The following is a 72,089-nucleotide window of genomic DNA, read 5'->3' as shown; positions in this document are numbered from 1 at the left end:
GGTACACCCAACAATATTTAGTGTGCTCATCAATAAATGTAACGAAATAGCGAAATCCATTTAAAGAAATCGTGGGGGAAGGGCCCCAAACATCTGAGTGAACAATCTCGAAAGGTGCAACAGTAACAGAAAAAGAAATTGATGATGGTAAGCGATGGCTTTTTGCTAGATTACAAGTATTACAGTATTTAGATGTAATTTTAGAACTAATGGTTGAATGTAGTTGGGCGAGACGTTGAAGTTTGCGCGTGTCCGGGTGACCGAGACGACCGTGCCAAAGATCGGGAACCGATTGAACGGAGAGGAGAGCGAGATTGGCGGGCGAAGTGGACGACGAGATGGAGTAAAGACCATTATGGCAGGGACCCCGTAGTAGAACCCGTTTGGTCGTCGAATCCTGGATCACATAGCCTTGTGAGGAAAAAGAAACTATACAGGCATTATCCCGAGCTAACTGATACACGGAGAGGAGATTAAAAGAAAGGTTGGGAACGTGGTGAAGGTTATTAAGTTGTAAACTACCTGATGGAGTGGGGAGAATGCCAGTACCGGTATTACGAATTGAGAGATTCTGGCCATTACCGAGAGTAACCTGGGAGCTGCCGCGATAAGGTTCGGTGGTGGAAAATTGTGAGGCATCCGAAGTTAAGTGTGTGGATGCGCCGCTGTCCAAGAACCATTCAGATTGGCGAGAACCGTTCGTGGAGCTGAACAGGGCGGGACGAGAAGTGGGTTCTTGATATGTTGTGTCATGGCGATACCAGCATTTCACCGCCGAGTGTCCTTGTTTAGCGCAGATTTGGCAAACAATATTGCGGTTGGCTTGTCTTTCAGGACGGCTGGAGGCAGGATTGGAATTGGTGTTATTTGGGGTGCGATTGGGGTGACGACCGCCGCGAGAGTAGTGACCGCGACCTTGCCCTCGGCCACGGGCAGCGGCTAAAGCAGTGGGATTATCGGTAAGTTGCAGCTGCTGCATAGCTTTGGATGCCTCTTGGGCGAGATTGACTTCCTCGCTACAAAGAAGAGTGTAGAGGTCGTCAAGGGTGATGGGTTGGAGGTTAGTACGGATTGCGGTTTTGAAGGCTTGGTAGGTTGCGGGGAGGCCGTTTAGAGTGTAAAGAATAACGTCTTCAGGATCAAGAGTGCTGCCGGCGGCGGAGATGGCATCGACTTTCGACTTCACGGTGAGAAGATATTGAGACATAGTTTGATCTCCTTTGGTGAGATTGTGTAGTTCATTCTTTAACTGAATGATGCGAGAACGATTTGAGGCTTGGAGGCGATGAGTTAAGGTGGCCCAAATGTCTGCGTAGTGAGTTAAGGAAAGAACGTACGGTAGGATGGACGGGGTGATTATGGAGAAAAGAGCGGCGGCAAGATTTTGGTCGAGGAGTTGCCAGGCTTCGCGGGAAGAGGCAGTCGAAGTTTCTTGCGGTGGCTTTGGGAAAGATCCATCAAGAAATCCTTGGAATCCGTTGGCGGTAAAGATTTTCTCGACTTGGGAGCGCCACAGCGGGTAGTTTTCGGAGGTGAGAGGGTTGGCGACAAGATTTTTGATATTGCTGAGAACGAATTTTAGCTGGGGAGGTATCGTTATTACAGGCGGTGATTGATGTATGGTGGTAGATGAGGTGGAGGAGTCGGCCATTAGCAAGAAGAGAGATAGAACACGGGAAAGAAAAAGAAACAAAAGAAAGAAGGAGACGAGACTTATCTGTGCTCTGATACCATGTTAGCTTTCTTGCCTCAGACAAATCGCAGAGAGAGCAGTTGAGGAAAGTAAAACTATTCTTTGTTATATGAAACGGAGGAGATACAGATACGTATATATAAAGAAAACGAAAATACATGCTGAACCTAAGATACAGTTTAATAAAACTAATCCGGTTTAGATGCCGGTTTACATGACTGGTTTAACAGTTACAACATTGATTGATATGCTTGTGCATGACCAATAAAGATGAGGACCAAGGTTTATATTCATATGCTCCATGCACTAAGCAAGTCAATAAATGTCTAATGAGTTTAAAGTGTGAGTTTCATTGATGAGTTATATCTAGAATTTTTAGTTGTTTTATGAATACTTTGGACCACTAGGTGTATATATGTGCAAATAACCTTAAGGAGAAGGCAAGTTTATAGATCCTTTTTGATGAGTTGATGAGATTCTACTTCGGATATCTTGTCAGGTACTTGAGCACCAAGTCGATTCTTTCACTTACAATTCCTCAAATCAAATTTGTACTTAGACAAATAATCTCAAATAAGTCAAATATCATTGGTGGATTTTCTCAATCTCTTTCGCATAAGTTAATGTCATTGAGCAACGCTCTGACAATTAATCTCAGATAGGTCAAACATTCTTAGTGGATTCCCTCGACCTTTTCCACACAAGTTAACGTCATCAAGCAATGCTTTAGAAAACAATATCGGATAGGTCAAACATTCCTTATGGGTCTCCCTCGACCTCTTTCACACAGATTAACGTCATCAAGCAATACTTTGACAAACAACCTCGCATGGGGCCAAACATCCCTTACAAATCTCTCTCAATTGGGGAGGAAAATACCTAAAGCTTCATTAATTTTTCCCAACAACTACATCATACAAGGCCTCTATATATAGAGATGTACAAGGGTGTGGTATCATGCATGAGCAACGTATCCTAAAACTAAATCAATACATAACAAAACTCTTGACGGATAGTATTTTTCTCACTAAGGGAGAAATGGAGCTTGTGTAAGAGTATTGGGTCTTGATCGATGCCATCGATCTTGATCGCTGCCAAAAAACCTCCAACTTATGTGCCCTCTCCCTAAGCCCTAAGGGGATACTTATAGATTTTTCAAGGGGATTAAAGAAAAATTATTTCAGATTTTTTTAAAATTTTCAGAATTTTTCAAATAATTTTGGATAAAAAATAATAATTTTTCCTTTTTTAATTAATAAAAAAGGAAATTTATTATTTATAAAAAGAAAAAAATAATGATATAGTGATGTCGCCGCCATTGTAGCTACTTCTCAAATGTGACAAACTAGAAAAAAATTGCAATATAGGGCGCTTCACGCGCCCCTCATCCATATAAGGCGTGGGACATCCGTCACGCTCATAGATGCCGCATACACCTAGCGGAGGTTGACCGGCCGGCCGGCCAATTTTGCCGTTTGGTCGTGTATGGGCTTGATTTTTAGCCCAGATAGTTCGGTTCAGACATTTTTGATGTTATATCTAAAATTTTTAGTTGTTTGATGAGTACTTTCGGTGACATCACGTATATGTGCAAATTTGTACTTTGAAAAATATAGATTTGCCACATCAACTCACTTGGTTATCTCATCTTATTTTTTTTATGAGCGTCATATACCATGCGTGCATGTATGTACCCACGAGAGAAATTTTACAGGCTCGTTATTTATAAAATGCAAGATTTTAAGTACTTGCATGTTTTTTGTATGTGTAGAGGAATTGAAACACTTGGAGAGGGTAAAGCCAACAATGATTTGATTAATTCACTTCAAATTTGTTGAAAATATATGGTAATTAGAGGTAAGCGATTCAATTAGCTAACCTAATACTGTTCTGCATGTTTAGTTGAGTCAGCATACTCTGCATCTCCCTCAGTTAAATTTAAAGAAATTTGACCTGTCGTGTGAAATAATCAACATTAGCCTCATTCATAGTTGAAGATTGCTTCGATTTGGCTTGTTTAATGAGCGATGCGTGTTGAACAAGTCTTAGTACGACTTGTTTGCCCATGGGATTTGATTAGACCTCAAGAAATAGATAATATATGAGATTTTGAATATAAATTTATATAAATAATGCAAATCGTTTTACTTTTTTCTATATTTATTTTTCCTTAAAAGTCTTGAAGGATTAAGTGATTACTTGAATAATTGAATTGAACTCAATAGAGTGAGATTCACTATAGAAAATGTGTTATTTTCGCAGTATTTGATGGCCTCTATAGATGGTTTTTTCAGGCAGTTTAAGCCGCCGCAGATAGCCACGGTTTAAACCATCACTAAGTTTTAAAATTATTGCGCTAGTTTGTGCAACGGTTTTGAACAGCTACCGATATTTTTGTAGCGGTTATAATCACTATTAATCCTGTTATAGCCCAAATAATATGCTACGAAAGCTTTATTTTTTGATAGTGTGGCAGCCAACGATCTCATGCATTACATAATTTGTTATTCATTTTTTCTTAGCTTTGAATTATCATTAAGATGAACGTAATGAATATATGATTTCCTTGTCCTGTTGACAAGCTAAGAGTATAATCAGATTTCTCACAGTAATTTTTATGATCAATTTCTTGATAGATCTTTGGTTATAAGTATTTCCTATTTATACGTTTTGAGAAAACAAGTAAATAGTACAATGCATTTTGACTAAGCAAATTTGTTTAGTTTACTATAAACAATGCATTAAAAAATTTAATTAATTTTTTTGTGTTTCTTTGAGTGTAAAATGAATTTATATTTTTTTATTTAATCAATAATTTAAACATATACATGCAATATTTTTTTAACAAAATTATTGCACGAGTCACGAGGATGAAGGGGAAGGGGGGGACTAGGAGGAGTATATTTGGGGGAGAACTAGGATGGGTTCACAAGGTGGGGATGGGGATTGTGATGATGTTGTGGTCTCAACAATGAGAAATTATTTTGTGCAGAGGTCAGGCATAGAACGTCGTTTAGAGACCAATCAGAATACACCACGTCAGCGATATCGAGCCGCAATACAGAGCGAAGGGGTGATGTGGCGCATTCTGGTTGGTCTTCGGACGACGTTCAGCATCCCCACAGAATAATTAATCTTCAACAATAGGGTAGAACACTTCTTGCATAATAGAGGGTTAGAGGTGGACTTGATGGCAGAATAAATCAAGAGTCACAAACTGTGCATTTAGAAATCAACTAATTCAAATGAATTTAAAATTATTCAAAAATGAGGTTTTGAGGTATTCTAAATTCCATATAAAAATAATTTATACTTATTCACCTAACATCTAATGGTTGAAAATTAAAACTTAAGTATTTTTATTTTATTTTATAGACCAAATAAGCCAAACCAAACAACCATTGGATGAATATTTCTACTTTCTTGCAAGTGGGTCCTTCGTTAGCTATATAGGCTCCTCACTCTTTCTATGATCAACTTGTAGACGAATGACTCTAATACGTATTTCTTCATGTATAAGGGTGTCAATAAGTGACCCCAGCACGAACCTGGCTCTAAACCTTAGAGTCAGATATAATCGATCATTCTTTAAATTGATGGTTATAGTGAGCATAATAATGAGAAGATTATGTAGAGCTCATTGGCCAAGGCTTTGACTAGCCAAGCGATAACATCCAATGGAGCTCATAGGTGAGGGCATTGGTGGGTCCAATTATTGAAAGAAATCAAATCAACAATCTATGCAAGAGACACAACTCCCCTTGGCCTATTGGTTGAGAGCTTAGGCTTCCAACTAAGAGGTCTAAGGTTCGAGTCCATGTGTATGCGTTGTGTGTGTGAGTTTGCCTTAATTGGCCTAAATGTCCCAAAAAAAAAAACAATCTATGCAAGAGCATGTAGTCTTGATTTAACTCGATGGAAGAAGGGTGATACGGAGATATGTCGAGCTTATCAATAGTTAATAAAATGTTAGATTATATAATAAAATTTAAATTTAAATGTGCAAATATTAATATTTAAGTTGCTATTTATGTAACTTTTTTTATTTCAATTTCTTAATTTTTAAATATTAAGCTTTGTCTTACTTATCCTTTTTTTTTTTGTCTTATCTTACTTCAGTTACTTGTCTAGTTGTCTGTCCACATTGTCTACTGATGTGGCTGTGATATCATTAACAGAGCTTGAGGTAATTTGGAGTTAATTATAGGGTTAAACTTCTGTTAATGCATCCTCGAAGTCAAGATTTTTGAAATCTAACGAGAGAAAAGATTTTGGCCTGCTAATTAGAGCAGAAAATTATTTTTTATGATCATAAATTTATATTACATATATTTAATTTATCACTCATTATTTAAAAAAAAAATCAGATGACAGATCGTTCAATTGATTAGACAGCGAGCCGATATTTTAACTGATTTTTTAAAAAATAATGGAAATAAAACCCCCAACTGCTGCACGATTCGAAACGCTGAATGATTAATTTTGTAAGAAATTAATTGACCAATAAATTTGCTTTAAGGAATTGCTCGATTAGATGGTTAATCGCTGAATTATTGAATTCTTATTGACTTTTAAAAAATCAAAAAGTAATTTGTATGGCATAAAATTAAATTCAAATATAAAAAAAAAATAATGGATTTAAGATTTGTCTTACTTAATCACATAACATTTATCATTTATTGATTGTCCATCAGAGTCCTGCATTGGGTATCCATACCCACACCCACCCATGTACCCACTCATACCCAATGGGTATGAGTATGTGTATGGGTGGGAATTGGTATGCCCATGACCTTGTAGGTGGGTATGGATGGGTACTCAACATCAGGGGATTGTTGACCTCATTTTTGTATGAGGTCACTTGGACAAATCTTGCCCCTAAATTAATTCAATTCCCAAATCAATCTAAACTCTAGGATTCTCCTAGATCCAGAGCAAAGAACTCACTTGCCATTGCCTTACGCCATTCAATGTTCTTGACAGCAGTTGTATATGTAGTGGGATCGGGTTCCCGCTGAGAAATATTGTTTAAAGTAATAAGTTTAGCTTACCCGTGGCTTGAGTGATCCGGTCTTCTGCCGCGTAATCATGGATGACATGGTTCTTGAGTAGCAGTATTTGATATTGCAGTGTTAGTAGAAGACGAGACCACATTACTTGGTATGGACACGTTGGTAGATACCGGAACTACATGACCAGGGAAAGTAGGTGTGGGTTCTATGAGATTTTGTTCGACTAGATGGCGCGAGGTAGTGTTGGATGTTCCAGCCTCCGTGGGTTGTTTGTTGACTGAACCGAGGGTGGAAGTAGGTATAAGAAGCGACGGATGGTTGAGATCGTTGATTGAAGCCTGTGGTAGTTGATCTGTTTCTGCAGAAAACGGAAACTTGTGTTCATTGAACATAACATGTCGTGACATAAAGATTTTGTGAGAAGACATATCCAGGCACTTATAACCCTTATATGTTTCAGAATATCCTAAGAAAACACAAGTTCTTGCGCGAGGTTGTAGTTTATGCCGGAGACTGGGATGAATAAATGGATAGCAGGCGCATCCAAAGGTTCTCATATATTTCCCTCTCAATCAAGAAATATCAAATACTGCTACTCAAGAACCATGTCATCCCATGATTACGCGGCAGAAGACCGGATCACTCAAGCCACGGGTAAGACTAAACTTATTACATTTAAACAATATTTCTCAGCGGGAACCCGATCCCACTACATATACAACTGCTGTAAAGAACATTGAATGGCGTAAGGCAATGGCAAGTGAGTTCTTTGCTCTCCAACAACAAGGCACTTGGACTCTAGTGGAACCACCGTCCAATGCATCTATCCTAGGATGTAAATGGACCTTTCGTACAAAATTCCATGCTGACGGGTCAATCGCCCGTTACAAAGCTCGTTTAGTCGCCCTTGGAAATCATCAAGAACAAGGCATTGACTACAATGAGACATTTAGCCCCGTCGCTAAATTACCGACCATACGCATTCTACTAAGTATAGCTCTGTACAATTCCTGGCCGGTGCAACAGCTCGATGTGGCGAACGCATTCTTGCACGGCAAGCTTCAAGAAACTGTTTACATGGCTCAACCGAAAGGCTTTGAGGATTCTACTCATCCTCATCATGTCTGCCATCTTCATAAAGCCATTTATGGTCTCCGTCAAGCTCCAAGACAGTGGTACACCACGTTCACCGCCTACCTGCTGTCTCTCGGCTTTGAACACAGCAAAGCCGATCAGTCACTGCTCATACTTCGACAAGCCGATATCCACATATTCCTTCTTGTCTATGTCGATGACATATTGGTAACAGGTAACAATTTGATTGCCATTGCACATCTACTAAGCAAATTAAGCACTCAATTTACGATGAAACAATTGGGGGAAGCAAATGAGTTCCTTGGCATTCAAATCAAGAAGGGGCCATCCAGCTATTTCTTATCGCAAGCTAACTATACGACCTCTATTCTTCAACAAGCAAATATGCTCAACTGCAATCCTCTCTCCAATCCCACGGTCACAAAAGCTTCCTGCGACGTTTCCTACTAACACCGATCTCAGCGATCCAGCTACCTACAGACGACTTACCGGTGCTTTACAGTACTTAACCATTACTCGTCCCGATATCGCTTTTAGTGTTAATCTGCTATCTCAGCATATGCACGATCCGCTTCCGCAACATGCCTTTCTTCTCAAGCGACTACTGCGATATCTCAAAGGTACGATACATTACGGATTACCCATTACCAAAACTAATCTAGTTCTTCACTCCTTTTCAGATGCGGATTGGGCAGGTGATCCGGACTCAAGAAAGTCTACATCCGGCTACTGTTCGTTTCTAGGCCAGAATCTGATTTCCTGGACAGTTAAGAAGCAACAAACAGTAGCTCGTTCTTCTACTGAATCTGAATACCGATCGCTTGCGGCACTAACCGCTGACATTATTTGGCTCAAAAGAATTTTGGCTGACTTCGGCATCCAATCTACTCACCCGACCGATTTATTTTGTGACAATACATCTGCTATAGCTCTCGCCAACAATCCGGTCTTTCATGCACGTACGAAGCACATAGAGATCGACCAACGATTTCTTCGAGAGCAAATCATCACCAACAACATTCGATTACTACCTATTAGCACAGTGGATCAGATAGCTGATATTTTAACTAAACCACTCTCAACTCCTAGATTTCATACACTTCGTCTCAAACTAAGCGTCATTCAAGACCCATTAGTTTGAAGGGGGATCTTAGAGAATGATGCCAAATAAACATTATGTGTATTTACTTTATGGCATATTTGTAATTTGCTTTGTACGGTCCTCTAGCCGAACAGGCTAGTAAGCTCTTTATATAGACAGGTTCATGTACATGTAACACAAGATTAGAAATACAATTTCTTACAGCTTTTCTCTCTGCCTGGTTTTCTTTCCCTCTCAATCAAGAATCTGTTAGAAACCCAAAGTGGGTTTTCTACAAAAAGCATAGAAAGTGGGGGACAGGTGGGTATGACATCCCGAAAGTCACCATGGGTGGGTGTGGGTGGACGAAGCTCATCCAAGTAAAGCATGGGTAGTCGATGAGTACCCAACCAAGAACCCATGTAGGGCTTTGTTGTCCATAGATATTTAGAAGTCTTAAAAGAAAAATATTTTAGTCACATTATTTATTATACTTGTGATACCTTTCTAAAAAGAGAAATATTCATGTAAATGTAATAATATTGTATATGTCTTTGAGATGTTTTTTATGAGCTTGTGCTCATTTAAATGTTATATTCTCTTGTAAGAATATTTGTGAATTTGTCCTTCAAGAGAAACCAAATTATTTATGTATATTTGAGATATGCTTTAATATATTACTCTCTAATTAGAATAAGTAGAATAGAGGAATTTATTCCTTTGGTAGCTTTTAACCTTATGAGTTCTTTAATATACATATTTCTTTTGAGACTTTTAATCTTCTAAGGTCTTTGATGTACCTATACCTTTTGAAGCTTTTATCCTTTTAAGGTCCTTGAATGAGTGGTGACATTATTAACCACTTGCTCTCATGGAGTCTTTTTAGTGAGGGCCTTGTCCACTACTAGCTTACCTTATGGGTAGGCCTTCCTGGGGTTATGAGTGGAGATCATGTCCACCATTTACCTTCATAGGATCTTTCTAGTGAGGACCTTATCCTTAGTAGCTTTCCTTTGAAACTACCTCATGGGTGCGTCTTCATGGGGTTATTTCTTAGAGTATGTCGTTAACTTGCATTAAAAGGGTAAAAAAATTCACAGGGAATATTGGACCTATTTGAGGTTATTTGTCAGAGCATTGCTACATGACGTTAACTTGTGAGAAAGTGGCTGAGAGAATCCACAAAGAATATTTTACCTATCCAAAATTATTTATCAAAGTGTTAATCAATGAAGTTAATAAAAAAAAATTGATCTCTATGGAATAGGTCGAATTGAATTCCCATGTGATTAATTATACCTTGATTGGGAGATGGTGTATGCCGTGTATACGGAATATAAGATGAAGATTGGTCTGTCTTTAAATTGTTACTACCTTTATGAGGTCGAGATTAAAATCTTACCCAAGAAGTAGAAGTCCAGTAGAGATGAAAAGCATATTATCTTGGACATTGAAAAGATTAGAAGAGTTTTTTTTGCCACAATCGCATTTGATGTTACAGCTATGATTGTCATTTTGCTGTCTTTTTGCAAAAGCACATAAATACCTAGAAAAAGTGGATTCATGATTGCATATTTGTTGTCATTTTGATGAGTATTTGCAAAAGCATAGCAAAATGACAGTAAAAGCGCAACAAATCTGGACGGTTCTCGCTGTCCTGTATCGACACAGAATAATTTGACCCGATCAAGAAGATTTTTTGTGATGTACCAATAAAAATATTTATTTGTGATAATATATATATATATAACATAAATATTTGAGGGGATTGTTCTAGAAAATTTTTCAAAGTTCAATTGATAATTATTATTTTGGATAGATTTTTTTGGGGACCGATAATAATGCACTTTATCTAACAAACTAATTAAGCCAGGTGCCCGCTAAGAATCTTAATAGTTATTATTATTTACTAAGGTCATGGATTGATAATAATATATATCAGGATATTAAAATTAATATTCAATCAAAATAAATTTTATTATTCATAAATTTATTCTAAAATTTATATAATTATTAAATATTATATCTCACAATAATTTCAACACAGTTGCAATGATAATAAAGGACATTCTGACTGAATTTCGACGTAATTTTTTTCTGGATTGAAACCTTATATAATTTGTTCTACATATCTTCGCACTGAATTTTCTTTTAAAAAGAATTATTAAGCCCGTCGGCCCCACCTGTGGCTTCGAGGAGGGGCAACAAGGTGATTTCCTCGCTCGCTCTCTGCCCCACAGGGCCCCATTTTTTTATATGAGATAAGTGGAAAGGCGAGCTTTTTAGCAGCGCCGAGCAGAGCGCTCGCTCTTGCGATGGATTTCCAGGCCAAGAGCAAGGAAGATGCCGACGCGTGGATCGGCGAAGCCGGAGAGAATGGTAGCGCCGGCCAAATTGCAGCTCTTTCTGCCGTTTCCCCTAATCGAAACCGGCTAATAATGCCGAAGCCGGAGCCCATAGAGACCATTGGTGCCCTTCCGATCATCCCGCGCGCGCTTGGCCGGACCAAAGACCGGCACACCAAGGTGGAAGGAAGGGGAAGAAGGATCCGTATGCCCGCGGCCTGCGCCGCTAGGATCTTCCAGCTCACCCGCGAACTCGGCCACAAATCCGACGGCGATACAATCCGGTGGCTCTTGCAGCACGCCGAGCCGGCCATCATCGCCGCTACAGGAACAGGAACCGTCCCCGCCATCGCAACCAATGTCAACGGAACCCTCAAAATCCCCACCCAAGCCTCCAACCCGGCCCCATCCCTATCTTCCGCCGCCGACGCTACGAAAAAGAGGAGAAAGCTGCAGCCTACGCGGGCCACGGCTGGAGGCGGTGTTATTGGGTACTTCCAGGGACCCGACCCTCTTCTCCCGCCAGGTGGAGCAATATCGATTTCGGCAAGCCTTGCGCCAGTCGCCGCCCCAAGGATGGTGCCTATGTGGACCGTCGGCGGCAGCGCCGCCGCGATTTCCCCAGGTGCGGTGTGGATGTTTCCTTCGTCAGCGGCGCCTTCAAGCCAGGGACATATATGGACTTTTCCGATGGGGTCACAGGTTGTTAATTTTGCAGCCGCGAGGCCTGTCTTCTCCGCCGCCGGCGCAGCCAGCGGAAAGCAGGAGCTGCAGTTGATGAAGGAATCTGCAGCAGATGTTGAGCAGAGCGGAGAAGAACCAGATGAAACGGTAAAAGAAGCGGCTTAGAAGCTCCATCGGAAATTTGGCTGTTTTTTTAATAGTTTGAAGTATCTTAAAATCCTGTATCCTCTAATCCTTTCTCATCCTCTCTTAATTGTTCATCCTAATTTGAGTTAGAATTTAATTAAAATCTTCTAAATTAGCGGTCAGCTGAAGAACTCGTGCTTCTTTCTGTATGTTAATAGTTAAAAAACCGATGTCCCGGTTGTCCTCTTCATTTTAACCCAACAAGCATTTAATTGGACTGACCGGGTGGTCCGGTGGCGCCCATAAGGATAGTGGGCCAAAGTAGGTGGTCCACCGGCTGGCTGTCATGTGATAGGGGCGGAAGCGGGGCCGTGTTAGGCGAGGTGTGAGGTGCGTGGGGTTCGGTACGAGTGGTGGACAGTGGGGTCCGCTTCGGTGCCGCACGAGGTCGGGGCCACAGGGAGAGGTGAGTGAATGGTGGGGCCCTCCTCACCATTTTCTGGTGAGACGGTGAGTAGGACGTGGAAGAAGAATATCCTTTCCCTCTCTTTTATCCGCATAGGGAAATTATATGGATTATAAAGATAATTGCGTGTTAAGAAAATTTAATGGATAATTAGTGAGTGGTGATCTTGAACGCTGGCGTTAACCGTCGACGGAGTCCAGAGCTTTACGCCATTTGCCTGTATCGCATGTGCTGGGTGGAGGTCAAAAGCAGCATGCTCAGCTGCAATATATAATATCTATAAGATAACGCAGCTCATTTTGATCTGTTGGTTGAGAGTTGTGACTGCCAATTAAAAATTTGAGTCTTACGTATATGATATGTGTGTGAGTCTATCTTTATTGACCTAAATGTCCAAAAAAAATATCTATATGATATGTATGATAATATGTTGCTTATAGTTCTAAAATAATTTTTTTAAAAAATTAAACATTAAAAGTATTGTCAAATATTTTTCTAAGATATTTAGGACAATTAAGACAAATTTATACGCACATCACATATATAAGATTCGAACTCAAAACCTCTTGGTTGATACTCAAAACTCTCATGGGCTATTTATGTGTGTTTAACTTGCTTTAACTAAGCCCTTTAAAGTTCCATTGTGGGTTTTGTCGTGGCAAAATTGGTGATGGGCTTTAATAGTGAAGTTTAAACTATAATGTTTCTGTTATGGATAAGCTTTTTCTAACTTTTTTAAGCACTATTTGATGGGAACGGTTCTGAGTGTGCTTTATTTTAAATATAAGAGCGTTGAAAACTAAAGTATTAGATTGGTAGAATTAAGCAAATTCAAGTTTTTTGTTAATGAGAAATTTAAAACTTATTATTATTATTATTATTATTATTTGTGTATTTAGAATTGTCCAAATAGGACAATTTTGAAATACAATGATAATAACTGCTACTAGCGAACTATTATCATGACCTTACATGATGCTGATCTTATCGATCATTGCCTTGAGTGAGCTCTGATCACGATTTTTATTTAATGGTTCATAATCCATTGAAATCAAAATAAATTATATTTAAAATTCTTCTCAATTTTAAATACTCACAACTTCTCGTTTTTGCAAAGCAATACCGAGAAAATCGCGAACATAGCATTCCCGGGTTCCGCTCCGGGTCAAGTGGGCCGCGCGGTAAAGAGTAAGAGCACGTGGCGACATGTTATTGGCGGCCGAACGTACCTCTACGTCAGATCAGAGGACGTAATAATTGTTCCTTGTGAGTGGGCTGATGAGCCACAGAAGTTGTTCCTTGCAAATGCAACATTCTCTCACACTGCCACTAAAAACATTTTGTATTGCAGCGAGTACCTGTCTTTGATGGCTGCTGATTGCTTCTATAATTGAGAATTTTATTTTTAAACATGGATTGCAATTTTTTGGCTTAACATTTTAAGAACATTTTTTTTCCCCCTCTTTTGATTTCTCTCTAAGAAATCTATGCATTTCTATTTTTTTTCTAACTTAAAAAAAAAAAAAAGATATTTTAAGGCTTGTGTGGGATCACTTTTTTTTCCATATTTATTTTAAATTATGTTTATTAAGAAAGTTTTTTTAACTATTTTTTTTCTTTTTCTTTATTTTTAAAAATAAATTATGTTATTTTTAATTTTTAAAAACAATCAAAACAAAATTGAGTATTTTTAAACCAGTTTTAAATTATGCTTTAAATTTGAACCAATTTGAGCTAGTATTTCTTGATCCAAGACGCAAAATATAATTCACAAACACAATAGGGTTAACATGATTCAACATAAACTTGTCAATCTCTTCAATTTTGAACATCAAAAGGCATAAGTTTTATTGGAGATGACTTTTTTATTGCTTCTTAAAACAACTTTTTAATAAAAAATTACAATTTTCTTAAAAAAAAAAAAAAACTGTTTTACGAGCAATAAAAAAACCATCCAAAAAACACCATACAGCCAAATTTCTCTTTAAAAGTTGCACAGTAATTCTGTAAAAAATGTGAAGACCGACCACAGTAAATAAAATAAGCAGCTGCCCACCAATTGGTTCAGAAAATCGGATGCGATCAAGAAGCCTACGCATTCGAAAAATCTTCTTGTGATAAACATAAAAAAATGCTCAACCTATGCAGTGCTGAAAATATTTCTTTTTACTCTTATTTGAACAATGCCGCATCAACATAAAATATTTGACAACTATATATTAACCTCCTTTACAAATATGACTGATACTAGTACAAGTTACAACCTTACATGTATTTATATACCACTATGGTTCGTATATTGTATCATGCACAAATGATTCCCAAAAGCAAAATTTACATCCCATTTGGCCACTTTCCTTCAGAAAATAATGGATAATTACATTTCCTAACCATTATAACCATTTTTCCTGTTAATATACAGCTCCCAGCTCCAACTGTCTTTAGGGGGATTTACACAATTATCATTAAATTCTTACATATCTATATATATATATATATATACTCCCTAATTCTTTACATGTACTTGTATAACACGAGTATCAAAGGATTTGTTTGGAACATACTTTCTAAAATAGTTTTTTAGTATAAATTTTTTTAACTAGAAAGCAGTAAAAAAGCTATCCCAAACAATACTTAAATTTCTTCAAAATATATACATGAAAATTAATGCAAGTTCTATTTCTGATGAAATTTAAATTATCAATTAGAGTGTTATGCAAGTAAATATAAAAAATTAAATATTATATATATGCAAATACATAAAAATTCAATGATATCTTTGTAAATCCCCCTTTTAAGTAGATTGGATCATATTGTAAGATTTTCTTGAATTGCAAGGAAGGACCCACAAATGTTTCCACCAACATCTGGGAATGTTTCACATCCAGCAAGGGGCTTGACCTTGCCCTTTCTATCAACATCTACAGGATACTTTAGTAGATGGCCCTTCATTTCAGTTACCTCCTCGGCCACAAACTGTCTCCAATTCATCTGGCTAAGTGCGCGGATGCGTTGCATGCACTCAAGTGTCTCTGGCCTAGAGAAGCACTCCTCAAGGGTTCCAGTGTGCTCCGCCCATAAAGACATCCTATAGCCATAAATCTGCTCATGGTAGAAATATTTTGATTCATTTTATGTGCAAGAACATCAAAAATTATAACTGGAAACATTTTGCTGAAGGAATTGAAGAGAGATGTGGGGATCGTCGGAAGAATCGAACATGCAAGAAGGGATTTTCCAATCTAGAGAACAATCACAAGCACAAAGCTTCAAAGCTTGAAAAAGGAGATTTATTCATCTAATGATCCTTTCTTTACAATATCTTGCTTATATAAGCTACTAAGAAGATTTTTAAAAAACTTGTAACAAACTAGATAAGATATTCCTAAGGCAAGCTAGGCCAAAAAATATTCAAGCCTGGAGAACTGGTCATGGTTCGCTTGATGAGAGAACGATTCCCATCCAGGTCCTACTCAAAACTAAGCCCTCAGAAGATTGGTCCAATTGCAATCAAGAATCTTGGGCTGTTTATGGGTTGATCAAGAACCTGCAGCTATTATTGAAGAATTTCAAATCCTATTCGTTTTCTTTTTTCCTCGAAATTCAGCCATAGAAATAGAGCCTAAATAAAAGAACACATCTGGATTTAAAGATTACCTCTTCTTGGGTATGCTGTGTTCGTAAGAAAAGTGGAACTGCAATTAAGTTCACATAATTTTTATTTGGATTATAAAACTGTAATCGTGATAGAGATTTTAAACTACTGCATTTCCTTTTATTCCAACTATTTATTCCTTCAACTTTGAGCCATCTTGGACAAAATAAAATATAGAAAACAAGAATGAACATCATAATGGAACTGTGTAGACCTGCAATCCTTCCGCAAAAAGAACAAAAGGATTCAGAAACCAAGTTGAATGGGTAGATGCAGTTTGCAATCATCGAATAGCAGCAATGGGTTCCAACATAACAGCGGAATAAGAATACCAATTATTGATATGAAAGTTCTTACGCAGCTTTGGAGTTCTAATTACCTGACCAGAAGGTCCAGAAGCCTTTCTTGCCCATGTATGTTGCGGTTGATAGGCACCCATTGCAATTTCCGTATCTCTAGTACCTTCAAGAGACCTCTGATTAATGTTGGCTGATCCAATAATCACATATTCATCATCAACGATCATTCCTTTGGAGTGTACATAAATCATGAAGCGTCGATTCTTCCTGGCAAGTGCCTGATCAAATATTAAAGATGTATATCTGTTAGGGGACTAATATTTTTCTTATTCCTCATTATATTAGGAGCAGCAATCCACCACTTTCTGCACAAGTTATGTAATCAGGTAGCCTCATTAACTCAAGGATTCACCCCCACCGCAATATCCCCACCGCTTACCAGGATTCAACACAATCTCATTCACCTAAAAGAATACAATACTAATTTTGTAAGCTTGTTCTGGTAAAAACAGAAATTTACAAAACGTTTATAATACAACCATGCTCAGAGACTTGATGGCACAATCAATTTATTTTGCTTGTCTCTTCTGACGGACAGGGAGCACTAGCAACTAGATAGAAGTTGGACAATTATTTTTAGAAGTATTACCCAAAGTTTATAACTTATCTAACCTGAACACAACTAGATAATGTAGCTGATGGACAAAAAGAAAAAAAAAAAAAACATATTTTAAAATATTTTTAAATTGAAAAACTCTTAGCAATATATGAGATTGATATAACCAATATGTGCACCCTTTGAAACGATTATATATGTAGTTAAACTACTCGGAAGTTAACTTAAAATTAAAATTAAACCTAAATATAGCCTGTGAATTTCCTCAATTTCAATTGATTTGATTTTAGTTCTTGAAAAGTTATCGAAAAATATTTGAACGTCTTTTAATTAGAATTTTCAGTTTTATTTTACAAGAAAAAATTAGACTAGCCAAATAATTATAAAATATGTAATTTGACACAATTATATTTCAGAGAAAAGGGGATAAGTGGATAACTAAGTAAAGTTTATAAGCCATATTCTGAAAATTGAGATCCTAAAGTTGAAAATATCAAAATAATCCCCTAGCAAAGAAAAAAGTATTTCATGAGTATCATGAGCATTTTTGTAAATTATAAATAAATTAAAGTATTTATATAAGTTTTGAAATTGATAAAACTGTAGCGAATCAAACCAGCCAAATAGGATCAGCCATCCTTGACCTCAAACCCGCTGGAGCAAAGCAGAAAGCCTTCATGTGAAACACATGATTCACTCGGCCGACATTGCCTCACCTGCCATCAAACATGATAATCTTGCACTACCAAACCCACCTTTGATGTGATTTAAGTGCTAGCTAGGGCATCGCACCTTTCATTTTTTTTTTCTCCCGATCAACCTAACTTTCATCTCTCTCTCTCTCTCTCAACAGAGAAGCTCCTCCCTCGCAACAGCCATCTCCCTCACCTTTTTTCCTGAACCGAGAGCTGCCACAACAAACCCTTTCACCTTGTTTTCCTGTTCGACTGATAGATAACCACAAATCTTCCTCCACTTCCCATAATCAATCCTCTTCTTTCTCGTCTTCTTCCCCTTCTTATAAATTAGGATTAAATTTCAAAATAATCTTCTGACTATTCGTATGTGATTATTTTAATCCCAAAGCATAATGTAGATCCAATTTAGCCCCTTGACTACGCAAAATTGATCCGCAATTATTCTTTTGGGACAAAATTGGGATCAATTTTATATCACAATTACAAGATAAGGGATTATTTTGAATCAATTTTGTATATTCCATGGACTAAATTGGGACAACATGATACTCTGAGACTAAATTGGCCATGCATGAATAATCTAGAGACTATTTTGAGATTTTTCTGTATATATATATATATATATATTGGATATGCATTAAGTTGGAGTTTCATAGCATTCACTTTGAGATAAGCAACTTTTTTTGTTATAGGATAAACTGACAGCTATCCGATCTCCAAACATCAATTACGAAGAGAAAACACAGCAGATATCAGCAAGAAAAATTCTTATTTCAGCACAACAAATTAAGATATAAGTTGATCTACTATTTGAGAGGAAGATTGGCTCTCCACAAACCCTAAGCACCGCTAGGAATAACTCCAAAGAAGACTACAACAAAAATATAATCACATAATGAAAATATAACCACCTAATTACCCTTAAATAAACCTTCATATTTCTCTCCCAAATATGAATTCAAATCAGCCCTCTTTTCCTAATCTTCATAATTCCCTCCTAAATTTGAATTCAAATAAACTCTTTTTCCCTAAATAAATCTTTCCTAATTCATTCCTAAATCTGAATCTAAATCAACCCCCTTTCCCTAAATAAACTTACCTAATTCTCACCCAATTTTAATTTTCTTTGGTAAGTAATTAAAGGGTGGAATTATTCCCCTTTGGGCCCCACTCTCTTCTTGCCCGCCGCCTACCCTAGTGGGGACTACCTGCTCAATCGTCGGTCCATCAATACTCCCTTCCCAAATAGCCACCTTATCCTCAAGGTAGAACGAATTCCTGATTGTGTCATAGTTCTCTCATGTGACTTCGTATTCTGGAAAATTCTTCCACTTAATTAATACCTCCTTCGCCCCGATCTCGCCCTAACGCACCCCTACTACTTCCATTGGCTCCAAAATCACCTTCATGTCATCTGTCAATGCGACCGATAATGCTAAGGATGGCGTATATTCCCCAATCTCTCGTCGTAGCTGTGATACATGAAATAATGGATAAATAATTGCGTTGGATGGCAAGTCCAAACGGTAAGCTGTCGCGTCGATGCGTTCCACTATTTCATAGGGCGCAAAATAGCAAGGAGAAAGTTTTTCATTCCTTCTTCTTGCTACAGTCTTTTGCTGATACGGTCAGAACTTCAAATACACCTATCCCCGTCATCAAATTGTATGACTCTCATGTGTGCATCTGCTTGTCTTTTCATGATCTGTTGTGCTCTCAATAAATGTCATTTTAATTCTGCTAATGTCTGGCTCCTTTCCTCCAAATATTACTCAATTGAGGATACTAATATGTTTTCTAGACCATAATACACCAAATGGGAAGGATCTCTACCAAACAAGATTTTGAATGGTGTCATCTGAGTTGCTATATGATAAGAAGTATTGTACCAATACTTTGCCTAAGCTAACCATCTCGACCATAATTTTGGGGTGTCAAAGACAAAACACCGTAGATAAGTTTCCACACTGCGGTTCACTACCGCTGTCTACCCATCTTTCAGGGGGTGATACGCAGTGCTACACTGCAATACTATTCCTTGCATTTGAACAATTCTCTATAGAAGTGGCTCAAAAAGATCTGGTCTCGATCTGACACTATAAACTCCAATATGCTGTGCAAACAAACTACTTCCCTTATGAATGTCGCTGCAATGGATACTACCGTATATAGGTGGCGTTGAAGAATAAAATGTGTGTACATTCTCAATCGATCCACCACCAACAAAATGATTGTGAACCCTGATAACTTGGACAACCCCTCAATCAAATCCATAGTGACCTCCTCTCATAGCTTCCCTAGTAGTGCCAAAGGTTGTAGGAGTCCCACAGGTGCCATTGCCAAGTACTTATGTCTTTGAAACATATCGCAACTCTTCACCATCTCCACATCCTTATGCATATCGGTCTAGTAAAATTAAGCAGTCACTCTCTTGTAGGGGTGTCAAAACTTGACCCGACCCCTACCCGACCCGAAAAATTTTGGGTTCGGGTTAACCCGTTTGCAATACGGATCGCGATTGGGTTCAAGATTCTAACCCGTTTCTAAAATTAGGTCGGATTCAGGTTGACCCGACAACCTGAAATTAACCTGGGTTAGACTCGCGAGCCATCAATTCGCACTGGTGAGCTAGTCCCGAGTCTTGTTCCGATCCTTCCCACACTAATGCATCCGTTTTGCGTCACTCTCGGGTCTGTTTATGGTGTCCTTCTTGGGTCTGCATCTAGTGTCCAACTCGGCCGCTCAGGTTCGCATCCGAGTCCCGTTCCCACTCAGGTCGTCCGACGCTGAGCGCGATAGCCTCGCCTGCAGCCTGTAATACTTCCGGACTGAGCACTCACCTAGATCAGCCTTTGAGTTCGGGTTCACAAGTCGAGTCAGGCCAACCCAATAACCCGCTCAGGTTGGGTCCGGGTTGGAATTCCAGGCCCGTTTGCAAAATCGAGGGTCAACTCGTTTAGACCCGAGTCAGTTCGTGTTGGACCCAAACCTAACCCGTTGACCCATTTTGATAACCCTACTCTTGTAGGCGGAGAGCCAGAATAGCCTACTTTGAGAATGGACAGAATCAAAAGCTAGGGCGGAAAAAGAGAAAAATATCTCCTTGTTATAACTGAAGGAACGAAATCGACTTTCCAACTGAGCGCTAAAGGGGCATACAGAGAGACCAACATTTTTAATTAAGTGTTACGCCCTTAAGAAACCCCGAATGCCCTCCAATAGAACTACCATGGAGCTCCCGCAATAGCTGAGGGATGATCGTCGATGTTTGGGGAAGCACCAATCATCCCTGTATAGTAACTTCAACCCAGCTAAGGCATATCCAAGGTGGCTATCCTTATCCTTCAATAATTCAGATCTGATCTTCCACAAACCTTCATACTGCTCATTGTCCTTTCTAAGGTCTTCCCAGTCCATGACCATCGAAATTGATAGAGCTAAAATCTATGGAGTCTCCAAGTGTCTTGATAAGGCATCTACTGCCTTGTTCTTTATCCCAAGTCAGTATTATATCTCAAAGTCATACCCTGGTAGCTTGGCAAGTCATCGCTGATGCTCATCTATCACCATCCTTTGCTCAAGCAGAAATTTCATGCTCCTCTAATCATTCCTGACTATCAAATGTCATCCAAATAAGTATGGCACCACTTCTATATGGCTACCGCAATCACCATCAGCTCCCTCTCATAAACTTATTTGAGCATTGCCATGGAAATCAGTACCTAATTGAAGTATGCCATTGGTCTTTAATTATGCATGAGTACCGCTTCAAGTCCATAACCCGAGGCATCATTCTCCACTATGAATGTATAACTGAAATATGGTAATGCTAGCACCAGAACTGTATTTATGTCCTTTCTCAACTGTTCAGAGGCTCTGGATGCTACTTCTCCCCACTAAAAGCTATCCTTCCTCAATTGTTTTGTTAGTGTCCTGACTATCGAGCTATACCTCTTTGCAAACTTCATGTAATACCATGTGAAGCCTAAAAATTCCCTAAGTTCCTTCAGCATCTTGGGTATATGCCAACTCAGCATGGCCTTAATCTTGCTTTGATCAGCTGCCACCCCTTCCCGAGACACGACATGGCCTAAGTACTCCAGTCTGGATTATGCAAAGGAGCATTTTTTTCAAGTTGGCAAATAGTTGATGTTCCCTCAAAGTTGCCAAAACAACCTTTAGATGATCCAAGTGCTCCTCCTGGGTCTTGCTATAAATCAGAATATCGTCAAAAAATACCAATACGAACTTCTGAAGGTACGATTAGAAAATATGGTTCATGAGAGACTGAAAGGTGGCTGGAGCATTGGTAAGGCTGAAAGGTATCACCAGGAACTCGTAGTATCCCTCATGTGTTTGAAAAGTAGTCTTGTGTACATCTTCCTTTCTCATCCTGATCTGATGGTAACCCGACTTCAAATCAATCTTGGAAAAATCATCGCTCAATACAATTCATCCAACATCTTATCTATCACAGGAATATAAAACTTATCTTGAACAGTTTCCTTATTCAGGTCCCGATAGCCACACAAAATCTTCATGTCCTATCCTTCTTCTTCACCAACAATATCGGGATCGAGAACGAACTCACACTCGGCCAAATGATCCTCGCCTCCAACATCTCTTAAATAAGCTTCTTGATTTCATCCTTATGAATCCTTTAGGGGTATCTATAAGGTCTAATATCGATGGGTGTAGCTCCCTCCCTCATGGTAATGGTGTGCTCTTGCTCCCTAGAGGGTGTTAATCCATGAGGGGCCTGAAATATATCTCAGAGCTAGTATAGTAGTGGTTGGACTAGTAATGATACCTCCTCTACCTTGTCCTCCTGAATCCCTTCCATACTTTGAAGCTCCACTAAGTATCCCCCTCCCACGCCTTGTATAGCTTTCATTATGGTCTTGGATAAACTAGAACCCCCCTTAATGATAATCTTCCTCCCTTTCACTTGGATTTCCATTATCAGGGCCCTCCAATTTATCCTGGTTTCCCCTAAAGTTTGCAGCTATTTCACACCCAATATCACATTAATGCTTTCTAACTCCAATGAAAGAAAATTCTACCTTACATGTACCCCCTATAGTATTAGGAGTAGCCCCCTACAAATGCCCCTACTCATTTCCATCTTCCCTGTCCCCATCATCACACAAACATCTCATTTTTACAATCTTTAGCCCCAACTCATCCACCATCTGACTGGAAATGAAATTGTGGGTTGCCCCACAAACATTTGAAATTTCGTTTCAATCTTGCTCCCACTCGATCTCTAAGTGGTTCTTTCTGAGCTGGTGCAAGTGGTTCTTTTTGAGCTGGTGCAAGTGGCTCTTTTGGCGCAAAAAAAAGTAGTCATTATCCGGTACGTAGCTCCTTGCTAATTGTTCTAACTTCTTTCTTCCAAAGACCTCTTATCCTCCACTAGTTAGGCAAGCTCCATGGTCTCCTCTAGCTCTCTCTGTCTCAACACTCTGAGTGCAGCCCTAATCTCCAGTCTCAACCCCTTGATGAAGTTTCCTTCTAATACCATTTCTGACAGTCTCCCCACACGACTGGAAAGGAACTCAAACTTCTCTCGATGCTCCATCACGGTCCTTTCATACATAAGAGCGAAGAATTATTCATAGAAGTCTCCTTCACAACTGTTTAGGAAATGTTCTTGTAAGCAATCCTTGAACTCCCCCACAATCTAATTAGAACACTTATGTCCCTCTATTGATACTATGCTAGAGCTTTTTCTTTTAAACATAAAGCAGCTGCCATGAGCCTCTCTTCATCTGTTAGCTCATTCACCACAAAATATCTATCCACCGTATAAATCCGCCCATGTGCATCTTCCCCTTAGAAAACCAAGATTTTTAGCTTCCTCGCCCTCGGGTATCCTCCCCAATTCGCTCTTCCTTCTTTGGCTCCCCCCATGTAATGATTATGATAATCTCTCTGCAGTACCCTCCCATATAGCTCTCTTTCTTGAACATTAGCAGTCCTAAATTCTTCATCTATATACTCCACATGCCATCACCTCCACCCATTCCACTCCTTGGTGGTGGCTCAAAATATTGCCTCCTTTCCTCTTCCCCCAAGATCTCTACATTGTGACCATCCCTCCGGATGCCAGAATTTATATTTCCTCCTATTGACACTCTTTCCCTAATGCCATTGGTTGGACGTGAAGATCCAACAACTTCATCATCTTTTCTAGGCTGGAGAACTTATCCTCCATTGATGAAATTCTGTCCTCAAACGTCGCTTTGAGTTGGCCCACTTCTCCTTCAAGATGCTCTTCCAAGGCATCAACTTTGTTTGTCATCATAAGTCCCAAATCATACTATGATGCCAATTTGATAGGTATCCGATCTCCAAACAACAAACAAAACAACAACAAAGAGACAAAACAACAGAAATCAACGGGAATGATTCTTATTTCAGCACAACAAACGAAGATACAACTTGATTTACCATTCGAGAGGTAGATCGACCTTCCCCAAACCTTAGGCGCAGCTAGAAATAACTCCAAAAAAGACAAACAAAAACACAATCACATAATGAAAATAAAATAACCTAATTATCCATATATGAACCTTCATATTTTCCTCTCAAATCTGAATTCAAATCAACCCTCTTTACAAAAATAAAACCTTCATAATTCTCTCCCAAATCTGAATTCAAATCATCACTCTTTTCCTGAATAAATCTTTAACATTTCCCTCCCAAATCTGAATCTAAATCAGCCACTTTTTCCCTAAATAAACTTATCTAATTCCCTCTCAATTTTAGTTTTCTATGATAAGTAATTAAAGCTAAAATTATTCCCCTTTGAGTCCCTCTCTCTTCTTGCCAACCGCACACCCTAGTGGGGTTCAACGACTCAGCCGTCGGTCCATCATAAACATATTCTTCTTTATTAGGAGGGTTATTCTTGATGTCTATAATAAGTTACTACATATTTCATAGGTTTCTAGTTGCACCTTTTCAAAATCAGCTATTGATATACATAGTTTAATAAATCTCATTTAATGTTCATAATTAATAACTATGTGAGATAGATAGTTTTGCCTAATTCTTAACTATTTTATAAGTTCCTAAAATAATCTACATAATATCAAGATTTATTCTTATTCAAGTTGCCTAAGTTGAATATAATACATGAAATTCCTCTAAATTATATTTTTATTATAAAGCTATCACTTGTTATATCAAGTATAAAATATCTATTGAAACTTATCTATGATGGATGGAATATATATATATATATATCTTGTTTGAATGGATGTGTAGGTCAGTGGAACTCTTTTGGATATTGGTTAACCAAGCAAATCATTGGATTTCTATGGGATGTTGTTTATCTTTTCAATTTTAGAGTGTCCAAGTAAAACTAACTATAGACATACAAGTATATAGATAACATGATAGAACAACAACAACAACATCAAGCCTTTATCTCACTACATGGGGTCAGATAACATGATAGAAGATTGAATAAAATCGGTATCATTTGTTGCTAAGTTGTAATTAATTATGCTAACTTTCTACCAACTAGTTCATTATTTCCTACTTATAACCATTAGCCACTAAATATCCAAGAGATGACTATGGGAAAATATAGCTAATTTAAACAAGTTACATGGTTAGTAGTCAATTTCGCGAGGTCACTTATTGCATTTGATTTAGCACTAATTAAAGCAAGTTAGAGATTAATGAAATATGATAAACCACCCAGTTGTAATAAGTATTTACATGTGATTTAAGACAATGAATACCATCTCCCAAGTAGAGAAAGAAGTATTTATCTTTGAATGGAATATTCTTTAAAAGTTTGTGTATGTATATGATAATGCAAAGTCACTACAAAATAGATAATAAAAATAATTGATGATGGTATCTGCAAGAGGAAAAAAGGCTTTGCAGACATATCTATATGCTGAACCTATGGTTCAGATCGTATTATCCACACCAAAGGGAATTTGTGAACTGTTTGCAAAAATGTATAAAAAAGTAGCTAAGTTTAAGAGATTGACGCTTACACTAGGTGTGTTGGCTGCATTTGGACTTCCGTTTTGTGTGCTATCTACATCAACAGTCTCACGATTGCCAAGACAGAAGAAGTTCAAATAGTCTTGTGGCTCATAAGTATCTTCAAGCCCAACTTCCCTTAGAGCTCTATAAATAGTCTCATACATCATCTGCATTGTTTTTTTCTGCAAAAGAAGAGCTAACTCAGCCCAAATGATCTTCATGCAAGATAATCATATGGTAATAAGTTGGAAAGGACGGAAATGCTCGTGAACCATGGCAATGATCTGACTTCACAATAATTAAAAAAGAAACACTATCTTTATAAATTACAAGTAAACAAAGTGCCAACCCTGAAGCAATCAAAATTACTCAATTACTTAACTTTTTTATAAATTAAGAAAATTAAGGATTGATTTTGCATAATATGAAAAATAACAATTATTAAAAATAACAAATCTTCTATACTCGTGAACACGGCTAACTCATCCAATCCAGACTTGCATTAAGAAATCTAAGAGGATGTTTTGTCATATTCCTTATACAGGGTAACTAGCAAATTCATAGTAATAACAACATTGCATACCTGCAGTCAATTTCAGCTAGAACTCTTTGATTTGTGAAAAAATGCAATCTACAGTCTTAATATTGTAGTTTTGATATAATAGGCATATTCACAATTTAAGTGTTCCTTTTAGAAATCACAAATTACTTTCTCAAATAAAGTTTTAATTACTTTCTTTCATCATGCAAGGTAGGAGCCCCATTTTGATAGACACCTTACTAGATCTATCAAGTGCCAAGGTCCAAACAAAACAAGTTTTACTGCATATACATATCCCAAATCAACATGCTATAGCACTAGAAATTATTATTTCTAGCACAGGGCAGGGCTTCAGCATAAACTAAATAAGCATTTTCTCCTAATTTTTTTTAGCACTTTGTCATGCTTGATCTTGGTTTACTATTTAGTAAACTAAAGTGGTTAGGTAAGTTAACGTGTGCATTCCTAAGATTAAGCATCACCTTTTACTAGCCTTATCCTAACAATTTAGGGTTAACTTTATTAGTTCTCATTCTCTATTTCTTCTTAGTTGAGAATTGCATGAGTGGTTAAATCCATTATGTGCAAATCCTTTCACACAAACTAAGTCAACATTACCATTAGTTACCTCTCCTCCTCACTAATTCTTGAAAACTAATTTTATCTGCGCATCTTATAATTGTATTTTATAACCATTTTTATTCATCTGATCCAAAAAACCATATTACGGGAAGGTTATCACTATGAACTCAAATTTTAGTTAAATCACTAGAGGATGCGAGAAAAGGAAATTAGCAGAAGTAAAATGGATTTAATATATGGAACTTAGCTAAAATTGTTTAGAAGGTAACCTGCCAATAAAGAATACGTTGGGTGGGAGCACCTGTAGGATTCCCCTCAGGCCACATTGGAAGAACTATATATGCAGAAAATCTTTCATGTGCTTTAATTTTGTTAGCAACTTTCAGGGCAATCTCCATGGGTATCAAATTATTGGCACCTAAAGCACAAAGAAAGGACACATCTAGTGTTAGTTTGAAAAGAAATAAATGCTTACAGCTAAGGATCAGCACCGTAGAGTGCTACCAAACAATGAAAACAAAGGTACCCATGCAACAGTAGTAAGAATCTCAAACACACTAAGTTGTCAACAATTATCCGAATATTTTAGTTGAGCAACACAAACATATTGAGCGTTCTAATATTAAGTGCAAATGAAACCTAAATAATAGAAATGGATGTATCATACAGTAAAATAACCCTTAAAAAGTTTGAAAAAATTGTATAAAGAATTTACAAAGCCGCATCGCATTTGTCACTTTATGCTTATGCAGTTTGTTTAAAAAATGCAAGTAAGCTTTACATTATGAGACCAATAAAAAAAATCAAGTTAGTATTACAAAGAAGTGAACTAACTAGTGTTTAATTAAAGTTTAAAACATAAGAAGCATTTTTCTAATTGATTAAATTTACCAAGATCCTTGTTAGAGTCCCAATTATAAGATGAGCCGAGGAAGTACTGGTTTTCAATATAGATAAAATGTTGAGCAGCTCGGATGGCCTTAACATAAGCAGTGTGTATACTCATGTCAATTAGAACATTCTTTCCACATACCAAGTTCTGTAGAGAATTTCAAAACATATATTAGTTCCTCAAAAGACAACAATATAAACTAGGCTCATTAAGAAATAAAATGACAGAGCCTTAAACTTGCCTTGCTTGTAGCAACTTTTGGATCCTTAGGAAATCCTTTCACAGAATTTGAATCAATGGAACGGAATATCTGATTTTACAATTAAGATGAAGAAAGTCTATGTGAATATAAGTAACTAGGAAAGGCCTGCTTCAAGTACTTTGAGAAAAAAAAAATCATGCCTGCACATGCCAACTCTCAGGATCATTATCATTCAGGTAATCATTCGGTCCAATGATTTCAGCTATCCTTTCTAGCTTGAGCAATGCATCATCATAAGATTTTTTCAGCTTTTTGAACCCACGACGTTTAGCTGCCTTTAACCAACGCTCCTCAAAGTTTGTCAGAACATCATAAGCAGCTGGACCATCAATTCTAGAGTGCAAATCATGCCAAGGTTCTCTTGGACCTTTTGTATCAGCCCCCTAGTAAGAAGATGATATTTTTTAGTAAGAAAAAAATTAAGGCATATATATATATATATATATATATATATTTTTTTTTTTTTTGTACTTCTTCACCTTCTAATATTATTAAGATTGCACACATTAAATTAACCGTATGAAATAGGTTAAAAAAAAATATGATTATAATTATTCTGACTATTATAGCCCCTCCTTCATAATATTAGGACACACCTTTAACAACTAAAAGAATGATAAAAGTGATTAGAGAGAAAAATAAATTATTCATCTAAAGTAACTGAAGTTATAATTATCATTCAAATATTGAATCAAAGTCATGAGTAATAATGTATGTACAACAGATTTTATATACACTGGATTGATAAGAAATAACTAGAATAAAAATTGAAGGTAAAAAATAAAAATTACTCCAAATATCATTGCAAATATGAGAATATTCATGAGACTTTAAGGAAGAAGATTTTAAATTAATTTTATTAGACCTAGTTATTCTAAATGGCTCCCGGGAGTGAGGGTAACCTAAGAAATACACTAACCTAAGTGAGGAGATGCATAAATGAAAATATTAAGATGGTCGGTCATCAAGTAGAAGGAAAATATCTATAAAAAATACTATTTACTTATTGCAAATAGGGGCGCAGAGAATTAGCTTTTAGACTATTTGGACATGCATTCATAGAAGAAGCATCCATAAGGAGCGTAGATAGAATTCACATGAAAGTATTATGAAGGACTCTAGTAGAGAAAGGGTAACATAGTTACTCATAAAAATATCTATAAAAAATATTATTTACTTATTGCAAATAGGGGCGCAGAGAATTAGCTTTTAGACTATTTGGACATGCATTCATAGAAGAAGCATCCATAAGGAGCGTAGATAGAATTCACATGAAAGTATTATGAAGGACTCTAGTAGAGAAAGGGTAACATAGTTACTCAGAACAACTTGCTCAAAGAATAGAATAGGAGTTGCACTCAAAAAAGATGAATTTGATATATAGCAAAAAGAATGATTTACTGAAGCAATCCAATGCTTTTTGCTGAGATTTTAATAGCATCCAACGATCCACCTAATTCTAATTTAAAACGCCTAAGCTATTAACAATACTACAACAACAACAACATCAAGCCATTATCTTACTATGTGAATTCTTTTTCTCCATTGTGCCAAGTTAAAAGTTAAATTCTCATTTAAATCTAATAAAGAAAAGTCATTTCTAATATTTTCTAAACAAGTCTTTATAGGTATACCACCACCTTTTTTAACATAAGTCAAATCTAATACATCTATTTTCCTAACTGGGTCATCGGAAGGCCGTCGTTTTACATCAAACCATCTAAGGCGACTCTCTCTACTCTTATCTTCCACTGGAGCTACTCCAACCTTTTCATGTATATGCTCATTTCGTATATTGTCTCTAAGAATAAAGCCACTCATCCACCTGAGCATCCTCATCTCTGCAACACTTTAACTTAAAATTATGCTTCTCTTTTAATGGCCAACATTCTGCACCATAAAGCAGTTTTAACCACCATCTTATAGAATTTTCCTTTAAATTTGATAGGGACTTTTCTATCATACAACAAGCCTGATGCATTCCTCCACTTCAATCATCCAACTTGAATTCTACTAATAATATCCCCATCTATTTCACCATCACTCTGAACAATAGACCCAAGATATCTAAAATGTGTACTCTCATTAATGACTTGCGCCAATTGGACCCCTATACCTCAAACCACGCGATAAAGGACCCCAATTGGTGAATAAAACATTACGCGCCTTAGCGCCACATGTCACTTAAAGGGTCAAATGACCTCCGAATGCTAAACGGACGACATCGTTGCGATTAGGACATCGAACTCTACTGGGTCGAGGCCCTCGAAATTGAATCGAATAAGATCGGTCAAAAGGGACGACCGACACCCGAAATTAAAGCGCGAGGCTGATCAAAGGATGTCAGATCAACAAACAGACTTCATCATTATGTTCAAAACATTGCAAATACTAAAAAAAATTGTATTTTACTTGTTCAATTTGGATCATCCTAATGAGTGACATGAATTTCGAGATAACACACATATCGATAAATTTGGCCCTCGATGTCGTCCAAGCAATTTCAGATCGACAAACAGACAATGTGATTACGTCTGGAACGTCGTCTACATTCAGAATATATATTTCATTTAATGAATTTGGATCATCCGAGATGATGGCGAATTTCTATGTAATTCAAATATGCTATAAAGGCCTGCATTACGACAGAAATAAGGCCTCGAAAATGCTCGGACGACGTCCGATCGACAAACGGACAGCGCCATTACGTCTGGAACGGCGTCGACATTCAGGATATACATTTTATTTAATAAATTTGGATCATCCGAGATGGTGGTGAATTTTTAGGCGATGCAAATATGATATAAAGGCCTGCGTTACGACGGAAACGAGGCCTCAAAGACACTCGAACGACGTGCGATCTACAAACGGACAATGTCATTGCGTCCGGAACATCGTCTCCATTAAGAATCTACATTTTATTCGATCAAATTGGATTGTTTGAGGTGGTGTCGCAAATTTCAAAGGTGATCCAAATTTGATGCGAAGGCACGCACTACGAGGGAAATTAGCCTCGTCGGTGACGAAATGACGTCCGATTGCAAAACGGATGGCACCATTACATCCGGAACATCGTCGACATTAGGAATATATATTTTATTTAATCAATTTAGATTGTTCGAGGTGGTGGCACAAATTCCGAGATGATTCGAATATAACAATACGCATTTTGATGAAAATTTGGCCTCGACAATGTTTGGATGACGTCCGATCGCAAAATGGACTGTGCCGTTGAGACCGGGACATCGACAATACCCTTAATGCACTACTAATTTGTCTAATATTTATGTTCGACAAATTTGACACGCATTACAAGGTGAAATGCTCACGAACCCCAAGGAAAATTACACGAATATCGAGACATGATGCGCGAAAATTAAGAAATTTCACACAAACGAGGTGATTTCTCAGTGATTAATGCATTGCTGATATTTCTAATTAATGTGAATACCAGTTATAGCAAGTCATTATTTACATGACTTATGACTTTAGATGAAAATGGCAACTCAGAGCAAAAATCTAAATCACATTAATGTTTGCCTCGTATCACCTCTTGAATTCCTGCTCTGATCCCTGCCAAATCCCGGACATCCCGCTGGCTGAAACATGGGACGTTTGCTTCGCATCTCTTCGCCTCGAGCGTCGTTTACTTGCGTTAAAATGAGAAGGGGAGGCAGTATGTTCGGTTGATCTGGTTTTCACGCTCAAGAGCTAAAATCCCTCACCTCCTTTGCAACCCCTCGACCTCCCTCTTCACTGCTCCAGCCGGACCTCCTCTGCTGCAGCCAACGTCCGACCCCCTAATCTCAAGCAAAGCTTACTGGTTTCCCAAGCACGATGCAGCACTTCCCCTTAAGCCGACGTCCAAACCAATCCTATCTCTCCCGGTTTGGCTCCTCCATTCCCTGTGCCGCAAGTAGCTTCAGCACCTCATCCCTCCGGTTTGTCCGTCCAACCCCTGTTCTCAGCCTAGATCTCCTACCTACAACTACAGCCGAACTCCCCTTTCCCATTGTTCGTCCCCTACAGCAAGAAGCCACAAGCTCCTTCACCTAAACCCAACACCTACTCGGCTACTCCATTCCTCATCCCACTACAACAGCAGCTTTTCCTTCACGGTCCACCCCTCAAAGCCACCTGAACGTCCAAGATCCACCAAGCCGCACTCCACCTTGCGATTACTCCCTCCCTTCCAACGACCCCGTCCACACTTTCCTCCACTGCTTTCTCCCACTCATAAGCTGAAACTTTCTCCAGCCGCTAAACAACAAGTAGTATGTCTAAAAAACCGTCTTTCTATTCTTGTTTCACATGTAAATCCTTAAAATTTATGCACAGTTTTCTTTTGGCATTGCATGCGGGCACGAGCACTAAGAGATTTTAAAGACTCTCCTCCCTCAAAGCTTGGTAGCCTTCACTACCAGACAAGAAAGATTTTAAGCAAGAATCTTCACACTTTTTCCCATTATCTAAAAGCTGCTTCTCATTTTATTCTTGTCTTCTTCCCAACACTCACTACTTTTTTTTTTATTTTTTTTTAAAAAAATCCTCTCATATGTTTAAAGTACTATTTTACTTATTTCATTTCATACTTATCTGCACTTATTCCCTATGACATTAACAGTAATTAGTATGGTCTAGCTTAACTTTCTCATTAGCCAAGGTATTAGCTAGTCATGCTATAGTTATATATATATATATACTTTCATATGCCGTAATATATGTATGTGTATAAAGTTTTTTTTTTAGGCATTTACTGTTATAAAAAAAAAAGGAAGAGTGGAAGTTTATTTCAAAAAAAAAAGGAGAGAGAAAAGAAGTTTCAAAAAAAAAAAAAAAGAGAGAATCATTTCTATCATTGAAGATTTCAGATTCAATATGGGCAATATATTAATGACTAATAACTAAAAGTTTAGGTACCTATCAATTATGCTTCTTCTTGATTAAGCCAACCTGTAAACCAAATTATGATCACTATATATGAATCAAATTTTGATTCTATAGTAATGGAAATATCCTTTTAAAAAACCTTGTCAATTGATTAAGAAGGGATAACATGCTCTTAATTAACAAACTATGCATGCATGTGGAAATAAGTTTAATTGCTAATTAATGGAGCCTAATTTTTTTTATCTTAGGAAGAATTGCATTATGCATGTTGAATTCAAATTTATTTGTGATAGACACCTTAAACTTTACTATTATGACTAAAAAGACATGTAAAGAAAAAGATGCGGGGAATAAGAAAAAAATCTTTCTATATTCAAGATCATAATTTCTAGTACATCATAAGCTCTAGAAGTAAGAAAATGGACTCAGATTGAGTCAATTTTGGTGTCGTTGTTTTCATATTTCCGAGACGCTCAGTTTGACTATAAGTTTGTTGAAATCGAAGTTTGAATGGTTCCAATTTTAATTTGGGAAGTTTTCAACTTGATTTTTCCTCGAGATTTGTGCTCGATCAAGATAATTTTTTGATAATGATCAAGAATATAAATGAAAATGTGATTAAGTAATAACTGGTTGTTATTGCTTTTATTAGAATGTTTGAAAGACAAGTAAAGACTGGTTGACTTGTTGATTAGAGATTGATTGATCTATATAGGATGGTAGGCCGACTGGCTTTTCTTTAAATACTATGGTTTGACATTATCTGATACAATGATTTCATAGTGATGATTGAGAGTTACAAGGAGATGATTATTATACATACGGGCAAAGAGTGTCAACTTTGTTTACTAAGCCAACAATTTACTGGTATTAAAATGACATTGAAACATCATGATATTCAAAACTTCTTACTTATTTAATGTGACTACTGAAATGCATATTCATATTCATTGTTACTATAAAAATTACTATTATAGCATTGAGGTATTATTACTACTACTGAATTTGCTAGTACCGACACTAAAATTGTTATGGATACTTGTACTGATTCACTGTATTGTATTGATTGTTGATATTGACTGAGCATATGATTAAAATATTAGTATAAAACTAATAAAATCACTATATATTATGTGTACACTTTTATATGATTTATCTCATTAATATAATTTTGATAGTTTTTACTAATGATTTGATTTTATCGCTTTGATATGATGATTACGTTATAAATTTGATAATTGTACTGATTTATTAGCTTTTGTATAATATTTTACATATTCTAAAGCAATTGCATATGGTTTTTACTATTTCAGTATTGATTCAATGATTATATGACTATCATTGCTATGATTTGACTCCTTACGTACGTATTGCTCATTTGTCGTGCTTTGAATTCAGTTATAGATTTTAATATGAGCTGCTGAGTCAGTTAGCTCATTATATGTGGTTAAATGATTTTAGGTCATGACAATAGAGTATGAGTGGGAGATTGATTAGGATCCTTCTTGTTCAATTTCTTTTGTTAGATATTTTTTTATAATAAACATTTGGATAGACATTATATGATTAATGGTTCCTACGTTTTGTATATGATTTTTTGGAATAATTAATATAGATGTATATTGATATTTTGAGTTATAGAAATTATTTCCGTTATTTATTACTGATAGATAATATTATATTGCTATAGTGTTATTATTAGGAAAAAAAAGAAAGAATTCTTCCCAATTAGATTCTGCGACGTGACACACCATGCATCCCTTTCCACCAGTCAGCAAGGACTCACCAAGTGAGCTACGAGCGACCATTATGTGCAACTCACAAACGAAGGAGTCTAGAGAGATGGCCTAGGAGAGGAAAAAAAGAAGAGATATGCAGCTATGATGGAAATCTAGTTTTTCTTTAGGTTAGCCAACTCCATGTTAGTAAATTTATTTAGGTAATGCGGTTTCAGTCATTGGATGTGCGATCAGCGGCTCAAATTTTGAGTTTTCTGAACTACGCGGTTCTTTACCAAACGACTGGTCTGATGGTTAGTCAGGTCAATGTGGATTCAACCAGTTTTTGGGTTATTCGACTACAATCCAAGTTTCATTATAGAATGGGAATTGACCACGATTCAACCGCTTGATCCAATTTTTAAAACCTTGTGTTTTTATGTACATGTTTACACGGAGATATTAAAAAAAATAAGAATTTAAAAAGTAAAAACATGATAAAATCTACAACAATAATGATAGAACATAATCATCACTAGAATGAATATGAATAATATTTATTTTATATATTAATGTGTTAATATTTTTTGTTTCTTTCGTCAATTTAACTAGATCTTACCTAATTTTTAATATTGAACACAAAAATAGAAATGGCATAGACGTGGACCACAAGTAGCTAAAAAGACAATGTTCCCCTTCCCTTATATTCAATGGGAGCAAAGACAAGAAAAGATAGAACAGGGGTACACAAAAACTGTCTTATGTGGTTCAATTTGCCTGCATGAGAAAGCTTCTTTCAAAACTGCACAGACGAATGTTATCTTGATATTTTTGGCTAATTAAAGCTAGTATAACTTTTTTACTATTTTATTTTTAGATTGTAATTATAATTTTTATTTGGTGACTATTTTTTGTTATATTAAAAAAATTATACTAAAAAAATTTCATTCTATAGGTGCTTTAAAATTAATTTTACTTATTGCAAATAGGGGCGCAGAGAATTAGCTTTTAGACTATTTGGACATGCATTCATAGAAGAAGCATCCATAAGGAGCGTAGATAGAATTCACATGAAAGTATTATGAAGGACTGTAGTAGAGAAAGGGTAACATAGTTACTCAGAACAACTTGCTCAAAGAATAGAATAGGAGTTGCACTCAAAAAGGATAAATTTGATATATAGCAAAAAGAATGATTTACTGAAGCAATCCAATGCTTTTTGCTGAGATTTTAATAGCATCCAACGATCCACCTATTTCTAATTTAAAACGCCTAAGCTATTAACAATACTACAACAACAACAACATCAAGCCATTATCTTACTATGTGAATCCTTTTTCTCCATTGTGCCCAGTTAAAAGTTAAATTCTCATTTAAATCTAATAAAGAAAAGTCATTTCTAATATTTTCTAAGCAAGTCTTTTTAGGTATACCACTACCTTTTTTAACATAAGTCAAATCTAATACATCTATTTTCCTAACTGGGTCATCGGAAGGCCGTCGTTTTACGTGACAAACCATCTAAGGTGACTCTCTCTACTCTTATCTTCCACTGGAGCTACTCCAACCTTTTCATGTATATGCTCATTTCGTATATTTTCTCTAAGAATAAAGCCACTCATGCACCTGAGCATCCTCATCTCTGCAACACTTTAACTTAAAATTATGCTTCTCTTTTAATGGCCAACATTCTGCACCATAAAGCAGTTTTAACCACCATCTTATAGAATTTTCCTTTAAATTTGATAGGGACTTTTCTATCATACAACAAGCTTGATGCATTCCTCCACTTCAATCATCCAACTTGAATTCTACTAATAATATCCCCATCTATTTCACCATCACTCTGAACAATAGACCCAAGATATCTAAAATATGTACTCACATTAATGACTTGATCACCCAAAGTCACAATCCCCCCCACAAGAACTAATATTTACTAAATTACACTCCATATATTCAGTTTTAGATCTACTCAAACGAAAGCCTTTAAACTCTAAGGTTGACCTCCATAATTCAAGTTTACCTCCAACTCCCTCTCTAGTCTTATCAACAAAAAGAATATCAACATCAAAGAGCATAGACCAGCGTACAACATCTTGCAAATGTCTAGTGAGAACATCCATGATTAAAGCAAAAAAATATGGGCTTAAGACTGATCCTTGATGTAATCCAACTTAAATAGGAAAATACTTGGTCAGACTAACTTATGTCTAAACACAAGTAGCAGCTCATGTATACATATCCTTAATGACTTGAACATAAATAAGCATTATTAACCCATTTCTTTTCTAGAACTCTCCATAGCACTTTCTTGGAACTTTATCGTATGCTTTCTCTAAATCAATAAATATCATATGTAGATCCCTCTTATTCTCTTTATACTTCTCCATCAAACCTCTCAATAAATGTATAGCTTCCATAGTAGACCTACCCAGTATGAATCTAAATTGATTTTGAGAAACATTAGTATCACGCCGCAATCTATACTCCATGGCTCTCTCCCATAGTTTTATAGTATTACACATTAACTTCATTCCTCTATAATTCGCACAATCTTGTGAATCACCTTTACTCTTCAAAATAGCAATCGACACACTCATTCTCCACTCATCTGACATCTTTTAAATCTTCAAAATAATACTAAAAAGTTTAGTAAGCCAAGAAATTCCATCATATCCTAAGCATTTCCACGCATCTATTAGAATATCATCAAGTCCAACTGCTTTTCCGCACTTCATTTTCTTTAAAACCTCTCTAACTTCGATTTTACTAATAAGTTGATAAAACCAAAAATCTTTATTGTCATTTCGCATTCTCATAATCTTCATTAAAGAGTATAAAAATATCTCATCCACCTTTGTTGAATATCCTCTTCTAATAAAAGCACTTTTTGATCTTCATCTTTAATACACATCACTTGAATTAAATCCTTACTACTCTTATCTATATGTTTGGTTAACTTATAGTCTTATACATATATTTTTTTCCTTCCTTAGTATCTAATCTATTATATAAACCATTAAAAACTCAAATCTTTGCATCGCATATTACTTTCTTAGACTCCTTACATGCCTCTTTATACATTTCTCAATTATTAGAATTTTAACATCTAAACAAATTTTTATAATAATTCTTCATATTTTTTATCTTTTCTTGCACATTGTGATTTCACCACCAATTATTTATACTATTTAGGAGTTTTTCCCTTTAACACTCCAAACATATCTTTTGCAACATTTTTAATATCAATAGCTACTTTTTCTCACATAACATTAGCTTCCTCATACACAGACAAAATCTTAAGATCTATTATCTAACTCTCAAATTTATTTTTGTTAATATTATTTAAATGCCCTCATATAATCTTAGAATAATATTTTACTTTATTTTTTATTTTCTACCCCTTCATCTTAAAGTCTAAAACTAATAAGCGATGTTAGGTATATAAACTTTCACTTGGACTAACTTTACAATCTTTGCAATCTAAACAATCTATTTTTCTTATAAGAAAATAATTAATCTGAGTTTTACTATATCCAATCTTATAAGTGATTAGATGCTAATTTCTTTTCTTAAATAAGGTATTAGCAATTACAAAATCATAAACTAAAGAAAAATATAATATGATTTTATTATCTTCATTAGTCACTCCAAACTCATAGCCACCATGAATGCTTTTAGAATCAACTATCTCTCAACCAACATATCCATTTAAATCTCTTCAAATACAAAACTTTTCTTCAAGAGAAATCTTTTGTATTAATTCTTCTAAGTCATTCCAAAATTTTAATTTTGAATCCATATCTAAACCTACTTGAGCAGCATACATACTTACAATATTAATAATCCTAACATCAACAACAATCTTTAAAGATATTATTCTATCTCCAATTCTATTAATTTTTACAAGCCTAAGCTATGAACAATAGTTGATAGAAATTATACAATGAATTATAGTTGTTGGAGATAATAGCATCTAGCCTACAAAAATGGGATGATAGATAAAAGTTTACTCCAAAGCTGACTTACATGAAATTTTACAAGTAACAAATTCTAGTTTTGTGGTCATGAGAAAAAGCAATGAACATACTATCTGATTGATGAACTGAATTCCACATAGACAAGAAAAAACTTAAAATGAATAAGAAACTTTGAAAAACTAAGGAAACACTTCCTTGAAAACAAAGATATGAAACATGTGCCTCAAAAGAATCGACCAAACAACAAGCTTACAATCAAAATAAGCATTAAAAGCTAAATTTAGCATCTATGCATTGAACAATGCAGGGAATGATTCTGAATGCTGAAAAAATGACAAAGAGATCACCGTAAAGGTAGGATTACGATAGTCATCCTTATGCAATGTTTGTAATGTGCTAAACAAAGGATGCTTGGGATTGTCATATCTGCCACCACATAAATCAAGCCCTCCAACAAAAGCAATGATTTTTCTCTTGTTGCGTCCTGCATCAGCATCAACAATCACAGTTTTCTGGTGATGTGTAAAGATGACGCCAGTTTCCTGATAAACGAGTCTCGGTTAAGCAAGAAAAATGCATTCCAAACATGAAATTGGATAAATATAGCAAATTTATACGCAAATATGTACATCTAAAACTGAAATCAATAAAGCAACTTGATTATGTCTTAGAAAAGGAGTAATATGGGGCTTGAATGTATGGAAAGTGTATATACTCAGGAAAAATAAAATAAAAATGAACAAAAAAAATCAATTCAGCCGAAAAAACAATCCAGAGGTACAGGATGCGCCAAATTGAGTTGCAAATCGGAAAAAAAAAATGGTATTGTAAATAAACCCCCAAAGTTCAACAAGCATTTAATAAAATGAAGCAAGTAAATAAAAAATGGATGAAACCAGGGTTGATATTTCATGTTGACTCATTCTTGAGGATCATTGTTTCTGATAACAGTCAGCAGTAACCACATTAACAATCATCATTTCACACTAGCAAAAATTGGAGAATATTTAACCAAAATTGTGTAAAATTTATTCAATCCTAAGAAAGCTTCTAATTGGAAATATACAAAACCAGGGATTCAGAAATAACTACAAAATTAATTAAAATTGGACAACCCATAGATGCTTCTTTGTGCAACCAGGTAACTCGTATGGATTAATAATGTGGCAACAAGGATCCCACGGATCCGTGGGGTGACAGGCTAGAGATGGAGGGGGTGAAAGTGTTGCATGCCTATTAGGGCAATGATGGAGGCAGGGAGGATGTTGTGAGTCCCAGAGGGTGGAATCAACAGGCATTTTCACACTCCCCTCAAGCAAATGAATGAATGTTATATATTCTAAGCATGCCTGATAGTTTTTAAAAGACTATCCTAAATAATTTTTTGATGAGAATGTTTGCAAGTTCACCTGCGCTTATAAATGGAGTACAAATTAGACCACTGTCCAACTTCTCCTTTCTAAAATATCTTTCAACTTTAATATGCTTATTGCTTAGTATGATCATGTTACTCAAATGATCATGTTACTCGCAATTATATGCAATATTAATACCTGACTTGTTATCACAATAAAACCTCAAGATCTTTTTCATTCAACTTTTAAATCTACAAGTACAATTTTTAGCTATAATAAATTGTAGATTCTCAATGCATAAATCTATATTCAGCTTCTACCCTAGATCTTGCAACAACATTTTGCTTTTTATTTCTCGTAGTCATGAGGTTACTTTGTAATAATGTGCAATAGCTTGAAGTTGACCTCTTGTCAACCATAGATCCCACATAATTTGCATCTATGCATGCTTCAGAAGTAAGATCCTCCCTTTTTTCTTTTTTGAAAAGAATTCCTTTTCTATGGTTCCCTTCAATATTAAAGAATTCTATACACTTACCTAAAAATTCTTTAGGATTGTACATAATTGGCTCACAACATTAAAAGTGCAGGGAATGTCGAGTTTAGTATGTGCTAAGAACATAAGCATTCCCACAAATTTTTAATGGGAGGATTTTTCTATTGGTGTATCTTCTAGAGCACCTCCAAGTTTATAATGAAATCAATGAGGATCTCGATAGGCATGCATCCCAACTTGCATGCATATTTCACCAAGTTGGCCATGTGTTGTTGTTGTGATATAAAAATTTCACGTCTACAGTATGCAATCTCAATACCAATCAAATACATTAGCTTGTTTGGTTATTTGACTTTAAATTCTTTGAATAATATTTCCTTTAAGTTATACATTCCTTCTGCATCACTATCATGAAACTTCCCTTGAACCAATATATTTTATAAATATTATATGGTCTTCTTAACTTTTCTAGTACCTGTTTAGCACTAACTTGACGAACCTTCCAAACTAATCCCTCAGTGATTGTTCAACCTATAAAATACATTTTCAGTTTACATGCCTTTTATTTTATATTTAAAGTAAATCTTGGCTTTACTTTCATATTCACTTCCTTCTCTAGGCCAGCATGTGAGGAGGTATTCTTAACATCAAATTATTGTATTTTCCAGTAGATATTTGATGCTAATACAATATTCATTTTTATAACTAAAGCAAATATTTTAAGATAATCAATCTCCTATATTTTCATGTAGCCTTTAACAATTATTCTAGCTTTTATCTTCCAAGTGAACCATCTAATTCATATTTACATCCAAAACACATCTACATCTTACTGGTTTCTTTTCTTGTGGCATATTTACCTATACATATATTTTATTATTATTTTTTAAGAGCTTCACTTTTCTCTTTGCTAGCACTATTCTAATTCTCATTATTTAATCCCTCCGAGACTTTCTTAGGAACATAATTAGCATAGAAGCTAGTAAGGAATGTTTGGTGATTATGAGAGAAATTTTTGTATGATGAAAAATGTATGTAAAGAGTGGTAATGGAAGTTCTCGTGCCTTTATTACTAAGACTCCTTTCCATTGTAATTTCAATATAGTTCCCTCAATGGATTCAATGGTAAGGAATGATTTGGTTGATTGGAATTTCACAGGTTCAATTTGGGTAGTAGTTAATTCTAAGATAGAGTTACTTGCTAGGATGAGTGGCAAAGAAGGTCAATCTAGGAGAAAAAAAAATCTTTTTCTTTATCATTTATGTAAGATATTTCTTCCTAAGGTAAGAAATAATAAAGGAGTGTTCTTTTTATTGAAGCAACATCAGCAGACACATACAACTTTTGTTAGAATTTGTGGAATCTAATTCTTTGATCAATGTACATCCTTAGTGCACAACACCGCAACGTTGTACACTAAAACGCAATGGCGCTGCATCTCAAGTTAGAAACATAGAGCAAACTGCCACGGCGCAACAATCTCAGGTTGGAGACAAAGAACAAAACGCCAAGGTGTTGTAGGTTGCAATGCCACAACATTGCATAGTAGACTCATGAACAGAGAGTGGAGCATTGCGACGCTGCGAGTCAGGCTAAGAAGTTTTTCCTTATTCTTATTTTCTTAACATGAAGGGTTACAACTCTTTGTCAATTTAAGTGAGTATCTTTATTTGTTTTGTATGTAAAACGGTGCGAGAAGTGAAGAGAGACAAGTAGAGAGTGTGAGAAGAGAGATATGCGCAATTTCTCCCATTTTTATTAGATTTATTCGTGTGGTGTGTGGCTCCATAATTTTTTCCCTGATATTGGATTTTTTCATGTTAAATCTTGATGTGCATTTTCGTTGTTTTTTTTTTTCTTTTCTTGCTTATTTTTCATTGAGTGATTTTACTTCTCAACAACTAATATCAGAGTCACGCTCTTTAGTTCAAATGGGAGTAATGACTATGAAATAAAATACAAAATTGAGAAGTTCAATGGTACAAACTTCACTTTCTAGAAGATGTAAAATGAAGATTTGCTCCATCAAAATTTATATTTGCTGTTGGATGGAATCATTAAGAAGCTAGAATTGATATGACTATTGAGAAATATGAGTTACTTGATCAGATAATGATAGGAATTGGATGCACTTTCAACTATTATGTTGCATCGATGCGGATACGGCGCCACAAATATGATACGATACAAATACATGACACGTCAATTATTAAAAGTACAGGACACATGTATGGCGTAGAAACAACATTATAATTTATAAATCATACATTAAAATTAGGAAAACAATCAAAGCATAATATTTAAAATGAAAAAAGAATTAAAGCAACAAGAAATTTAGTCGTGTAGCTTATAATATCAAAATAAAAGTAAGCATACAATATCTAGTACAACATTAAAAAACAAACATAAACTATCTAGCACATGAAGTTTCAACTATTCAATGTAAGGAATGATAGGATTAGCTTCTGTTAAATTCAAAGAATTGGAGATGGAAAAAGTTTAATTTTATTACACAAATTTGTCCCTATCTATAGATCTATACAAGATTTCTTAATAAAGAAATAAATAATTACAAAATAATACATAATTGCTCTAATATAATCCTTCCTAAATCAGTCATCTAAATATGGAAGGAGATTAACATGATCCAGGTGAGCCTCCCACGGATTCTCATCTTAGACGTGAGATCAAAATGCCAAGGGACGGCTATGATTTAATAGGTGAGCCTCCCACAGATTCCCATCCTAACCGTGGGAACAAAATATCATGGGATGGCTGAGATTCAACACTCTCCCTCAAGCTGGGGAATACAGATCCATCATTCCCAGCTTGGTAATCAATCTCAAAAAGTAGAGTTATCGAGTCCCTTGGTAAGAACATCTACAATCTGGTCTTTTGATGAGACATGGTCGATACATATAAGAGCACTATGTAATTTCTCTATTATGAAATGTCTGTCCACTTCTATGTGCTTGGTCCTATCATGTTGAACCGAATTATGAGCTATGATGATTGTTTATTTATTGTCACAGTGTAGCTTCATGAGTCCTTCCCACTTGATCCTTAGCTCTTCTAGAATTATCTTGATCCACAGTAGCTAACATATTCCTAAGGTCATAGCTCTGTATTATGCTTTTGCACTAGATCTTGCCACCACATTTTGTTTCTTGCTTCTTCGTGTAACAAGGTTTCCTCTAAGGACTGTGCAGTATCCTGAGGTAGATTATCTATCAACTGGTGATCCTGCATAATCTAAAATCAGTATAGGCTTATGGGGTTATTCCATAATCTCTTCTGAAGAGAATTCATTTACCTAGGTTCTCCTTAAGATAGTGCAGTATTATATCTATAGTTGCATGTTAGTCTAATTTAAATTTTGCATGAACTAACTCATCATGCTTATAGCAAATGCTATATATGGTCTGGTGTGGGAAAGGTAGATCAATTTCCCCACAAGTCTCTAGTAAGCTCCTTTATCCACATTTGGATCATCTTTAGCTTCCCCCAATTTGAGATTTGGTTCTACTAGTGTTGATGCCGGTTTATAAGCTAGTTTATATGTTTCTTTAAGAAAATCATTAATATATTTTTGTTATGAAATGAAGATTCTTTTGTTGGAGTGGCACACTTTAATTCTAAAAAAATATTTTAATCTACCAAGATCTTTGATTTCAAGTTCCTTTGCATGACATTTCTTTAGAATTACTTTCTCCTTTTTATCATTCTCAGTCAATATGATATCATCTACATACTAATAAAATTGTGACATCCCCTGAGTCTGAGTGCTTGAAGAATAATGTATGGTCCCCTTGGCTCTGCAAATAACTATTAAGTAGCATGACTTTTGAGAATCTTCCAAACTAAGCTCGAAGTGACTATTTTAGCCCATATAAAGCCTTTTTTAACCTACACACTTTGTTACCCCTACATTGTTCCTTGAATCCTGATGAAATATCCATAAATATTTATCCCTCCAAGTCTCCGTATAGTACTGCATTTTTGACATCCAACTATTCCATATGTAAGTTATAATTAGCTGCTAGTGAGAGCAAGATCCTCACAGTGTTCACTTGGCCACAAGTTCAAAAGTTTCCTGGTAGTCCCATACATCTAAGTGTACCCTTTTGTCACCAACTTGCCTTATACCTTTCCAGTGTACCATCAGCTTTGTATTGCACATAGAACACCCATTTGCTGGTGACTGGTTTTTTCCCTACTGGTAGGTCGGTGATCTCCCATGTATCATTCTTTTTCGGGGCCTGCATTTCATCTTTCATGATACTTTTTCAATTTTCACCATATAAGACTTCGGAAATATCATTAGGAATATGAATATCATTTAGTGTAACCAAAAAATTTGTGTGAATGTGATAAGTTATAGAAGAATACAAAGTTAGTTATGAGATACAAGGGAGATTTTTTTAGTCGACCTGTATTATCTCAATTTCAGGAGACAGTTCAGATTCTTGGATCTGCTCTGGAGCATAATTTAGATTTGTACGCCTTGAATATACTTTCCCAAACCTCATATTATCCATAATAGTTTTGTCCTCATTATCCCTGACTTTGATTTCAAGTTTAGATGGATTGGCTTGAGGTGGAGCTGAAAGGTCAAGAGGGGCAAGCTCACTTACCTCATCTTCCTCAATTTCAATCTCCCCCTAAAAATGATGTTTGGTGAAATAAGATGCTTGTTAATCAAAAGTAATGTCAACATATACAAGAGTTTTCTTGATAAAGAGTTGATAACACTTATAATCTTTTTGGGTGGATGAATATCCAACAAAGATATATTTGAGTGCTCTTGGATTAAATTTTCCTCTATTTTAACTATAAATGTGAACATAGGAAGTGCACCCAAAGATTTTGGGTGTGAGGTTGTTATGAGTTCGAAATTCAGGGTAAAAAGAGGATAGAATATCCATTGATGTTTTTAGTCCCAAGGTTGTTTAAACTAGTCTGTTTATGAGATATGTGGAGGTCAAAACGACTTCCCCCAGTAGGATTTGGGTACATTATGGTTCAATGGATGTGCACGGGTGATGGCCAAAATATGGTAATTTTTTTCTTTTTGCAACTCCGTTTTGTTATAGGGTATGTATGCAGGAAGACTCATAAATGATACATTCCTTTTAAAAGTAGAAGGAATGAGTTTGGTTAAAATAATCTTTGACATTGTCAAAAATAAATTTTCTTATTTTTACCCAAAATTGATTATGGATCACAGTGCAAAAAATGAGAAGAATTGTGCTCACATCGGATTTATTTTTTAAGAGAACGATCCAAGAGACTCGAGTGCAATCATCAATGAAGAATACAAACCATCAGGCCCATGAGATGTTAGGAATTTTTTAGGGTCCTTCTATGTGTATATCTAATTTTGTTAATCGATCAGATTGATCTGTTGCCTCGGACCTCAAGTTTTTCGTGCAAGTTGGGGCGTGCAGGGGGTTTACCCCTTGCTTTGGTTCGAGTGCAACGCCCTGGGGCTGTGTACGCGAGCGCTCCGGTAACGTATTCATGAGCGCTCCAGCATTGAACAATAGAGAGTAGAGCACCACAGCGGTATATAGATACGACAATGCAGCGGTTCAAGATAGAGGTTTGAGCATCAAAGCATCCAAAATTGGCACCACAGTGCTGCGAGATGTACTAAATGATTTTATTTCTCATTGTTTTGAAGGGTTGTGTCCCTTTGGATTATTTTATTTGGCTTTCTCTTATATTTTAGTGTGTGAGAGATTGAGAACAGTGAATGTGAGAAGAGTATTAAGGAGAGTGAAAAACGAGAGTGATCTGTATTTATTTCTCCCAATTTTCATACTAGATTTCTTGGCGTGGTGTGACTCTATAGTTGTTTTCCCTATTTTGGGTTTTTTCATGTTAAATTTTGGTGTCCTTTACTTTTACATTGCTTCTATTTTCTTGCTTGTTTCATCATTGTGGTGTTTACTACTCATCTCCCCAATAGGTCCCTACATATTACTATGAATAAGGTAGAAAGGATATGACATCTATCAATTTTGTTTGGAAAAGATACTCGTTTATAGTTGACTAACTCACAAGTTTCACAATGAAAAGAATCATTTTTCAACTTGTAAAAAAGTTTTGGGTATATTTTTAATATATCAAAAGATGGATGTCCTAATCTAAAATCATGAAGCTAAATAGTAGATTTTTTATTAAATAAGGATAACATGGAATAGTTATTATTGATAATAGTATATTTGTTCAGCTCTTCCAGGTAGTATAGTCCATCTCCCTCTTTAACAAGTCCAATCTTCTTCTGTGATCCCTGATCCTGAAATAATCAACAAGTAGGGTTAAATAGGACTTGACAATTATGATCACTGGTAAGTTTTTGTATAGAAAATAGGTTTGTGGATAATTGAGGAATGTGGAGCAAATGTTTTAGAGGGAGAGAGGAAAATAAGGGTATGTCTCCTTGGCCTGTCACTGTGGAAGGACATGAGCCGACAGACAAATACATTGAATTCATACTTTTCAGGCAGTGCAAGAAAATTAATGCCAACACCAATACCATCCTGAAACTGTATGATATTAGTAGCCTAAATGACGAATGCCATGCAATTTAAGTACAAATTAGTGTACTACATATCAAAAATAAATGTTAGGAGCATATATGGGTAGAAAGATGTAAAACCAGAACAATTAGTGAATAGAAGGATCAAATTTAAAATAAAATTTGAAACAAGCTACCTTCTAGCACAAGGAACAAAGTAAGTATCAAACTCCTACCTGCTGCTTCACCCAACTGTGCCTCTTCCCAGCAGAACGAGGGCAAAGCAAAACTTGCACTGAAGAATGCTTGAAGAATCGACGAGTCTCCTCATCATGAGTAGACATTACCCCATCCTGCATGGTAACTCTGATGAGCAATGTAATATAAGTGAACATTGAAATCTAATAGAAAGCTAACAAAAAACAGAGACCTAGTACATTGACGATGTGAAACCTTATGATAAAAGAAACAATGTAAGAGATGCTCATGAACACTTTACTTGAATTGAACTTATCACAAATACCCAAACAATCAGTCAAAATAGAGTACATTCTGGATAACTTGACAGAAGAGGGAAAATTCAGAGAAGATTCACAGCTCCCATAGCTACACATTTTAGTTTAAAAAAAGGTGAAAAGAAGTACAATAGCTGATGGAATAGTCATTAAAGAACTTAATATCATGATGTTATCAATCCCAATTAAACGATAGATACTGCAATGAAGGTCAAATTTTCAAAAGGATCACATACAACATTCCTATTAGAGAGAATACCGCATCAACAATCTAGTAAGGAAAAAGCCCCCTGGTAACGATACAACTTTAGATGATATGGCAAGCAACCTAATCTAAATAGGGCTAATCGCCCAGAGATCATGCGACCATCCCCATTAATTTAAAAAAAAAAACCTAGGCCGTTAGTTAGCTTTTCCTGAAAGCTAAGGTATTGATGTGATAATATAGTGAGACAGTAACTTCCAATGAAATTAACACTATGTACAATAGGTTTTTCTTTCATTTCTTTAAAAATAAACACTATTTTTTTTTGCATTTAATTGTAATTACAAGGTGATCAATTAACATCAAAATCTAGGCATGTAATTCTGACATTTCTTATGCCTATGTGGGACTGTGCTGGTGCCTTGTGTGTAATAATTAAGACCCTAAAGAACGGTCATGGATGAAGACGGATTGCATTGTGGCATTGCCCTGCTTGTCTCACCACCAGCACGCATTGTTTTCAAAATCGGACCAGACCGGCCAGTTCAACTATGAATTGGTTCGGTCAAGTTGGAAAACCAAATTTGCATTGAACCGGTTTGAACCAGGTAAACTGTCAAATCAGTTCCAGTTTGGTTGACAGACGACTCAATAAATATTTTTTTTTATTTAAATAAATTTTTAATATTAAATTTTATTTAATTAATTTTTTTAAAATTTTAAAAATATATTTAAAGATATATGCTTATGCAAATAATTTTAAGAACTATTTATTATGCATAAAATTATATTTGTAATATATATATTTACATTCATATTAATTGTCAATCGAGCTTCTTAATAAGCTTTTTGTTGAGCCTTAATCGAGCTTGTTCATGAGCTTTGATCAAAGTAGTTGTATAATCTTTGTTAAAATTTTAATTATTATGTAATTACATTATATTTAAATAATTTTAGTATTTATTACGTCATCTGGTTCAGCCCCGGTTGAACCATCAAACCGTGAACCCTACCTTTTCCAATTCGTTGTCCAGTATGATTTTCACAACCTTGCCAACAAGTGTATGACATGAACATGGAGGGCATTTAAAAGTGCCTGAGATTCATAGATTGCTAACAATATAATAAGTGGATATTATTAAATTGGAAATAACATAGCAATACCCATTTCATTAGCGATTGAAAACAATAAATATGTATCCAATAGATCCTTTTGGCATTTAAAGGAGAAATAATTATGACCAGAATTATACCATCTCAAATATGTCATACTTTTGAGTATAATCAATGTCTCCTTGTCCTGATTCAACCATATAGGCTCATTTACGATCACATATATTATGCTAATCATATTGTTAGTCAAACCAATCATAAGCTACTTTGCCTCGGCTACCAACCCTTTTAAACCCTAATTTCATAGGCTCGATACTAATCAATAATTCTCCTTCAAATCATCATATCACCTTATTCAGTTGATGAAACTCCGCTTGACTCCAAAACAATAGTTTGTCAAATATAGAAACAAGATATAAATGATAGGAAGATGAAATAATAGGTCCATGGAGTAAGGCTCCAAAATAACCATGTAAATTGTCCATGTGAGGAAAAGTTAAAATTACAAGTCAATTTATATAAATAATTTTTGTGGAAAATTTATACATGACCACAAGAATATTAGCTCTTACGAAAGTAACACACCCAAATATGGGGTTAAAGTCTGTGTAGCTCCCTTGAGCTTTATATAGAATCCAAGAAAACATGTTTTGCTCAAGTGGTTAAGGAAAAATAATTTTACAAAAGTTCAGCTTTGATCTCTCTCTTCCCTCTTGGCTATAGCTAGAAGACAATCTAGCAACCATTAGATCTAATCCAAGTATCTAACGATTGTGATTAATCCTAAGTAAGGGATTTTATGTTGCATTTTCATTTCACCTCCAAATGATGGGGAATTTTTATATTTTTCTAAAATCCTTAGAGAATTGAAAAAATGCTTAAAAATTGTCTCATCACTCAATGAGGCTAGATAATTTTTTAAGGTCTAAAATAATTAAAAATCATAGATATGAATTGTTAAAATCACAAAACTTATTTTGCGTGTTGTTTAGGATCTAAAGTGCCTCTAGCATTAATTTGAGCCTTCTTGAATTTCAAATGAACTATAATGAATATTTAAAGTGCTCATTTTATAGTATTTTAAATTATTTTATAAAGTATAAAGAATATAAAAATGCTTTTAGGATATCCCTTGACTGTCCCTAGGTCTACCCTAACTAACCCTAGGGATTTGGTTGGCTTAACCTTCCTTGGTCTAATTAACCCTTGCCCAATTAGGGCTTTAACTTATTTGGAGTCATTGGGTCATGGGGCATATAATGTGTTTGTGGGCCTTGTGTTTGACCCATCCTAAGTTTTTTTAGAGGTTAGTGGTTTATCATGGTTTTTTTGGCTTAACCCCTGTAGTTAACTCTATTATCTTGCAAAACTTCAGCTCTAGCATATATAGTTGAGACTATGTGGTCTAATAGTTTTGCCTTACCTGGTTGTAGCTGGCCATAGACTGGCTCATCAACCATTTAGTTCCATCAGAAACTCTAGAACCCAAAGGATTATCACAAACAGGGTTTCAAATAGGATATAAACAAATTTTAAAATAAATCTTGCCAAACAATTCTTTTGAGGAATCTAAAAGCTATAGTTGGATAAATCCTATTTTTGTGGTGTCTTTGGATTTAGCAAGTTTAGTTAATTCCTAGGGAGAATGGAACTTGATGAATTTTAAGGGATTTTCAATATTTTGGATTTAGATGTTTTGGGTCTTATATTCATTTAAATATTAAATGCCAATAAAAATACCAAATAATTTATCTAAATTTAATAAGATTTAGCAGTTGTTAAGCAAACAGTATTTGGGATTCTAAAATTTACTAAATCTAGATTTACAGGATTTGCTAAATCTTACTTGTAGGAAAACAACCCAAATACAGACTGCATCGTTCAGAAAATAAAGACAACGGAGAACACAAGACATATATAGAAATGGATTAAGTGTGATGTACAGAAAGGCAGAGCATAAAATAAAAAAATAAAAGAAATCTTACTATCTGATAACCAAGAATGCTCCTTGAAGTCGGATCATCCCACACAAGAAGCAGAACCCTCACTCCCTCCTGAGACTTGGATTTAAGAAGATCACCCAACGTACAATCAGTTCCAAAAGCAGCATCCCGCACCAACTTAACTGTGTGGAACACTGACCACCCTGTGATATAAATCAAACGCCGAGCATGTCTTATCGCCTCGAATATGTCCCGCCAACATTTTCCATGTTCGTAATGCGCTCCCTGATCCAGCTTCAGGTCAGGTAAGCAACCATCAGTTACATGAGCATCCTGATAGAGAGTGACCTTTCCTCCCTTCCTAAGAGGAAAATAAGTACCTGGAACTCCTCCATAGTCAGGGCCTGAACCAACTCCTTGGTAATACATGCCCTGTTTCTCAATTGAAAAATACTGAATTGATAGCTTCAGCGTTGCCCCGGGCTTGCAAGGTTTCCCATTGGAACCAAGAATCGGGTAGACGCCTTCCACCTTCTCGCCAGAATAAATCCACTCCGCAGGGATGGACACGGAACCGATGAGCTGCGAGCCGACAATGTCACTGTCCTTAACAAGGAATACGACATCCGCTGCATGATGTGCCACCGGCAAATAGAAATGCTGCATCCATACTGGGTACTCGCTGTTACTGATAACAAAAGTCCGGCCAACAACAGCGCCGGAGACGGTGATAGAAACGTAGGGGTCGCTGGTAATGGAAGAGACGTGATCCAGCTTGTTGCTGAGAGAGCTGGTGAGCCGATGACCGACCATTTCGCCGAGGGTTTTGGAGAACATGTCCATGTTAGGAAGGCCCCGCGCCTCCAATACCCAGATATCAAGGCTTCCATGCAGGAGGAGAACCTTGAGAGAAGGTTGCAAGCCCTGGTCACCAGCGGGAACGATCTGCCAGCGTTGCGACCCACTGAGCGGAGAGGACGACGCGTGGGCGGAGAAGGATTGACTTTGGTGGTGTCCGTGCGCTGGACGGTATTCCGGCGCTGAGGAGGGCTGGGTGGAGATAAGCGGTGGAGCTATGGGGCCATCCGAGACGCGAATGTTTGCGAGGAGTTCTTCGACGGGGTATAGAGAGGAGGAAGAGGAGGAGGGCGTAAGGCTGGGACGAGCAGCGGCGGGCGGGTCGAGAGAGGGAGCAGAGGGAGCAGAGGGAGCGTGTTCGTCCGGTGGGTTATGAGAGGAGAAGCTACCGTAATGTTGGAAGCTCGGGTGATTGGAATTTGGGTAAGGGGGATTGTATGGAATGACAGGGGGATAAGGTTGCGAGGGATTGGGGTGGGGATTGTAGTAGGGATCATACGGATGAGTATAAGGAGGAGCAGAAGGGGGGTAAGCTGGCGTGGGGTACTGCAATGGGCCGGAGTGGTTGAATTGCTGCGGATGGTGAACGGGAGACGAATGAAAAGAGTTGGAGGGGAGGAGGTAGGGCGGTGGCGGCGGCGCTGACGACCTGTAGGGATCGTAATTGGGCGGAGGAGGATTAGGGTAGCCGTAGGGATATGGATACGGGTTGCCGTGCCCGTCCATGAAGGTTGCGATTTGCGAGAATTTCTTCTCTTCTCAGCTCGTTTTATGGGAAGCGTGGAAAGCGAGGAGATGGGTAGATAAAAAGAGAGATCTGCAAAGTGAAATGAAAAGTCAAGAAGAAACGGAAGGCTTAATATGTCACAACTTAAGTTATATTACCCCAAAATGTCATATTCATGACATCAAATAATTTCGTCGTGGACTTGTCTTCCGCGTAATTTTTTATATTTGTCATAAGAAAAATTATTTGTAATTTTGTTATCATTCCGATGTTTATTCATGCTAGACTATTTTTTTTAGAAGAAACGTCAAAAAATATATATATGATATGACGAAGTAAATCATCATTTCAAAGCCCTTATTAATTATTTTTAACCTGAAGATATGAAATATATTTATAATTTATATAAATAAAAGATAAGGCTTTAGATTTTTTTTTCATTGTTGATGTTTTCTTTTTAAATATATTCTGTTTGATTAGGAATGTTTTTTCTTCTCTCATTGGCAACTTGGAGGCTAGGCTTGAATTTCAAGGCATTATATGTGATGATTATTATTTATCTCATCTCCTCTATGTTGATGATCTATTGATGTTAGGATAGCTTATATTCAGAATTATATTTCACCGAATCACATTATAAAAACTTTTGCTAATACTATTAGTATTTGTGTTAGCCTTGAGAATAGTGTTATTATTATATCACATAGATCCCAAATTTCTCGTAAAATTTATGAGATGCTCTGTATTACAATAGCTCTAAGCTCATTTATCTTGGTCTCCCTATTTTCCTTAAAAGCCAAGATTGTTGATTTTCAACCCTTACTTCAAACTATCTCTAATCACCTTGCTAGCTAGAAAGCAAGGTATCTCTCTTTTACATGTAGGTTGCAGTTCTTTTAATACACCATTTGGAACACTATTGTATGTTAGATTCGTGGATCTATCCAACCTAAGTAATGCTACATGTTCATTATTAAAGTCTATGCCAACTTCCATTACTTTGGAGACTTTAATGTTAGGAAATTGCACATCATTTCTTGGAAGAACACTTGTAAGCCTATACAGTATGGTGGGCTTAGTCTTTCGGACATTCAAGGGCTTCAATATGCTATTGATTGCTCTCTTATTATCAAAATGTACAACTCTCATTCACCCCTAACTAGATGGCTTAGGAATTTTTACTGTTGACCTTTGAAACCTTTTTCCTCTAAGGTTTATATTTTATGGAAAAGTATATGTTCCACTGCTGGCAAAGCAAAAACAAGTTTAGTTTTTTTTAAACCCCTAATAGCCCCATTTCTCTTTTTTGGGATCATTTGTCTAATGCCTCTTGTGGCATGAATTCTCCAAATTTTTTTATGCTTTATTTCTTATTTCCTAGCAATACTACATCTTTACTATCATCTTTAATAGAAACTGGCATTTTCATAGGCTCTTGTTTTTTAGGTGTTGCCTCCATTGCTTTTCATGATGACTACTCTCGTTGTTTAGGTTGGCAAAATTCTTATAGTGATTCTTTTAAGAATTTTTTGTGGGATTTTATAGTGAAGGCTCTATCTGTAATTGGTATAGTAATATTTACACAACATTATACTTTAAGGTACTCAGTTTTTACATGGATGGATATTTGTGGGGGACCTAAAAATTGCACACATTTTTCTTTGAATGTGACTATTCCTTTGATATGATTAGTAATCACATTCCTGGGTTAAAGAATCACTTTATGAGGCCAAATATGTTCCAGATTTTTCATTATATCACTGAATTGGACTATCTAGTGGCGGATTGCAACAATCTATACCACCTTATTACTTGCTACTCGATGTACCTCATTTGAAGGGAGAGAAATGAGAGGAATTTCATATCTCATTTTTCATGTCCCTCTTCGACTTACAACAAGATTAAGAAATCTATCAATCTTAAAATCACTAAGTGAAAAAATGAGAGCATTTTAAAAGGGCTAAGGATTATTTGAATGTTCTATATATTTATGGTTTAGGTTGCTGGAATATGTTTGTTGTTCTATTTGTGTGGGCTTCTTGTATTTGGTTCATTTTTTTTTTTTTAGTTGTATTACTGGGGGTATCGTCTTGGCTGGTCTCAGGCTTTTTGGAGACGATGTCATGGATGATGATAATTACACATATTCCTCTTATTGTATTAATCTTGATTTATTTTAAATTAATTGAAATAAATCTTACCTTAATTTGATTTAGATTTAAATAAATTGAATTAAATAAAAAAATTAATAAAATTGTGCTTTTACTATTTATCTATATATTATTTTTATGACTTTTAAGAAAAGTAAATAATAAATATATTATTTGAATAATTTCATGATCCAGCACAAGCCAAGAAGATGGCCAAGAACAAAGACAGGGAAGAGTTTAGAAATAGAAAAGTATTTTCATTATGTTCACGGGTTAGTACAGGAGCCAATAAATAGAGTTTGTGGAGAACAGTAACATAGTTGGCTACATATAAAGATATACAGTAAACTTAATACATGATTTATTTATTGCTCTAATACGCCCCCGCAAATTGAAGGGTCTTTATGAACTGTCAGTTTGTTTCTGAGTAGTTGAAACCGCAGTGTTGATAGTGATTTAGTAATTATATCCGCGACCTGATCGATTGTGCTAATGGGCAGAATTCTGATGTGTTGTTTTTGAATGTGATCTCGAACAAACCGGTGATCTATTTCAATGTGTTTCGTTCTGACATGAAACACAGGGTTATTTGCCAGAGCGATTGCCGATGTGTTGTCGCATAAGAGATCTGTAGGTTGATCTTGTCTGATTCCAAAATCATTTAGAAGATGACGAAGCCAAACTATGTCGGCCGTTAGAGCTGCTAACGCTCTATACTCAGATTCGGTAGATGACCGAGCAACCGTTGTTTGTGTTCAGCACGCCGTTTTGTTCTGGCGTGTATGGGCAAGAAATCTGACGAGAGATGCCATGATGTTGAAGTAACCGAGTGAATGTAGTGCTTAAAAATTCACCACCGCCATCTGTTCTTATACATTTAATTTTGTGAGACATATGCTTTTCTACGTAAGATTTAAAAGTACTAAAACTATTAAGCACTTCCGATTTGTGACTCATAGGAAACAACCATGTAAAATGCGTGTAATCATCTATGAATAAAACGTAATAAAGAAAACCAGAGTTAGAAGTCATGGGAGCGAGACCCCACACGTCAAAGTGAATCAATTCAAGAAGTGAAAGTAGCTCTATGTTGTGAAGGTTCAAACACCAATTTATGAATCTTTGCCTTATTACAAGAATGACATATATGAGATTGTATATCTATATGCATGTGAGGTTGAGAAGAAGCAATGTTATGAAGAGTTCGCTGACTAGGATGACCCATCCGGTTGTGCCAGATGTTGTTGACGTTGCTAGATGCATGAAGAGCATGCTGCTTGGAGGCCGTTGGTGTCAATATTTGACCCGACCCGAAAATTTCGGGTTCGGGTTAGGGATTTCGACCCATTTGTAAAACCGGGTTGGGTTCGGGTTGACCCGGAAACCCGAAATCAACCCGGTTTGACCCGTTTTAAATTAATTTAGGAGGGTTTTAAAGGATTTTTATGAACTAAGTAAATGATATTTCAAAAATTAAATTAAATTGAATTAAATAAAAAAATTAATAATCAGGTCGGGTTCGGGTTGACCCGGAACCGAAGCGGGTCGGGTTCGGGTTTGGAAAACCGACCAGTTTGCAAAAACGGGTTGGGTTGAACAGTGTCAGGTCAATTTTGGGCTGGACCCGAACCCGACCCGTGACCCAGTTTTGACAGCCCTAGGTAAAGTCCTTCACAGCAAGGTCCTTGAAAAATGACTTGATGCGTCGCCGGATCCTTAAAAACAAAACCAGATGGATTAAAGATAATGGCGATATTATTATACTTCGTTAGTTGGGAGATAGAAAGCAAATTATAATGAATTGATGGGGAATGAAATATGTGAGACAAGTTTAGCTTACGAGAGGGAGTCGGTAGCAAGCCCTTGCCAGAGTGAGCTATGACCTTAATGATGTTGGAATTCGGCGATCTTGGGCTCGTTGGATTCGTCTCGTCGAGACGCTCGATTCGAGTATAAGCTTGCTATGTTTGGAAACAGTTTTGTAATCCAAATTGTGGTTTGAACCTTCCAACAGCGCTTCGGGTCCTTGATTTGGACCCATTTGGGCTCGGATTGAGTCGAATTTGGTGTCGTTAAGTTCATATTTCCGAGACGCTCAATTTGACTATAAGTTTGCTGAAATCGGAGTTAGGATGGTCTCCGAATTAATTTTGGAAGTTTCGAACTTGATTTTGCATCGAGATTTGTGCCCGATCAAGATAATTTTTTGACGACATATCAAAAATATATTGAGTATAAAAAAGAAAATTAAATATGGACGGAGAAAAAGATAAAATTGCGGAGCACGGTCTAATTTTATTCTATTTCGGTTTACTTTTTGAGAAAATAAGGAAATTTTGGGTTTGATTGTACGATTTAGTTAAGGGTTTGAGCGGAGATGAAGCCGTCGAGTTCTTTGATCGAGGCGAGTTGTCGGGGGGTAAGCTTCGCTGCGAATCCGGTAAGTGCAGCGTTGTAGACGTGCTCAGGGGCTTCATCAAAATCATTCTCCTCCTGCTGTATTGCGTCGAGTATGACTTCATGCCATTTCCTAGTGCAGCTGAGAGAGCGCTCCAGGGCTGAGATCTTCGCGGCGTCCATGTGAATTATATAGGTTCGTGCCCCCAAATTGGGGTTTGAATCCCCTGCTTCTGTCATGATACATGACAGAAACAGGACCAGGAACACCCAATGCATCTTCTTGCCGCATAAAGAAACTTTATACTCAGGTCTGCATTCCCTTGCAGTTGTTATGTGGTTGTATAGTTTACAGACAATGGAAAACACCATTAACTAACACAAATAATCTCCATAACAGATATTCACACAACATATCGATGAAACACAGTATTTTCTAATGTTTACAAGCCACTTATGAAAGCAAAATAACTCTACAGTGAAAAGGCATACAAATGTTTGAAGAGAATAAGTGTCTTTATCTTCTCTTATTATTCTGTGGAGTCCCGGGGGGACCAATAAAAATGGGTTACGTCACTCCAAAAATATAACGCGCTCAGTACCGCTCGGTACTGAGCGCTTAACTGGACGGTTTCCCGTCCGGTGTCCGCACGGAATAATAGCTCCTTTATCTTTTGTTTAAACTTTAAAGATCAAAATAATGCAATCTAAATAGTAGAAGAATGAACATATGTTTCATGGAAGGTGATTAATAACCTATAAAGATCTGTACAAAACAACCATAAAATATAACTCAACATACTACTTTATAACCAATCCTGTGTTTCAAAAAACATTTTGTTATGATGTCAAATCAGGCTCATCATCTTGCATTATGATGTCGCAACTGTATCGTGATTTCTCCATACAAAAAGTTACAATTCCATCACTTATATTTTAAGGAATTAAATAACAAAATTTTAAAAAAAAAATTCTACCGCAATTTCACAATCAATTTTATAGATAAATACAACCATCTTAGCAAAAGTTTCCAGTTACACCACATAACAGAATGGTATTTCTTTAAGGAAGAAAAAAAAAAATCACATCATCCTTGAAATGCTATATGGTATGTTTAGGGTTTCTTTGTTTGGAACAGTTTTCTTATTTGTTTTTAAAGTAGCTTTCTAGTACAGGAATTGAACCTCCAAATTTGCCAATTATGCGTTGGGCATTTTAACCATTCAGCCATGAATGCTTAACAAGGATCATCGTACATCGTGAATAACCAAATTCCAATTGAAATAAAATTTTTAGGAGGAACCAATGAAATGACATCAATTCAAATCCTGGATATTCAAATTGAGAGATATTGAGAGAGATCAAGAATTCTCACTATTTCTTAGATTCATTGATCAAATTTGATTCAGTGGGATCTTTCACTCATATTTTTTCACCAAGAACTTTTTATGAAACTCTTTGATCCCCGAATTTGGAGTACTCTACTTTCATGCGTACAAAAATTTTTTGTTCTTAAAAGCTACTTTAAGAAGCAGTAAAAAAGCCGTCTCAAACGAAGCCAAGAAAGGAGTGTAAAGGAACATCTAGCTAGAAATTGTTGCATGCTCAGCCTAATTGCTTAATCGTTGCCCTACCAACAATACAAACTGCATCATGTTAGATGTCTAGCTAGAGCGGTAGAAAGCCTATCTTGCACATATACAAATCTTTGTGTAGCCTATCCTCTACTATTAGATACCAGAATAAAAAAGCTAACTGGGGATTTGCAGTGAGGACTGTATCATCATCTGGTGTGATGATGAAATAAGGCATATAAACTATACAATAAACAATGATTAATACAGCAGTTAGCAGGGATGCCATTTTATATGAGACCAAACCATGAAGATGGACTAAGCACAGTAAATTAAAGAAATAAAAGATTATGGTCAGGAGTACTAAAAACAAGACACAAAATCTAGGCTAAAGGAGCTAACTAACAATAATAAAGAGAACATCCTCCACCAGCTCAACATACATCATTACCTTTACTAAGAAAAAACTAGAGTGTTAATTCATGTATTCCTTGAATAATACATCACAATCATCAACTCCAATCAGATGGGTGCTCAGAAGAAATATGCAAGCAAATGCGTGAACAAGAATAAAACAATTTAGCTTATATGATGATAATGACCCTCTCTAACTTCTACAATGTAATGTGAGCTAAGAATTGGAGATCAACTATGGAAAAGATAATAAGGCCATGATGAAGAATGACATATAGTAGCTAATTAAACTTTTCACCTGATCATAATGCTAATGGAGTGAAGTATTTACATAAGATTAATGTTTCGTTTGGGACGGCTTTCTTACCGCTTCTTAAAGCAACTTTTTAATACAAAAATTAAAAATATTGTGTTAGAAAGCTGCTTTAAGAAGTAGCAAGGAACCTGTCCCAAACAAAACCTGAAAGAGTTGCCATGAAAATAATCAATTATTATAAAGAGAAGCCAAAAACTAAGGGTTTCAAATGAAAGAATGAGGTTGGCAATGAAAATGTTTTTGCATCAGTTGTTTACATTGATAATTAAGGTTATTAATTTCATTAACAGCTCAACATAGCTAGAATACGTACTAGCTTGCCGTGAAGTTTGCATTCCTCCATGGCTTGCTTGAAGAAGAAATATATATGGAACAGTCAAAAAGCTTCATTACAGACGTCATGATATAAGGTGTGCATCTTTAAGAAAGCTCTACATGACTTAGGAAAGTGCTAAGAGCTTGAAATGCTATCATTGATAGCTATTTAGAGAAGAATGGCTTCATAAAATTCCCATATAAGTTCACATAGTAATGGCAAAGTTCTAAATAGGGGTGTCAATTTCGGGTCATGGGTTGGGTTCGGGTCGAACTCGAAACTGACCCGGCACTATTCGGGTCAACCGAACCCGACCCGCTTAGGATCCGGGTCAACCCGACACGACCCGTTTCCAACAAAAAATTACTAGTTTTCGGGTCCAAAAATGGGTCAATCTTCGCTTTTCGGGTCAAAATGGGTAAAAAAATGGGTCAATCTCGGGTTGACGAATCAAAATCGGGTTTTTGGGTTATAATCGAGTCAATTTCGGGTTAAAGGTTCAACCCGAATCCGACCTGATTTTTGAAATGGGTCAAAATATTGAACCCAAACCCGACCCGTTTTGGGTTCGGGTTGACCCTAACCCGAAATTTTCTGATCAGATTCGAGTCGGGTTTTCGGGCCGTGTCAAATATTGACACCCCTAGTTCTAATTGCTTGTCTTTAAGTTGGTGGCCAACTCTTCATAAGAAATTCAATGAAGTGTTCAACGAATTCAAGATAATTAACTATGGACTTATATCTCCTGAATTTCATATTTTAAAAGAAATCTACCAAGGTAATTTTTGAAAAGCTTGTCTTTTAGATACAGGATTGTAACATATCCAACACTCCCGTATCAATAAGCCATCAAAATAAGAAGAAAAATAACTTAATCCTTTGAAATTCAAAGAAATAATAGGCAAGTTGAGCTATTTGATCATCTGCAGACCATATATTGCTTATGGAGTTGGGCATGTAAGCAAATACATGGTCGCACCCATAGAATCTTATTAAATTAAAATAAAGCAAACTCCAAGATATCTAAAAGGTCGATGGAATTTTCAACCACACTATCCTTATAGTAGAGACGCAAGGTTATTCAATTATTCACACAATGAATAGGTAGGCGTTCATGAAGAACGCAAGAGTTTTCTGTTTCTATATAAGTATCACTACTTTCTCTTCATCCTCAAAGACGAAGGATATTATTACACTATCATCTTATGAAGCATAATATATTGCAGCAACATCTAGCAATTATTAATCTTTTTGGCTACAAAATTTGTTGCAAGAATTACAACATCCTATCCAACAATAATTGTCATTGAATTTGATCTTAAGTTGGCAATATAGCTTCAAAAGAATCCAGTACATAATTCAAATATATTGATAAATGCTCCACTTTTTCAGGTATAAAATGAAGTTGAAAACAATGGAGTTTCATATACTAAAATTTTAAAACATATAGACAATGATATTGGCAACATAAATTACTGTAGGTTCAATAATTGGAATGCAAGTGTTTCAAGATTGAGGAAACTATTATCAGAAATAAAAGCTTAAGAGCTAAATAGAAGTTAATGACGTTAAATACAATACTTGATACATTGCAATCTTTTAAATCTTACTGTACATTAAGTATAATAGGACCTATATATCTTAAAGAGTTTTTTTTTTTCAACTTATCATTAAATTTTGAAAGCCCTATATAAAAAATGACTATTTATTAGTAACATGGATGTATGAAACTGAAGATTAATATCATGGGGACATCGGAGCATGGAGAGTATATCAAAGGCGTGGCCGTCGATCTACAGCCACGATCGAGTCTATTTATTTTTTAGTCATTTCATGTATTTGTTTTCTTTATTATGTTATGTAGCTTTTATTATTTATGTGTATTTGTTTTTCCGTTTTATCTTTTTCTTCTGGGAGGTTGTATGTAAGCCCTAGGGGCATTGTCGTCCTTTTATTTCATGAGTCTTTTGTACGTGATTATTTATAACCCTTATGTTCTTCTTCTAAAGCTAATGCATGATTGAATGATAAAAAAATTCCTTCTCTTTGCTTGAGTCTCATGAGATCTTGAGAGATTGGAGTGAGGTCCCTTGGAGAGGGAATTTGGATCACCCACCAATCTTGGAGATGGCCGGGTTCGTGTTTCTTCTCTTTTATCTTTTTCCTGCTCTTTCGTTACCTAACTACCGACCACCTAACTCCACCTCAAGAAAATTTTCGTGCTCACTTAGAGGTACAGGTGGTGAGGGGGGTTTACCCCCTGCTAGGGTTCAAATGTGCACCCGAGTGCCACGGTGCTGTGCTCGCACGTGCCCCAGTGCTGATCAACATAGAGCAGAGCGCCGCAGCGCTCTAGATTCAGTTCCGCGGCGCTGTGTGGCACCACAATACTGTGCGTTTGAGCCTCGCAATATCATCAAATAGAGGCTTGAACGCCGCAGTGCTCCAAACTGGCGCCACAGCGCTTCGAGGCGAACTGGGCAGTTATCTTTCTTGTTTTTCTCAAGGGTTGCGTCCCTTTGTGGTTTATTAACTTGACTTTCTCTATTATTGTGAGAAGTTAGAACAGAAGAACTGTGAGAATGATATAAAAGAGAAGAGAAGCAATGAAAGAGTGAGAAAGAAGAGATATCTATACTTACTTCTCTCTACTTTTATAGTGGATTTCTTGGTGTGGTGTGGCTTCATCGTCTTTTTCCCTATTTTGAATTCTTCCACGTTAAATCCTGATGTCATTTTACTTCCCTTTGCTTTTAATTTCTTGTTTGTTTCTCTACGGTGTTTTAACTTCAATCTCCAACAATAAATTGGAGAGTTCACGACAATGATTTAAAAGTCCTAAAGATAATTAACTTTTTTAGATATACATGACTAATATCATGTATCCTGATTTTGAAGGGGTCCAAATAAAAAATGTGTTCATGCAACACTAAACAAAAATTTCCATCTAAGTCTGCTAAGCAACAACAAGGTAAAAAAGAAAGAAATATTTAAAAAAAAAATCTACACTAGAAACTCATCAATCTTTTCTAAATTAAAAACTATTCCATTCATAATCTATCACAACTTTAAATTTAAAAAAATAAGTAGCAATCAATAACATATTATATATTCAAATTTAAGGAAAAAATTTTGCAACCATCAGAATCTGAACAAGATAAGCTTCACATAAATATCATAGAAGTTTTCCACTGGAAAAATAGATAACAATGTCATTTCTAGTTTTTGCACACCTATATTCATCTAGATCACATTAATCATTTCATTTTGAAAATCTAAACTGGTTTCAATAAGTCATTGATTGTTAATCTGCTTGAATCACTTATAACTCATGAAGTTTGAAGTAACTCCAAGCCTCGAGTCACCTAGAATCGATCTCATCAAGTAGTCCAAGAGTTAGCCTAACATGAACTTCTGCATTGTTCTAATAAACTCTTTGATGGACTCACAAAGTCACTCATCAGCAAGCCTATTCGCTTAAAGAACTTAGCAACTTACCTAGAGTACTCACAAATTGACAATTAGTTATCGCTATAAGAACTCACTATAATTTGGAAATTGTCCAAATTTATTGACAGTCGATTACAAGTTTAAAATGTCTAAAAAACAACCAACAACACAGATTCCATTTTATGCATTCTTTATATAAACATATTATGTATCCAATTTTATATCCTAAATCATAAAAGCTCCATCTACAAATAAAGGGTCAGTAGTCTAAAAGTAGGCACGAGGGATCTTATTTGAATCTTATTCAAAAATTCATATAGCAACATCTAAGATAATATGTTTAAAGTTTTCCTCAAACTCAATCTCCAAATTTATTCTTCATAGCTCAGTTCGACTCAAAGGAGTTCAATTGGTTTCATTATAAACCAATTCTCTAACAGATTCATTAAGATCTATGTTCTTTCTCACCCCTTTTTGCTTTGTGGGCTTTATTCATTTCTCTAGTAAAGTCTAAGTATTTTATCACGAATAACTTTGGATTCAAAATACCTATGCACAAAAAGTGTCAAAAACTAGGAACCAAAATATGATTCATCGTGAAGATTGTGATAGTTCCTTGCTCAACAAGATATCTAATGATTACATCATTCCCGAACAATTGCATCATATAGAGGATTGTCTAATGAAGATAATCCAGGAGATACTTGAACATTACTATAAATAATTGAATTGAGCTCGGGCTCGAACATGATTTTGAAAAACAAAATGAAGCTTAAGAAAGCTCCTTCTTGACTTGGATCAGCTCGATTCATTTAAAGCACTATCAATAGGGTGCAAGGTATTTTCTATGGTCAACTTCAAGTTCAGATATCATTAGTTCAAGATCTAGGAAGCTAGACTCACAAATATGGTATTTTAAAACAAGTACGTGCCTCCTAATGATGTCATTCCGATTTACTAATAAATTTATCAACTTCACACATTTTATGAATTGCATAATACTTGTACTTGGATCAATTCATCATCGTTTTCATAGAAGGCATTCTTGTTTACTTCATACATGGATTGCCTACTAGGTTGCCATCATCTTGGAGATTCTCTGAGAGCATCGATTAAATGTAAAAGTTCTCCAAGTATTCTTTCTAGCTTGATCACATCTCCTTTTTGTGGCATGTGGTCAGCGTTGATGACCATTCATTGATCAATAGATAATAGCATTATTACAACAACAACAACAACATCAAGCCTTTATCCCATGCACTATGTGGGGTCGGCTACATGAATCATTTTTCTCCATTGTGTCCTATTAAAAGTCAAATTCTCGTTTAAATCTAATAAATAAAGGTCATTCCTAATATTTTTTAACCAAGTCTTTTTAGGTCTACCCCTACCTTTCTTAACATAAGTCAAATCTAATACCTCTACTCTCCTAACCGGGTCATCGAAAGGCCGCCGTTTTAGATAATAGCATTATTGATTGATCTAAATAACAAAACATATGGAAGTATGCAGTTTTCTTAAATTTATTTACAATTATAATGCTTCATGAATGCCTTGTTGTAAAAGGTGATATCATCATCCTGGCTAACGTACAAGGCAATTGAATTTGGGTGGACTGAAAACAGGTTAAGATTCCAAATGCTAACAGATTTCTAGTGACATTTTCTGTGTACTTATAGTGCCCAATATATATAAGGGATTCTAGGTTTATAGTGATGCCTCATTACGAAAGCTTAAATATGTACTCATGCTACACGATAAAGCAATAGCATATGCCTTCTAATAAGTCAAGCCGCATAAGATTTATTTGATGCAACATAATTTAGAATTGGCTGATGTCATCTTTGAACTAAAGATATAGTGGCATTACTTGTACAACATCCAAGTAGAGCTCTTCACTGATCCCTGAAGTTTGAAATATTTATTCACACAAAAGTAGCATGAACGTCACCGAAGGAGATGGAAGGAAATTAAAAAATAGTATGACTTTGATATTCAATATTGTCCTAATTAATATGGCAAATATGGCAGTTGATGACTTCAACAAGAAATCAATTTTCATGCATTTCAGTTTATGACTTGGCATAATCACTAGCACAGTCATAACAACTAGGCAGTTTTCTATAAAAAATTAAAATGTTTGTACTAGAAAACCGTTTTAAGAAGCAGTAAGAAGCTGTCTCAAACGAAGCCATAGTTTCAATAATCATAAGCATGACGAGTTTCCCAATGAAAACATAACATCTACTTTTCCAAAGAGATTTTCAACCTTGAAAATAGTATTATGATTGAGCAAGGGTGGAGGAAAAACTACTTGTCAAATAAAAAACATTAACCAAATTTGACATTATTTTCTCCTTTTCCAGTTGTCCATTTGCGAACATACTTCGAAGGATGTCAAATGTTAAATAAAAGGTAGAATAGAACAAATTTTGAAATTGTAACCCTACATCTTCTTTGAAATAAAATAAGCAATTCTACTTATAGTTGAATATTCAAAATTGTTAGCTAGCCAAATTTTAGGTTGAATTATAGAGAAGATTATGCCTAGTTACTTACCTGAGTGTTCATTAAACAATGCCGCAAGGTCGTTAATCAACAGTTAACAAATCATGTAGCAGAACATCCATGTATGGATCTTTTTCAATCGTTGGCATACCAAACAGCACATCTACCAATGAGCTCCAAACAGAAGCCTCGGGCATCTTCCCTTGGCTGAGCATTTCCTCAAGCCATAATAGGGCTTCATATATCCTTCCAATGGAGCAGAGTCCTTGGATTACCCTGCCAAAAATCTTACACTCGGGCCAATATTTCCTCCTATGCATCTTCTCCAATACATTAGCCGCATCAAGAAAGAGTCCTTCAGCGCAGAAACCATCCACCAGAATCTCATATGACTCCTTCTGGGCAACACAACCAAGTTGTCTATCCATCCTATCCAAGTATCTCATTGCTCTTGTCGATTCCCCTTTCACGCAAAGCCCCTCCATCAAAAGATTATAGGATCTCGCCGTAGGGACACAGTCATTAGCCACCATTTCCACCTCCAACACTCTTATGCCATCCTCAACCCTTCCTTCCCGGCAAAGCGCCGCTATCTTTGCCTCATACATGGATACCAGAGGTCTAAACCCCTTCTGCCTCATTTCATCCAGCATCTTACCTGCATGCGCAAACTCACTCTCCGCGTACAAATCCGTTATCATGGCGTTATAGCTAGCGAGGCTTCGAACCCCACGCACCACAAGTGCCTCATCAATTATCCTCTTCATTTCCTCCAGGTTTCCGGCAACGGAAAGCACAGGCCTTTGGAACGCTTGCCTCGCTCTCGGAGACCTGAGCCCCTTTTTCAGCACCTTGCCAAGTATCTCCTCGGCCAATTCGATCCTCCCGGCGGCACAGAGGGACTCAAGGAGCGTGCGGTATACCACGACGTCAGCATCGCAGCCCTTCCGAGAGATCCTCCACAACATGGAGTAGAGGAGGTGCACGGCGTCGTCGAGCAAGCCGGCATCACAGAGGGCCTTCATAAGGATACGGTACGTGTCGCGATCGGGGTAGCAGCAGAGCTCGCGAATGGCGGCGAAGGCGTGGAGCGCGAGGTCAGGACGGCGGAGGCGGCAGGCGACGTCAATGAGGAGGTTGATGCCTTGAGTGCCGAGTCGGGAGGTGTCGGAGCCCAGCGAGAGAAGAAGGTGCAGGGCAGAGCGGAGGAGGCCGCGGGAAAGAAGAATTCTGAGAAGAGAGATGAGGGAGAGAGGTGAAGAGGGGCAATTGGATGGGGGAATGAGACGCCGGAAGACGAAGAGGGCGTCCTGGTGGTGGTCGGCGCGGTCTAGGGCAAGGATGGCGCGGGAGAAGACGCGGTCATGGGCAGGTGACGAGTCGAGTGACATTTGATGAAGCAGACGGAGAAGGAGGTGAGGGCGGAGCGGGGAGGAGAGGGCGTCGACCATGGCGGAGTACACTGCTGAATTGTGGCGGTAGGAAGGATGGCGAAGAGAGGCAGAGTTGAAAAGGTGGAGAGCGTTGAGCGGGTTCTTCTGCTGCCGAATAAGCATCGCAAGGTAGTTGGGGCTCAGCACCCGCGGCCACCGCACGGTGGTCATTGGCGGGTTGGAATTGGAGCCGACATAGAGATGATGCAACGGCGATGAAAATAAAAACCGGTGGATTTACGTTCGCTGCAAAATATTTCTAGGACCAATGAGGCAATGATCAAATATTACTTCGATAGGAAACTGCACCTCATTGCTTGGCATAAGATCACTAAGCCTAAATATATGGAGGTCTAGGCATTCTTACGTTTGATGACTTTTATTTTGCTGTGGCTTGTTCTTTTATTTGGAGGCTGTATAACTCTAATTCCCTTGTTAGTTCTTGGTTGAGAGCTAAGTTTGAATCCCCTTTCAAACCTCATATGACCTCTGTTTCTATTTTCTGGAAAGATGTTTGTGATGTGGCTTTGAAAATCAAGCAGTTCCTCTCCTTTTCTGTTGGCCGTAATTGTAATCTCTCCTTTATGTGGGATCCCTGGCTGGATGGTTCTATTCTGGGTGAAACCTTTTGTGATGCTCGGCTTTATTCCAGGGAGGTTAAGGATTTTTTTGTTCATGGCACTTGGGTTCTACCTATTAGTTTACCGATTAATGTTAGGAATGCTATTGAGAATGTGGGCATTCAGGATTATACTGTTTCTAATTGGAAGGATTTGCCTAATCCTAAATTCAAACAATTTACTGAGGTTTTTTACTCTAACCTGAAAGAGGTGGCTTGGCATAAGTTTATATGGCACAAGAAGGGATCTCTCAAATTTGCTTGTTATGCATGGATGGCCATTACTAGTAAACTTAAATGTGCTGATATTCTTTTAAGTAGAGGCCTCTCCGTCTCTCCCTATTGCTCCTTTTGTGATTGCCGGAATGAAACCCATCATCACATTTTCTTTGAATGTGATTTTTCATTTTCTATGCTTATGCTGATTTTTCCGGCCTTTGGGAGCTTTTTACTTAGGCCTAACTTATTTCAAGTTTATGATTTTCTGGATTTGGACTCTGACTCTTCTTTGGAAAAAAATTTCTGCTACTCTATTATGGCATATATCATTTATAATCTGTGGAAGGAAAGGAATTCCAAGCGCTTCTCTAACACATGGTTGTCTCCCCAATTGGTTGTTGACAACATCAAGTTCATTATTAGAAAGAAGACTCATAGCTAGAATAACGTGGATGTGCTAAAACAGAAAATTTCCTCTCTTTTCTAATCCCCTTTCTGCCCGTGGATTATTGTTGTTTGGTGGCTGGTTGAAGAGTTTTTTGAACGGGACAATGATGATCAAAGTGCATCCTGGACTGTTGGTTATTTTCTCTGCCCCTTGGACGGCCCTGCTTCGTTTGGTTGGTTGGTTTTGATTGTTGTGGCAACTGGGCTGTTGCCTTCGTATCCTCCTTCAGTCCTATCAACTGCTGAACGCTGATATGTAGATTGGGTGCTCTCTATTTTGCCTGAGTCCATGTTTTGATTGTTTTTTCTCTATGTTTTCTTTCCTTTGTTCTGACTCATGAGTATTTTTTTTTTTCTGGGTTTACTTTCCTTTTCATCTTTGATATTTACTTGTAACTGCTTTTTCTTTAATACATGAGCTTAGGCTCCAAAATTCCCCAAAAAAAAAATATTACTTCGATGTTATCCATACTGTTCAAAAAAAAAAAATTATCGCCCCATTCCATGGAGAAATTATTCGACGTGGATGCCAAATGAAGTTCATCATATAGAGATCAATGAGAATATGTCAAATCAATGGTACCAAGCACTGTACCAAACATTACTGAGCTGCGGTATCGAGTGGAAGGTAACGTGGCACATTCTGGTTGGTTTCTTGGTAGCATTCGGCATCCGCGCAGAATAATTTCGTCATTCCATAAGTGCTAAAAACATCTTCACCTAATAATGAACAATATTCAAACAATGTTTGAGGCATGATAGTCTTATTCCAATATTATTTTTTTTATATCATTACCAAATTATTTTTATTTTTGAAGAATGATAGAAGAAGATTTGAGTATGTTCTAATAAGGCTGTCATATATTTAAGATGGTTGGAATCATGCTCAATTGTGGGTAAAAGTTATTTTGAAGAACCATGCAATGGGCAAAAGATGCATCAATTATAATTCAAAATAGTTCAACCATTATCGGAGATGGTTAAATCATGATTCAATATGGTTCAATTTTGTTGAATGTCATTATGTTTTTTAGCTCGCATCTCATCCATTTTGATGTAGTAGATCGTCGGAAGAATTGACCTGCAAGAAGGATTTTAATCCCACTCTAGAGAACAAGGATAAACTCAAGCTTAAAGCTTCAAAGAGATGTAATATTTCATTCAATGTCTTTCCTACTACAATACTTGCATATTTATAAGCTAATAAGAACTTTCTAGAAGCTAGTCGTAACAAACTTAGATAGCATATTCCTAAAGCTGCATTTAGTTAAGATGTTCCTACATCATCTATCTTTGCAAGCTCCAGGCTCTGACACCAACTGATGTAGTTGATCGTTGGAAGAATCCTCCACTCGAACTTCCACTCCAATGGCGTGATCCGCCGCCAGAATACCCTCCTCTCCAACTTCCACTCCACTCCAATGACGAGATCCGCCACTGGAGTATCCTCCACTTGAACTTCCGCTCAAATGGCGAAACCCATTGCCCGACCATTTAGTCCACAATCAACCCGCGGCCTTCGTCCGCGACTCGCCTCCACTCCGGCCTCATTTAGTCTCTCATGATCATTCTTGTGCTTCGTCTCACAACCACACTCGCAATCCCGACCCCCTCATGCAAGATTTCACCACTATCACTCTCCATTGCCGCTCGCTTCCAATCCGGCCATTCCGGCTTCATCTGTTTGATTCCCCAACAAGCCCGCACAACCCACCCCGCTCCAACATGATCCTTCCGCCGCTGATGTTAATGTTGTCGAGGAAGAGCAGTTCATCAGGCCTCTTCAGCTTCTAGATTCGCAACTTCCCTTTGACACCTCCCATAACATAACCCAGATTCCGCCTCCCTCAGCCAACCAACAACCCATAGTCCATGCTTCACTTGAACGATCCAAGATTCAAGCAAACTGGACCCTTGCCGCAGAACCAGAAAAAGCAACTGTTGATAATAACATTGCCGATAAAGAGCCATTCGTAGAGCCTCCGCCGCCCACAGATCTGCAACTGCCGCTGCCACTCTTATCCGGCGATCCCTCCACTATCAAATCTAATTCCTCCGCCTCTATCGCCAGCTTGGACTCTTTGGTTGGAGCGACGTCTGAATCCGGTGAGAGACAACCCACGTCGTCGGACATAACGCTAGATCGAGCTCGTACATCATGTGTTCTCTGTATGTGGCGACTTCCCTACGTGTGAGTCCATCCGGATGTCACAACAGGACGACTGCACCAGCGAAAGGACACTTGCAGTATTTACCAGGACTAACAAGTCATCGGAGGGCCTTCTTGAGAAAGTCACAGCTGACGATGTCAACATTGGCCTCAATTCAGAGACATATGAGGAGGCCCGTGTAGCAGAGAAGATGTTAGCAGCTCATCCTTTTCTTTCAAAAATAAACATGTCCTTAGGTGGAATCCATGTCTTAGCGAGCAAGCTGATGTAGATCCAAATGCAAAGCATAGCAAAATGCCTGCCTAATAATGTCTTCATGGAGGCCATGCCTCAAAATCCGATCCCCGTGGCTGATGCTATGAGAGTTTTTATGCAGATTAATAGCAAGGGAAAGGATGCGCTTAGGAAGCTGCTACTAAGACGAGAATTTGATGCTTTTCTGGATGATGAACAAATGCATGGCATGGCTCGGCTAGCTAAAAATCTGCATGCTTATGTGACCGCATTTCCAAATAATATCCCGACTAAGGAGGCGGCTTTCTTATTGGAGGTAAGTAACGGTTTTCATGCCCTTAGCATAACAAAAATATACAAATGGTAGGAAAGTGTAAGGCAAAGCCTTTAGAAGTGGTACTGGGAATGTTCTTTCTGCAGGAGTTAAAATGCCCTATTTAAATTCTACGGATAAAATTGATCCAGCACAATGCAGGCAAGCTGCTCGACGAAATGTCATTGATAGATCTGATCCCAAATTTGTTAGGCAATATGAGGAGGCTCTCATTAGGGAAGAGGTTGACTGGGACACTCTGCAATGGTTGAAGAAGGGGATCTTATCGACATTGTTGTATTGCTCTTGGGCCTATAAATAAAATTGTTCAAATGCTTAATGAGCTTCATCAAAGAATCTGTCTTGCTGAAGATGGGGAAAATAACCCTTCTAATGCAACTTCAAACAACAAGGAAAATATAGATTTACCAGGAAACAATTTGATCACTGAATACCTCAATGGGCTAGTGGCATATAAGGTAAGAGGCTTCAATCCTGTTAGAAACGTCTTATTAAATGATGATCTAACAACAAAAGTGGGAGACTGTGGCCTTTCAAGATTATATGATCATGGAAATGTTCCTAAGGAAACTTCTGTAATTGGAACCTTTGGTTATATTGCTACAGAGTTCAGCAAAAATGGCGGGGCAACTGCCTCCACAGATATATATGCATTTGTGGTCTTTTTGTTTGAAGTTGCATGTGGAAGAAGACCAATTCTTCAAGATGCTTTACCAAATGTTCAAGAATTTAATGGACTGGGTATCAAACAATTGGAAAAGATCGGGAAAGATGGTGCTTTCGTTGAGAGACGCATAAACTTTGATCCAGGGATATGGTTATGAGTTTTATGCCTACCTCCTTCTTGATGGCGCGTTGATTATTATCATATCGACGGAGTCGAGCTTTTCTGACACAAGGAGAGTATGATGTAGGAGCATCTTAACTAATGCAGCTTTAGGAATATGCTATCTAAGTTTGTTACTACTAGCTTCTAGAAAGTTCTTATTAGCTTATAAATATGCAAGTATTGTAGTAGGAAAGACATTGAATGAAATATTACATCTCTTTGAAGCTTTAAGCTTGAGTTTATCCTTGTTCCCTAGAGTGGGATTAAAATCCTTCTTGCAGGTCGATTCTTCCG

The 72,089-nt window shown here is 36.7% G+C and overlaps 3 protein-coding genes across 3 annotated transcripts; 1 reads left to right on the top strand and 2 right to left on the bottom strand.

The window, feature by feature from the left end:
* Window positions 1–11,089: 11,089 nt before the first annotated feature.
* Window positions 11,090–12,227, top strand: LOC110113076 (transcription factor PCF2). Its single transcript, XM_020845500.2, has one exon. It carries the CDS (start codon window positions 11,197–11,199, stop codon window positions 12,073–12,075), a length of 879 nt encoding a protein of 292 aa, XP_020701159.1. The 5' UTR covers window positions 11,090–11,196; the 3' UTR covers window positions 12,076–12,227.
* A 2,960-nt stretch (window positions 12,228–15,187) lies between these two features.
* On the bottom strand, window positions 15,188–52,474 carry LOC110113088 (phospholipase D gamma 1). The gene is made up of 10 exons (XM_020845513.2): window positions 50,842–52,474; window positions 47,260–47,376; window positions 38,996–39,190; window positions 28,198–28,440; window positions 28,037–28,105; window positions 27,795–27,942; window positions 27,173–27,321; window positions 25,789–25,962; window positions 16,537–16,734; window positions 15,188–15,604 (listed from the first exon to the last, which is right to left on the bottom strand). The coding sequence occupies exons 1-10, from the start codon at window positions 52,381–52,383 to the stop codon at window positions 15,311–15,313; spliced, it is 3,129 nt and encodes a 1,042-aa protein (XP_020701172.1). The 5' UTR covers window positions 52,384–52,474; the 3' UTR covers window positions 15,188–15,310.
* Window positions 52,475–65,300: 12,826 nt separating this feature from the next.
* LOC110113089 (pentatricopeptide repeat-containing protein At1g05600) lies at window positions 65,301–67,290 on the bottom strand. Its single transcript, XM_028700213.1, has one exon. It carries the CDS (start codon window positions 67,111–67,113, stop codon window positions 65,593–65,595), a length of 1,521 nt encoding a protein of 506 aa, XP_028556046.1. The 5' UTR covers window positions 67,114–67,290; the 3' UTR covers window positions 65,301–65,592.
* Between the last annotated feature and the right edge of the window lie 4,799 nt (window positions 67,291–72,089).

This window comes from Dendrobium catenatum, unplaced genomic scaffold, assembly GCF_001605985.2.
Source record: "Dendrobium catenatum unplaced genomic scaffold, ASM160598v2 fragScaff_scaffold_1470, whole genome shotgun sequence".
Lineage (NCBI taxonomy): Eukaryota > Viridiplantae > Streptophyta > Magnoliopsida > Asparagales > Orchidaceae > Dendrobium > Dendrobium catenatum.
The sequence above is the reverse complement of the archived record's forward strand: the minus strand, read 5'-3'. Positions and strand labels throughout refer to the sequence as shown.

Excerpts from the sequence above, each read along its gene's own strand:
- LOC110113076 (XM_020845500.2), top strand. The coding sequence starts at position 11,197 with ATGGATTTCCAGGCCAAGAGCAAGGAAGATGCCGACGCGTGGATCGGC.
- LOC110113088 (XM_020845513.2), bottom strand. The coding sequence starts at position 52,383 with ATGGACGGGCACGGCAACCCGTATCCATATCCCTACGGCTACCCTAAT. Across the intron at positions 47,377-50,841 it reads GCATTCTTGGTTATCAGATA|GATGGGGTAATGTCTACTCA; the intron begins GTAAGATTTCTT and ends GTTACCATGCAG. Across the intron at positions 25,963-27,172 it reads AACGTATTCTTTATTGGCAG|AAAAAAACAATGCAGATGAT; the intron begins GTTACCTTCTAA and ends CTTCTTTTGCAG.
- LOC110113089 (XM_028700213.1), bottom strand. The coding sequence starts at position 67,113 with ATGACCACCGTGCGGTGGCCGCGGGTGCTGAGCCCCAACTACCTTGCG.